Source organism: Anomaloglossus baeobatrachus, chromosome 4 (genome assembly GCF_048569485.1).
Source record: "Anomaloglossus baeobatrachus isolate aAnoBae1 chromosome 4, aAnoBae1.hap1, whole genome shotgun sequence".
Lineage (NCBI taxonomy): Eukaryota > Metazoa > Chordata > Amphibia > Anura > Aromobatidae > Anomaloglossus > Anomaloglossus baeobatrachus.
The window spans coordinates 689,251,536-689,323,624 of NC_134356.1; the positions used below are offsets into that span (position 1 = coordinate 689,251,536).

The following is a 72,089-nucleotide window of genomic DNA, read 5'->3' on the forward strand; positions in this document are numbered from 1 at the left end:
TAGCAGAGCTATAGACGGCTGATAGAGGAGAAATTGACTGACATGTCAGTATAGCAGAGCTATAGCCGGCTGATAGAGGAGAAATTATCTGACATGTCAGTATAGCAGAGCTATAGCCGGCTGATAGAGGAGGAATTGACTGACATGTATGTATAGCAGAGCTATAGCTGGCTGATAGAGGAGAAATTGTCTGACATGTATGTATAGCAGAGCTATAGCCGGCTGATAGAGGAGAAATTGACTGACATGTATGTATAGCAAAGCTATAGCCGGCTGATAGAGGAGAAATTGTCTGACATGTATGTATAGCAGAGCTATAGACGGCTGATAGAGGAGAAATTGTCTGACATGTAAGTATAGCAGAGCTATAGCCGGCTGATAGAGGAGAAATTATCTGACATGTCAGTATAGCAGAGCTATAGCCGGCTAATAGAAGAGAAATTGTCTGACATGTAAGTATAGCAGAGCTATAGCCGGCTGATAGAGGAGAAATTGACTGACATGTAAGTATAGCAGAGCTATAGCCGGCTAATAGAGGAGAAATTGACTGACATGTATGTATAGCAGAGCTATAGCCGGCTGATAGAAGACAAATTGTCTGACATGTATGTATAGCAGAGCTATAGACGGCTGATAGAGGAGAAATTGTCTGACATGTAAGTATAGCAGAGCTATAGCCGGCTGATAGAGGAGAAATTATCTGACATGTCAGTATAGCAGAGCTATAGCCGGCTAATAGAAGAGAAATTGTCTGACATGTATGTATAGCAGAGCTATAGACGGCTGATAGAGGAGAAATTGTCTGACATGTAAGTATAGCAGAGCTATAGACGGCTGATAGAGGAGAAATTGACTGACATGTATGTATAGCAGAGCTGTAGCCGGCTGATAGAGGAGAAATTGACTGACATGTATGTATAGCAGAGCTATAGCTGGCTGATAGAGGAGAAATTATCTGACATGTAAGTATAGCAGAGCTATAGACGGCTGATAGAGGAGAAATTGTCTGACATGTATGTATAGCAGAGCTATAGCCGGCTGATAGAGGAGAAATTGACTGACATGTATGTATAGCAGAGCTATAGCCGGCTGATAGAGGAGAAATTGTCTGACATGTAAGTATAGCAGAGCTATAGCCGGCTGATAGAGGAGAAATTGACTGACATGTAAGTATAGCAGAGCTATAGCCGGCTGATAGAGGAGAAATTGTCTGACATGTAAGTATAGCAGAGCTATAGCCGGCTGATAGTGGAGAAATTGACTGACATGTATGTATAGCAGAGCTATAGCCGGCTGATAGAGGAGAAATTGACTGACATGTCAGTATAGCAGAGCTATAGCCGGCTGATAGAGGAGAAATTGTCTGACATGTAAGTATAGCAGAGCTATAGCCGGCTGATAGAGGAGAAATTGACTGACATGTATGTATAGCAGAGCTATAGCCGGCTGATAGAGGAGAAATTGACTGACATGTCAGTATAGCAGAGCTATAGCCGGCTGATAGAGGAGAAATTGTCTGACATGTATGTATAGCAGAGCTATAGCCGGCTGATAGAGGAGAAATTGACTGACATGTCAGTATAGCAGAGCTATAGCCGGCTGATAGAGGAGAAATTGACTGACATGTATGTATAGCAGAGCTATAGCCGGCTGATAGAGGAGAAATTGACTGACATGTCAGTATAGCAGAGCTATAGCCGGGTGATAGAGGAGAAATTGACTGACATGTAAGTATAGCAGAGCTATAGACGGCTGATAGAGGAGAAATTGACTGACATGTATGTATAGCAGAGCTATAGCCGGCTGATAGAGGAGAAATTGACTGACATGTATGTATAGCAGAGCTATAGCCGGCTGATAGAGGAGAAATTATCTGACATGTCAGTATAGCAGAGCTATAGACGGCTGATAGAGGAGAAATTGACTGACATGTCAGTATAGCAGAGCTATAGCCGGCTGATAGAGGAGAAATTGACTGACATGTAAGTATAGCAGAGCTATAGCTGGCTGATAGAGGAGAAATTGACTGACATGTATGTATAGCAGAGCTATAGACAGCTGATAGAGGAGAAATTGACTGACATGTATGTATAGCAGAGCTATAGCCGGCTGATAGAGGAGAAATTGACTGACATGTATGTATAGCAGAGCTATAGACAGCTGATAGAGGAGAAATTGACTGACATGTATGTATAGCAGAGCTATAGACAGCTGATAGAGGAGAAATTGACTGACATGTATGTATAGCAGAGCTATAGCCGGCTGATAGAGGAGAAATTGACTGACATGTATGTATAGCAGAGCTATAGACGGCTGATAGAGGAGAAATTGACTGACATGTAAGTATAGCAGAGCTATAGCCGGCTGATAGAGGAGAAATTGACTGACATGTAAGTATAGCAGAGCTATAGCTGGCTGATAGAGGAGAAATTGACTGACATGTATGTATAGCAGAGCTATAGCCGGCTGATAGAGGAGAAATTGACTGACATGTATGTATAGCAGAGCTATAGCCGGCTGATAGAGGAGAAATTGACTGACATGTAAGTATAGCAGAGCTATAGCCGGCTGATAGAGGAGAAATTGACTGACATGTATGTATAGCAGAGCTATAGACGGCTGATAGAAGAGAAATTGTCTGACATGTATGTATAGCAGAGCTATAGACGGCTGATAGAGGAGAAATTGTCTGACATGTAAGTATAGCAGAGCTATAGCCGGCTGATAGAGGAGAAATTATCTGACATGTCAGTATAGCAGAGCTATAGCCGGCTAATAGAAGAGAAATTGTCTGACATGTAAGTATAGCAGAGCTATAGCCGGCTGATAGAGGAGAAATTGACTGACATGTAAGTATAGCAGATCTATAGCCGGCTAATAGAGGAGAAATTGACTGACATGTATGTATAGCAGAGCTATAGCCGGCTGATAGAAGACAAATTGTCTGACATGTATGTATAGCAGAGCTATAGACGGCTGATAGAGGAGAAATTGTCTGACATGTAAGTATAGCAGAGCTATAGCCGGCTGATAGAGGAGAAATTATCTGACATGTCAGTATAGCAGAGCTATAGCCGGCTAATAGAAGAGAAGTTGTCTGACATGTATGTATAGCAGAGCTATAGACGGCTGATAGAGGAGAAATTGTCTGACATGTAAGTATAGCAGAGCTATAGACGGCTGATAGAGGAGAAATTGACTGACATGTATGTATAGCAGAGCTGTAGCCGGCTGATAGAGGAGAAATTATCTGACATGTAAGTATAGCAGTGCTATAGACGGCTGATAGAGGAGAAATTGTCTGACATGTAAGTATAGCAGAGCTATAGACGGCTGATAGAGGAGAAATTGACTGACATGTAAGTATAGCAGAGCTATAGCTGGCTGATAGAGGAGAAATTATCTGACATGTAAGTATAGCAGTGCTATAGACGGCTGATAGAGGAGAAATTGTCTGACATGTAAGTATAGCAGAGCTATAGACGGCTGATAGTGGAGAAATTGACTGACATGTATGTATAGCAGAGCTATAGCCGGCTGATAGAGGAGAAATTGACTGACATGTATGTATAGCAGAGCTATAGCCGGCTGATAGAGGAGAAATTATCTGACATGTCAGTATAGCAGAGCTATAGCCGGCTGATAGAAGAGAAATTATCTGACATGTCAGTATAGCAGAGCTATAGACGGCTGATAGAAGAGAAATTATCTGACATGTCAGTATAGCAGAGCTATAGCCGGCTGATAGAGGAGAAATTATCTGACATGTAAGTATAGCAGAGCTATAGCCGGATGATAGAAGAGAAATTATCTGACATGTCAGTATAGCAGAGCTATAGCCGGCTGATAGAGGAGAAATTATCTGACATGTAAGTATAGCAGAGCTATAGCCGGCTGATAGAAGAGAAATTATCTGACATGTCAGTATAGCAGAGCTATAGACGGCTGATAGAGGAGAAATTGACTGACATGTAAGTATAGCAGAGCTATAGCCGGCTGATAGAGGGGAAATTGTCTGACATGTATGTATAGCAGAGCTATAGCCGGCTGATAGAAGAGAAATTATCTGACATGTAAGTATAGCAGAGCTATAGCCGGCTGATAGAGGAGAAATTATCTGACATGTATGTATAGCAGAGCTATAGCTGGCTGATAGAGGAGAAATTGACTGACATGTATGTATAGCAGAGCTATAGCCGGCTGATAGAGGGGAAATTGTCTGACATGTAAGTATAGCAGAGCTATAGCCGGCTGATAGAGGAGAAATTATCTGACATGTCAGTATAGCAGAGCTATAGACGGCTGATAGAGGAGAAATTGACTGACATGTCAGTATAGCAGAGCTATAGCCGGCTGATAGAGGAGAAATTATCTGACATGTCAGTATAGCAGAGCTATAGCCGGCTGATAGAGAAGGAATTGACTGACATGTAAGTATAGCAGAGCTATAGCCGGCTGATAGAGGAGAAATTGTCTGACATGTATGTATACCAGAGCTATAGCCGGCTGATAGAGGAGAAATTGACTGACATGTAAGTATAGCAGAGCTATTGCTGGCTGATAGAGGAGAAATTGTCTGACATGTATGTATAGCAGAGCTATAGCCGGCTGATAGAGGAGAAATTGACTGACATGTATGTATAGCAAAGCTATAGCCGGCTGATAGAGGAGAAATTGTCTGACATGTATGTATAGCAGAGCTATAGACGGCTGATAGAGGAGAAATTGTCTGACATGTAAGTATAGCAGAGCTATAGCCGGCTGATAGAGGAGAAATTATCTGACATGTCAGTATAGCAGAGCTATAGCCGGCTAATAGAAGAGAAATTGTCTGACATGTAAGTATAGCAGAGCTATAGCCGGCTGATAGAGGAGAAATTGTCTGACATGTAAGTATAGCAGAGCTATAGCCGGCTGATAGTGGAGAAATTGACTGACATGTATGTATAGCAGAGCTATAGCCGGCTGATAGAGGAGAAATTGACTGACATGTCAGTATAGCAGAGCTATAGCCGGCTGATAGAGGAGAAATTGTCTGACATGTAAGTATAGCAGAGCTATAGCCGGCTGATAGTGGAGAAATTGACTGACATGTATGTATAGCAGAGCTATAGCCGGCTGATAGAGGAGAAATTGACTGACATGTCAGTATAGCAGAGCTATAGCCGGCTGATAGAGGAGAAATTGTCTGACATGTAAGTATAGCAGAGCTATAGCCGGCTGATAGAGGAGAAATTGACTGACATGTATGTATAGCAGAGCTATAGCCGGCTGATAGAGGAGAAATTGACTGACATGTCAGTATAGCAGAGCTATAGCCGGCTGATAGAGGAGAAATTGTCTGACATGTAAGTATAGCAGAGCTATAGCCGGCTGATAGAGGAGAAATTGACTGACATGTATGTATAGCAGAGCTATAGCCGGCTGATAGAGGAGAAATTGACTGACATGTCAGTATAGCAGAGCTATAGCCGGCTGATAGAGGAGAAATTGTCTGACATGTAAGTATAGCAGAGCTATAGACGGCTGATAGAGGAGAAATTGACTGACATGTAAGTATAGCAGAGCTATAGCCGGCTGATAGAGGAGAAATTGTCTGACATGTATGTATAGCAGAGCTATAGACGGCTGATAGAGGAGAAATTGACTGACATGTCAGTATAGCAGAGCTATAGCCGGCTGATAGAGGAGAAATTGTCTGACATGTATGTATAGCAGAGCTATAGACGGCTGATAGAGGAGAAATTGACTGACATGTATGTATAGCAGAGCTATAGCCGGCTGATAGAGGAGAAATTGACTGACATGTATGTATAGCAGAGCTATAGCCGGCTGATAGAGGAGAAATTGACTGACAGGTATGTATAGCAGAGCTATAGCCGGCTGATAGAGGAGAAATTGACTGACATGTATGTATAGCAGAGCTATAGACAGCTGATAGAGGAGAAATTGACTGACATGTATGTATAGCAGAGCTATAGCCGGCTGATAGAGGAGAAATTGACTGACATGTAAGTATAGCAGAGCTATAGCCGGCTGATAGAGGAGAAATTGACTGACATGTATGTATAGCAGAGCTATCGCCGGCTGATAGAGGAGAAATTATCTGACATGTCAGTATAGCAGAGCTATAGACGGCTGATAGAGGAGAAATTGACTGACATGTCAGTATAGCAGAGCTATAGCCGGCTGATAGAGGAGAAATTGACTGACATGTAAGTATAGCAGAGCTATAGCTGGCTGATAGAGGAGAAATTGACTGACATGTATGTATAGCAGAGCTATAGACAGCTGATAGAGGAGAAATTGACTGACATGTATGTATAGCAGAGCTATAGCCGGCTGATAGAGGAGAAATTGACTGACATGTATGTATAGCAGAGCTATAGACAGCTGATAGAGGAGAAATTGACTGACATGTATGTATAGCAGAGCTATAGCCGGCTGATAGAGGAGAAATTGACTGACATGTAAGTATAGCAGAGCTATAGCTGGCTGATAGAGGAGAAATTGACTGACATGTATGTATAGCAGAGCTATAGCCGGCTGATAGAGGAGAAATTGACTGACATGTAAGTATAGCAGAGCTATAGCCGGCTGATAGAGGAGAAATTGACTGACATGTAAGTATAGCAGAGCTATAGCCGGCTGATAGAGGAGAAATTGACTGACATGTATGTATAGCAGAGCTATAGACAGCTGATAGAGGAGAAATTGACTGACATGTATGTATAGCAGAGCTATAGACGGCTGATAGAAGAGAAATTGTCTGACATGTATGTATAGCAGAGCTATAGACGGCTGATAGAGGAGAAATTGTCTGACATGTAAGTATAGCAGAGCTATAGCCGGCTGATAGAGGAGAAATTATCTGACATGTCAGTATAGCAGAGCTATAGACGGCTGATAGAGGAGAAATTGTCTGACATGTCAGTATAGCAGAGCTATAGCCGGCTAATAGAAGAGAAATTGTCTGACATGTAAGTATAGCAGAGCTATAGCCGGCTGATAGAGGAGAAATTGACTGACATGTAAGTATAGCAGAGCTATAGCCGGCTAATAGAGGAGAAATTGACTGACATGTATGTATAGCAGAGCTATAGCCGGCTGATAGAAGACAAATTGTCTGACATGTATGTATAGCAGAGCTATAGACGGCTGATAGAGGAGAAATTGTCTGACATGTAAGTATAGCAGAGCTATAGCCGGCTGATAGAGGAGAAATTGACTGACATGTAAGTATAGCAGAGCTATAGCCGGCTAATAGAGGAGAAATTGACTGACATGTATGTATAGCAGAGCTATAGCCGGCTGATAGAAGACAAATTGTCTGACATGTATGTATAGCAGAGCTATAGACGGCTGATAGAGGAGAAATTGTCTGACATGTAAGTATAGCAGAGCTATAGCCGGCTGATAGAGGAGAAATTGACTGACATGTCAGTATAGCAGAGCTATAGCTGGCTGATAGAGGAGAAATTGACTGACATGTCAGTATAGCAGAGCTATAGCCGGCTGATAGAGGAGAAATTGACTGACATGTAAGTATAGCAGAGCTATAGCTGGCTGATAGAGGAGAAATTGACTGACATGTCAGTATAGCAGAGCTATAGCCGGCTGATAGAGGAGAAATTGTCTGACATGTATGTATAGCAGAGCTATAGCCGGCTGATAGAGGAGAAATTATCTGACATGTCAGTATAGCAGAGCTATAGCCGGCTAATAGAAGAGAAGTTGTCTGACATGTATGTATAGCAGAGCTATAGACGGCTGATAGAGGAGAAATTATCTGACATGTAAGTATAGCAGAGCTATAGACGGCTGATAGAGGAGAAATTGACTGACATGTATGTATAGCAGAGCTGTAGCCGGCTGATAGAGGAGAAATTGACTGACATGTAAGTATAGCAGAGCTATAGCTGGCTGATAGAGGAGAAATTATCTGACATGTAAGTATAGCAGTGCTATAGACGGCTGATAGAGGAGAAATTGACTGACATGTATGTATAGCAGAGCTATAGCCGGCTGATAGAGGAGAAATTGTCTGACATGTATGTATAGCAGAGCTATAGCCGGCTGATAGAGGAGAAATTGACTGACATGTCAGTATAGCAGAGCTATAGCCGGCTGATAGTGGAGAAATTGACTGACATGTATGTATAGCAGAGCTGTAGCCGGCTGATAGAGGAGAAATTGACTGACATGTAAGTATAGCAGAGCTATAGCTGGCTGATAGAGGAGAAATTATCTGACATGTAAGTATAGCAGTGCTATAGACGGCTGATAGAGGAGAAATTGACTGACATGTATGTATAGCAGAGCTATAGCCGGCTGATAGAGGAGGAATTGTCTGACATGTATGTATAGCAGAGCTATAGCCGGCTGATAGAGGAGAAATTGTCTGACATGTATGTATAGCAGAGCTATAGCCGGCTGATAGTGGAGAAATTGACTGACATGTATGTATAGCAGAGCTATAGCCGGCTGATAGAGGAGAAATTGACTGACATGTCAGTATAGCAGAGCTATAGCCGGCTGATAGAGGAGAAATTGTCTGACATGTAAGTATAGCAGAGCTATAGCCGGCTGATAGAGGAGAAATTGTCTGACATGTAAGTATAGCAGAGCTATAGCCGGCTGATAGAGGAGAAATTGACTGACATGTATGTATAGCAGAGCTATAGCCGGCTGATAGAGGAGAAATTGACTGACATGTCAGTATAGCAGAGCTATAGCCGGCTGATAGAGGAGAAATTGACTGACATGTATGTATAGCAGAGCTATAGCCGGCTGATAGAGGAGAAATTGACTGACAGGTATGTATAGCAGAGCTATAGCCGGCTGATAGAGGAGAAATTGACTGACATGTCAGTATAGCAGAGCTATAGCCGGCTGATAGAGGAGAAATTGACTGACATGTATGTATAGCAGAGCTATAGCCGGCTGATAGAGGAGAAATTATCTGACATGTCAGTATAGCAGAGCTATAGCCGGCTAATAGAAGAGAAGTTGTCTGACATGTATGTATAGCAGAGCTATAGACGGCTGATAGAGGAGAAATTATCTGACATGTAAGTATAGCAGAGCTATAGCCGGCTGATAGAGGGGAAATTGACTGACATGTAAGTATAGCAGAGCTATAGCCGGCTGATAGAGGAGAAATTGACTGACATGTATGTATAGCAGAGCTATAGCCGGCTAATAGAGGAGAAATTGACTGACATGTAAGTATAGCAGAGCTATAGCCGGCTGATAGAGGAGAAATTGACTGACATGTAAGTATAGCAGAGCTATAGCCGGCTGATAGAAGAGAAATTGTCTGACATGTATGTATAGCAGAGCTATAGACGGCTGATAGAGGAGAAATTGTCTGACATGTAAGTATAGCAGAGCTATAGCCGGCTGATAGAGGAGAAATTATCTGACATGTCAGTATAGCAGAGCTATAGACGGCTGATAGAGGAGAAATTGACTGACATGTAAGTATAGCAGAGCTATAGCCGGCTGATAGTGGAGAAATTGACTGACATGTATGTATAGCAGAGCTATAGCCGGCTGATAGAGGAGAAATTGACTGACATGTATGTATAGCAGAGCTATAGCCGGCTGATAGAGGAGAAATTGACTGACATGTATGTATAGCAGAGCTATAGCCAGCTGATAGAGGAGAAATTGACTGACATGTCAGTATAGCAGAGCTATAGCCGGCTGATAGAGGAGAAATTGTCTGACATGTAAGTATAGCAGAGCTATAGCCGGCTGATAGAGGAGAAATTGACTGACATGTATGTATAGCAGAGCTATAGCCGGCTGATAGAGGAGAAATTGACTGACATGTCAGTATAGCAGAGCTATAGCCGGCTGATAGAGGAGAAATTGACTGACATGTAAGTATAGCAGAGCTATAGCCGGCTGATAGAGGAGAAATTGACTGACAGGTATGTATAGCAGAGCTATAGCCGGCTGATAGAGGAGAAATTGACTGACATGTCAGTATAGCAGAGCTATAGCCGGCTGATAGAGGAGAAATTGACTGACATGTATGTATAGCAGAGCTATAGCCGGCTGATAGAGGAGAAATTATCTGACATGTCAGTATAGCAGAGCTATAGCCGGCTGATAGAGGAGAAATTGTCTGACATGTAAGTATAGCAGAGCTATAGCCGGCTGATAGAGGAGAAATTGCCTGACATGTATGTATAGCAGAGCTATAGCCGGCTGATAGAGGAGAAATTGACTGACATGTCAGTATAGCAGAGCTATAGACCGGCTGATAGAGGAGAAATTGTCTGACATGTAAGTATAGCAGAGCTATAGCCGGCTGATAGAGGAGAAATTGACTGACATGTATGTATAGCAGAGCTATAGCCGGCTGATAGAGGAGAAATTGACTGACATGTCAGTATAGCAGAGCTATAGCCGGCTGATAGAGGAGAAATTGACTGACATGTAAGTATAGCAGAGCTATAGCCGGCTGATAGAGGAGAAATTGACTGACAGGTATGTATAGCAGAGCTATAGCCGGCTGATAGAGGAGAAATTGACTGACATGTCAGTATAGCAGAGCTATAGCCGGCTGATAGAGGAGAAATTGACTGACATGTATGTATAGCAGAGCTATAGCCGGCTGATAGAGGAGAAATTATCTGACATGTCAGTATAGCAGAGCTATAGACGGCTGATAGAGGAGAAATTGACTGACATGTCAGTATAGCAGAGCTATAGCCGGCTGATAGAGGAGAAATTGACTGACATGTAAGTATAGCAGAGCTATAGCTGGCTGATAGAGGAGAAATTGACTGACATGTATGTATAGCAGAGCTATAGACAGCTGATAGAGGAGAAATTGACTGACATGTATGTATAGCAGAGCTATAGCCGGCTGATAGAGGAGAAATTGACTGACATGTATGTATAGCAGAGCTATAGACAGCTGATAGAGGAGAAATTGACTGACATGTATGTATAGCAGAGCTATAGCCGGCTGATAGAGGAGAAATTGACTGACATGTAAGTATAGCAGAGCTATAGCCGGCTGATAGAGGAGAAATTGACTGACATGTATGTATAGCAGAGCTATAGCCGGCTGATAGAGGAGAAATTGACTGACATGTAAGTATAGCAGAGCTATAGCCGGCTGATAGAGGAGAAATTGACTGACATGTAAGTATAGCAGAGCTATAGCCGGCTGATAGAGGAGAAATTGACTGACATGTATGTATAGCAGAGCTATAGACAGCTGATAGAGGAGAAATTGACTGACATGTATGTATAGCAGAGCTATAGACGGCTGATAGAAGAGAAATTGTCTGACATGTATGTATAGCAGAGCTATAGACGGCTGATAGAGGAGAAATTATCTGACATGTAAGTATAGCAGAGCTATAGCCGGCTGATAGAGGAGAAATTGTCTGACATGTAAGTATAGCAGAGCTATAGCCGGCTGATAGAGGAGAAATTATCTGACATGTCAGTATAGCAGAGCTATAGCCGGCTAATAGAAGAGAAATTGTCTGACATGTAAGTATAGCAGAGCTATAGCCGGCTGATAGAGGAGAACTTGACTGACATGTAAGTATAGCAGAGCTATAGCCGGCTAATAGAAGAGAAATTGTCTGACATGTAAGTATAGCAGAGCTATAGCCGGCTGATAGAGGAGAACTTGACTGACATGTCAGTATAGCAGAGCTATAGCCGGCTAATAGAGGAGAAATTGACTGACATGTATGTATAGCAGAGCTATAGCCGGCTGATAGAAGACAAATTGTCTGACATGTATGTATAGCAGAGCTATAGACGGCTGATAGAGGAGAAATTGTCTGACATGTATGTATAGCAGAGCTGTAGCCGGCTGATAGAGGAGAAATTGACTGACATGTAAGTATAGCAGAGCTATAGCTGGCTGATAGAGGAGAAATTATCTGACATGTAAGTATAGCAGAGCTATAGACAGCTGATAGAGGAGAAATTGTCTGACATGTATGTATAGCAGAGCTATAGCCGGCTGATAGAGGAGAAATTGTCTGACATGTAAGTATAGCAGAGCTATAGGCGGCTGATAGAGGAAAAATTGACTGACATGTCAGTATAGCAGAGCTATAGCCGGCTGATAGAGGAGAAATTGACTGACATGTATGTATAGCAGAGCTATAGCTGGCTGATAGAGGAGAAATTATCTGACATGTAAGTATAGCAGAGCTATAGCCGGCTGATAGAGGAGAAATTGACTGACATGTAAGTATAGCAGAGCTATAGCCGGCTGATAGAGGAGAAATTGTCTGACATGTAAGTATAGCAGAGCTATAGCCGGCTGATAGTGGAGAAATTGACTGACATGTATGTATAGCAGAGCTATAGCCGGCTGATAGAGGAGAAATTGACTGACATGTCAGTATAGCAGAGCTATAGCCGGCTGATAGAGGAGAAATTGTCTGACATGTAAGTATAGCAGAGCTATAGCCGGCTGATAGAGGAGAAATTGACTGACAGGTATGTATAGCAGAGCTATAGCCGGCTGATAGAGGAGAAATTGACTGACATGTCAGTATAGCAGAGCTATAGCCGGCTGATAGAGGAGAAATTGACTGACATGTATGTATAGCAGAGCTATAGCCGGCTGATAGAGGAGAAATTATCTGACATGTCAGTATAGCAGAGCTATAGACGGCTGATAGAGGAGAAATTGACTGACATGTCAGTATAGCAGAGCTATAGCCGGCTGATAGAGGAGAAATTGACTGACATGTAAGTATAGCAGAGCTATAGCTGGCTGATAGAGGAGAAATTGACTGACATGTATGTATAGCAGAGCTATAGACATCTGATAGAGGAGAAATTGACTGACATGTATGTATAGCAGAGCTATAGCCGGCTGATAGAGGAGAAATTGACTGACATGTATGTATAGCAGAGCTATAGACAGCTGATAGAGGAGAAATTGACTGACATGTATGTATAGCAGAGCTATAGCCGGCTGATAGAGGAGAAATTGACTGACATGTAAGTATAGCAGAGCTATAGCTGGCTGATAGAGGAGAAATTGACTGACATGTATGTATAGCAGAGCTATAGCCGGCTGATAGAGGAGAAATTGACTGACATGTAAGTATAGCAGAGCTATAGCCGGCTGATAGAGGAGAAATTGACTGACATGTATGTATAGCAGAGCTATAGACAGCTGATAGAGGAGAAATTGACTGACATGTATGTATAGCAGAGCTATAGCCGGCTGATAGAGGAGAAATTGACTGACATGTAAGTATAGCAGAGCTATAGCTGGCTGATAGAAGAGAAATTGTCTGACATGTATGTATAGCAGAGCTATAGACAGCTGATAGAGGAGAAATTGACTGACATGTATGTATAGCAGAGCTATAGACGGCTGATAGAGGAGAAATTGACTGACATGTATGTATAGCAGAGCTATAGCCGGCTGATAGAGGAGAAATTGACTGACATGTAAGTATAGCAGAGCTATAGCTGGCTGATAGAGGAGAAATTGACTGACATGTATGTATAGCAGAGCTATAGCCGGCTGATAGAGGAGAAATTGACTGACATGTAAGTATAGCAGAGCTATAGCCGGCTGATAGAGGAGAAATTGACTGACATGTATGTATAGCAGAGCTATAGACAGCTGATAGAGGAGAAATTGACTGACATGTATGTATAGCAGAGCTATAGACGGCTGATAGAGGAGAAATTGACTGACATGTATGTATAGCAGAGCTATAGCTGGCTGATAGAGGAGAAATTGTCTGACATGTAAGTATAGCAGAGCTATAGCCGGCTGATAGAGGAGAAATTATCTGACATGTCAGTATAGCAGAGCTATAGCCGGCTAATAGAAGAGAAATTGTCTGACATGTAAGTATAGCAGAGCTATAGCCGGCTGATAGAGGGGAAATTGACTGACATGTAAGTATAGCAGAGCTATAGCCGGCTGATAGAGGAGAAATTGACTGACATGTATGTATAGCAGAGCTATAGCCGGCTAATAGAGGAGAAATTGACTGACATGTAAGTATAGCAGAGCTATAGCCGGCTGATAGAGGAGAAATTGACTGACATGTAAGTATAGCAGAGCTATAGCCGGCTGATAGAGGAGAAATTATCTGACATGTCAGTATAGCAGAGCTATAGACGGCTGATAGAGGAGAAATTGACTGACATGTAAGTATAGCAGAGCTATAGCCGGCTGATAGAAGAGAAATTGTCTGACATGTATGTATAGCAGAGCTATAGACGGCTGATAGAGGAGAAATTGTCTGACATGTAAGTATAGCAGAGCTATAGCCGGCTGATAGAGGAGAAATTGTCTGACATGTATGTATAGCAGAGCTATAGCCGGCTGATAGAGGAGAAATTGACTGACATGTATGTATAGCAGAGCTATAGCCAGCTGATAGAGGAGAAATTGACTGACATGTATGTATAGCAAAGCTATAGACGGCTAATAGAGGAGAAATTGTCTGACATGTAAGTATAGCAGAGCTATAGCCGGCTGATAGAGGAGAAATTGTCTGACATGTATGTATAGCAGAGCTATAGCTGGCTGATAGAGGAGAAATTGACTGACATGTATGTATAGCAGAGCTATAGACGGCTGATAGAGGAGAAATTGTCTGACATGTAAGTATAGCAGAGCTATAGCCGGCTGATAGAGGAGAAATTGACTGACATGTAAGTATAGCAGAGCTATAGCCGGCTGATAGAAGAGAAATTGTCTGACATGTATGTATAGCAGAGCTATAGACGGCTGATAGAGGAGAAATTGTCTGACATGTAAGTATAGCAGAGCTATAGCCGGCTGATAGAGGAGAAATTATCTGACATGTCAGTATAGCAGAGCTATAGACGGCTGATAGAGGAGAAATTGACTGACATGTAAGTATAGCAGAGCTATAGCCGGCTGATAGAAGAGAAATTGTCTGACATGTATGTATAGCAGAGCTATAGACGGCTGATAGAGGAGAAATTGTCTGACATGTAAGTATAGCAGAGCTATAGCCGGCTGATAGAGGAGAAATTGTCTGACATGTATGTATAGCAGAGCTATAGCCGGCTGATAGAGGAGAAATTGACTGACATGTATGTATAGCAGAGCTATAGCCGGCTGATAGAGGAGAAATTATCTGACATGTCAGTATAGCAGAGCTATAGACGGCTGATAGAGGAGAAATTGTCTGACATGTATGTATAGCAGAGCTATAGCCGGCTGATAGAGGAGAAATTGACTGACATGTATGTATAGCAGAGCTATAGCCGGCTGATAGAGGAGAAATTGTCTGACATGTAAGTATAGCAGAGCTATAGCCGGCTGATAGAGGAGAAATTGACTGACATGTCAGTATAGCAGAGCTATAGCCGGCTGATAGAGGAGAAATTGACTGACATGTATGTATAGCAGAGCTATAGCTGGCTGATAGAGGAGAAATTATCTGACATGTAAGTATAGCAGAGCTATAGCCGGCTGATAGAGGAGAAATTGACTGACATGTAAGTATAGCAGAGCTATAGCCGGCTGATAGAGGAGAAATTGACTGACATGTATGTATAGCAGAGCTATAGCCGGCTGATAGAGGAGAAATTGACTGACATGTAAGTATAGCAGAGCTATAGCCGGCTGATAGAGGAGAAATTGTCTGACATGTAAGTATAGCAGAGCTATAGCCGGCTGATAGAGGAGAAATTGACTGACATGTAAGTATAGCAGAGCTATAGACGGCTGATAGAGGAGAAATTGTCTGACATGTAAGTATAGCAGAGCTATAGCCGGCTGATAGAGGAGAAATTGACTGACATGTAAGTATAGCAGAGCTATAGACGGCTGATAGAGGAGAAATTGTCTGACATGTAAGTATAGCAGAGCTATAGCCGGCTGATAGAGGAGAAATTGTCTGACATGTAAGTATAGCAGAGCTATAGCCGGCTGATAGAGGAGAAATTGCCTGACATGTAAGTATAGCAGAGCTATAGCCGGCTGATAGAGGAGAAATTGACTGACATGTATGTATAGCAGAGCTATAGCCGGCTGATAGAGGAGAAATTGACTGACATGTCAGTATAGCAGAGCTATAGCCGGCTGATAGAGGAGAAATTGACTGACATGTATGTATAGCAGAGCTATAGCCGGCTGATAGAGGAGAAATTGACTGACAGGTATGTATAGCAGAGCTATAGCCGGCTGATAGAGGAGAAATTGACTGACATGTATGTATAGCAGAGCTATAGCCGGCTGATAGAGGAGAAATTGACTGACATGTCAGTATAGCAGAGCTATAGCCGGCTGATAGAGGAGAAATTGACTGACATGTATGTATAGCAGAGCTATAGCCGGCTGATAGAGGAGAAATTGACTGACATGTATGTATAGCAGAGCTATAGTCGGCTGATAGAGGAGAAATTGACTGACATGTATGTATAGCAGAGCTATAGCCGGCTAATAGAAGAGAAATTGTCTGACATGTATGTATAGCAGAGCTATAGCTGGCTGATAGAGGAGAAATTGACTGACATGTATGTATAGCAGAGCTATAGACAGCTGATAGAGGAGAAATTGACTGACATGTATGTATAGCAGAGCTATAGCCGGCTGATAGAGGAGAAATTGACTGACATGTATGTATAGCAGAGCTATAGACAGCTGATAGAGGAGAAATTGACTGACATGTATGTATAGCAGAGCTATAGACGGCTGATAGAGGAGAAATTGACTGACATGTATGTATAGCAGAGCTATAGCCGGCTGATAGAGGAGAAATTGACTGACATGTAAGTATAGCAGAGCTATAGCTGGCTGATAGAGGAGAAATTGACTGACATGTAAGTATCAGACAGGGCTGCAGCCTAAGTCCAACGCTCTTCAATATTTACATCAATGAGCTGGCTGCTGCTCTGGAATCTTCACCTGCTCCAGGTCTCACACTCCATGACGCCCAGGTGAAATTCTTGCTCTATGCAGATGACCTACTGCTGGTGTCACCAACCGAGAAAGGTCTCCAAGACAACCTACAAATTTTGGAGAAATTCAGCTCCACATGGGCACTACCGATCAATCTAAAGAAAACCAACATCATGGTGTTCCAGAAGAGAAAAAGAAGATTTGACCAGCATCCTTCATTTGTCGTAAACGGCTGCACTCTAACAGGAACAGACAAATACACCTACTTGGGCCTGGAAATTCACCAGTCAGGGAGCTTTAAACAAGCCATAGAGACCCTGAAAAACAAGGCCTGCAAAACCTTTTATGCCATCCGAAGGAAATTGTATCATCTGAAGCCACCAGTGAGGGTCTGGCTAAAAATCTTCGATTCCATCATTGCCCCAATCCTCCTGTATGGCAGCGAAGTCTGGGGCCCTCACACTTACCCAGATTGGTCAAGGTGGGATTCCAGCCCAACAGAAATATTCCACCTGGAATTCTGTAAGCACCTTCTCCAGGTCCATCGAAGCACCTCCAACAGCGCCTGTCGAGCTGAGCTGGGCAGATTCCCTCTACACCTAGCAGCTCTGAAGAGGTCACTATCATTTCAGGCTCACCTACAGAGTAGCAATCCAAGCTCCCATCACCACAAAGCTCTGATACATATACGTGGGCCAGATGAACCAGGACCCCTGGCACAGCTCTCCCAAACCCAACTGGACAAAATAACCAATCACAGCAGCCTGACAAGAACCAGAATCAGGAAGATGGTAGACGAGGGCCAGGAGAGGTATGTCAGTGACTGGAGGACCGACATCAACACCTCACAGAAACTGACCACGTACCAGAGACTACAGAGAGACTACAGACTGGCCCCATATCTGGAGAAAATCCCGGACCCCAGAGACCGCAGGACCCTGAGCCGATATAGACTCAGTGCCCACAGTCTAGCCATCGAATCCGGTCGACACAAGCAGAGCTACAAGCCAAGGGAGGACAGACTGTGCCAACACTGTGACCTGGAGGCCCTGGAGGATGAAACCCACTTCCTGCTACACTGCACCAAGTACTCAGCAGTGAGGGACACTCACTTCAGGAGACTCTCCCATCTCTTCCCGGATTTCAGCTCCATGAAGGAGGAAGAGAAAATATATATCCTGCTGGGGGAAGAAGAGAGCGCAGTGGAGATAGCAGCGCGGTATGTGAGCGAATGTCATAGACTTCGAGAAAGAGAACTATGATAAGCCATGGACTTCCATAGCCCCCCATCCCAGATGTGGCCCCCCAATCCCCACCCTGGATATGCCCCATCCACCGTTACCACAGTCCCCACCGTGGATAAGCCCCATAATAAGCCATGGACTTCCATAGCCCCCATCCTAGAAGTGCCCCCACAGTCCCCACCCTGGATGTGCCCCATCCATCCTTCCTACAATCCCCACCCACCATCCCCACAGCCCCAGGCCCTAATGTACACTTGCTTTGGCAAAACTAATTTGTATTTGGTCCTGCCAATAAAGCTTATTTGATTTGATTTGATTTGATTTGAGTATAGCAGAGCTATAGCCGGCTGATAGAGGAGAAATTGACTGACATGTAAGTATAGCAGAGCTATAGCCGGCTGATAGAGGAGAAATTGACTGACATGTAAGTATAGCAGAGCTATAGCCGGCTGATAGAGGAGAAATTGACTGACATGTAAGTATAGCAGAGCTATAGCCGGCTGATAGAGGAGAAATTGACTGACATGTATGTATAGCAGAGCTATAGACAGCTGATAGAGGAGAAATTGACTGACATGTATGTATAGCAGAGCTATAGACGGCTGATAGAAGAGAAATTGTCTGACAAGTATGTATAGCAGAGCTATAGACGGCTGATAGAGGAGAAATTGTCTGACATGTAAGTATAGCAGAGCTATAGCCGGCTGATAGAGGAGAAATTGACTGACATGTAAGTATAGCAGAGCTATAGCCGGCTGATAGAGGAGAAATTGACTGACATGTAAGTATAGCAGAGCTATAGCCGGCTGATAGAGGAGAAATTGACTGACATGTAAGTATAGCAGAGCTATAGCCGGCTGATAGAGGAGAAATTGACTGACATGTATGTATAGCAGAGCTATAGACAGCTGATAGAGGAGAAATTATCTGACATGTCAGTATAGCAGAGCTATAGCCGGCTGATAGAGGAGAAATTGACTGACATGTATGTATAGCAGAGCTATAGACGGCTGATAGAAGAGAAATTGTCTGACATGTATGTATAGCAGAGCTATAGACGGCTGATAGAGGAGAAATTGACTGACATGTAAGTATAGCAGAGCTATAGCCGGCTGATAGAGGAGAAATTGTCTGACATGTAAGTATAGCAGAGCTATAGCCGGCTGATAGAGGAGAAATTGTCTGACATGTATGTATAGCAGAGCTATAGCCGGCTGATAGAGGAGAAATTGTCTGACATGTAAGTATAGCAGAGCTATAGCCGGCTGATAGAGGAGAAATTATCTGACATGTCAGTATAGCAGAGCTATAGACGGCTGATAGAGGAGAAATTGACTGACATGTCAGTATAGCAGAGCTATAGCCGGCTGATAGAGGAGAAATTGACTGACATGTATGTATAGCAGAGCTATAGCCGGCTAATAGAAGAGAAATTGTCTGACATGTATGTATAGCAGAGCTATAGCTGGCTGATAGAGGAGAAATTGACTGACATGTATGTATAGCAGAGCTATAGACAGCTGATAGAGGAGAAATTGACTGACATGTCAGTATAGCAGAGCTATAGCCGGCTGATAGAGGAGAAATTGACTGACATGTATGTATAGCAGAGCTATAGACAGCTGATAGAGGAGAAATTGACTGACATGTATGTATAGCAGAGCTATAGACGGCTGATAGAGGAGAAATTGACTGACATGTATGTATAGCAGAGCTATAGCCGGCTGATAGAGGAGAAATTGACTGACATGTAAGTATAGCAGAGCTATAGCTGGCTGATAGAGGAGAAATTGACTGACATGTAAGTATAGCAGAGCTATAGCCGGCTGATAGAGGAGAAATTGACTGACATGTAAGTATAGCAGAGCTATAGCCGGCTGATAGAGGAGAAATTGTCTGACATGTATGTATAGCAGAGCTATAGACGGCTGATAGAGGAGAAATTGTCTGACATGTAAGTATAGCAGAGCTATAGCCGGCTGATAGAGGAGAAATTGCCTGACATGTAAGTATAGCAGAGCTATAGCCGGCTGATAGAGGAGAAATTGACTGACATGTAAGTATAGCAGAGCTATAGCCGGCTGATAGAGGAGAAATTGACTGACATGTAAGTATAGCAGAGCTATAGCCGGCTGATAGTGGAGAAATTATCTGACATGTATGTATAGCAGAGCTATAGCCGGCTGATAGAGGAGAAATTATCTGACATGTCAGTATAGCAGAGCTATAGCCGGCTAATAGAAGAGAAATTGTCTGACATGTAAGTATAGCAGAGCTATAGCCGGCTGATAGAGGAGAAATTGTCTGACATGTATGTATAGCAGAGCTATAGACGGCTGATAGAGGAGAAATTGACTGACATGTAAGTATAGCAGAGCTATAGCCGGCTGATAGAGGAGAAATTGACTGACATGTAAGTATAGCAGAGCTATAGCCGGCTGATAGAGGAGAAATTGTCTGACATGTATGTATAGCAGAGCTATAGACGGCTGATAGAGGAGAAATTGTCTGACATGTAAGTATAGCAGAGCTATAGCCGGCTGATAGAGGAGAAATTGCCTGACATGTAAGTATAGCAGAGCTATAGCCGGCTGATAGAGGAGAAATTGACTGACATGTAAGTATAGCAGAGCTATAGCCGGCTGATAGAGGAGAAATTGACTGACATGTAAGTATAGCAGAGCTATAGCCGGCTGATAGTGGAGAAATTATCTGACATGTATGTATAGCAGAGCTATAGCCGGCTGATAGAGGAGAAATTATCTGACATGTCAGTATAGCAGAGCTATAGCCGGCTAATAGAAGAGAAATTGTCTGACATGTAAGTATAGCAGAGCTATAGCCGGCTGATAGAGGAGAAATTGTCTGACATGTATGTATAGCAGAGCTATAGACGGCTGATAGAGGAGAAATTGTCTGACATGTCAGTATAGCAGAGCTATAGCCGGCTGATAGAGGAGAAATTGACTGACATGTAAGTATAGCAGAGCTATAGCCGGCTGATAGAGGAGAAATTGTCTGACATGTAAGTATAGCAGAGCTATAGCCGGCTGATAGAGGAGAAATTGACTGACATGTATGTATAGCAGAGCTATAGCCGGCTAATAGAAGAGAAATTTTCTGACATGTATGTATAGCAGAGCTATAGCTGGCTGATAGAGGAGAAATTATCTGACATGTAAGTATAGCAGAGCTATAGCTGGCTGATAGAGGAGAAATTGTCTGACATGTCAGTATAGCAGAGCTATAGACGGCTGATAGAGGAGAAATTGTCTGACATGTAAGTATAGCAGAGCTATAGCCGGCTGATAGAGGAGAAATTATCTGACATGTAAGTATAGCAGAGCTATAGACGGCTGATAGAGGGGAAATTGACTGATATGTAAGTATAGCAGAGCTATAGCCGGCTGATAGAGGAGAAATTGTCTGACATGTAAGTATAGCAGAGCTATAGCCGGCTGATAGAGGAGAAATTGACTGACATGTCAGTATAGCAGAGCTATAGCCGGCTGATAGAGGAGAAATTGACTGACATGTATGTATACCAGAGCTATAGCCGGCTGATAGAGGAGAAATTGACTGACATGTATGTATAGCAGAGCTATAGCCGGCTGATAGAGGAGAAATTGACTGACATGTCAGTATAGCAGAGCTATAGACGGCTGATAGAGGAGAAATTGACTGACATGTATGTATAGCAGAGCTATAGACGGCTGATAGAGGAGAAATTATCTGACATGTCAGTATAGCAGAGCTATAGACGGCTGATAGAGGAGAAATTGACTGACATGTCAGTATAGCAGAGCTATAGCCGGCTGATAGAGGAGAAATTGACTGACATGTATGTATAGCAGAGCTATAGACGGCTGATAGAGGAGAAATTATCTGACATGTCAGAATAGCAGAGCTATAGCCGGCTGATAGAGGAGAAATTGACTGACATGTAAGTATAGCAGAGCTATAGCCGGCTGATAGAGGAGAAATTGTCTGACATGTAAGTATAGCAGAGCTATAGCCGGCTGATAGAGGAGAAATTGACTGACATGTATGTATAGCAGAGCTATAGCCGGCTGATAGAGGAGAAATTGTCTGACATGTATGTATAGCAGAGCTATAGCCGGCTGATAGAGGAGAAATTGACTGACATGTATGTATAGCTGAGCTATAGACGGCTGATAGAGGAGAAATTGACTGACATGTATGTATAGCAGAGCTATAGCCGGCTGATAGAGGAGAAATTGTCTGACATGTATGTATAGCAGAGCTATAGCCGGCTGATAGAGGAGAAATTGACTGACATGTATGTATAGCTGAGCTATAGACGGCTGATAGAGGAGAAATTGACTGACATGTATGTATAGCAGAGCTATAGACGGCTGATAGAGGAGAAATTGACTGACATGTAAGTATAGCAGAGCTATAGCCGGCTAATAGAGGAGAAATTGACTGACATGTAAGTATAGCAGAGCTATAGCCGGCTGATAGAGGAGAAATTGTCTTACATGTAAGTATAGCAGAGCTATAGACGGCTGATAGAGGAGAAATTGACTGATATGTAAGTATAGCAGAGCTATAGCCGGCTAATAGAGGAGAAATTGACTGACATGTAAGTATAGCAGAGCTATAGCCGGCTGATAGAGAAGAAATTGTCTGACATGTAAGTATAGCAGAGCTATAGCCGGCTGATAGAGGAGAAATTGACTGATATGTAAGTATAGCAGAGCTATAGCTGGCTGATAGAGGAGAAATTGTCTGACATGTATGTATAGCAGAGCTATAGACGGCTGATAGAGGAGAAATTGACTGACATGTATGTATAGCAGAGCTATAGCCGGCTGATAGAGGAGAAATTGACTGACATGTCAGTATAGCAGAGCTATAGCCGGCTGATAGAGGAGAAATTGTCTGACATGTAAGTATAGCAGAGCTATAGCCGGCTGATAGAGGAGAAATTGCCTGATACGTCTGATACGTAAGTATAGCAGAGCTATAGCTGACTGATAGACGGGCAAATGCCTGATATGTAAGTAGTATAGCAGAGATATAGCCGGCTGATAGAGAAGAAATTGACTGACATGTAAGTATAGCAAAGCTATAGCCGGCTGATAGAGGAGAAATTGCCTGATACGTCTGATACGTAAGTATAGCAGAGCTATAGCTGACTGATAGACGGGCAAATGCCTGATATGTAAGTAGTATAGCAGAGCTATAGCCGGCTGATAGAGAAGAAATTGACTGACATGTAAGTATAGCAGAGCTATAGCCGGCCGATAGAGGAGAAATTGCCTGATAGGTAAGTATAGCAGAGCTATAGCTGACTGATAGACGGGCAAATGCCTGATATGTAAGTATAGCAGAGCTATAGCTGGCTGATAGAGGAGAAATTGCCTGATAGGTAAGTATAGCAGAGCTATAGCTGACTGATAGACGGGCAAATGCCTGATATGTAAGTATAACAGAGCTATAGCCGGCTGATAGAGAAGAAATTGACTGACATGTAAGTATAGCAAAGCTATAGCCGGCTGATAGAGGAGAAATTGCCTGACATGTAAGTAAAGCAAAGCTATAGCTGGCCGATAGAGGAGGAATTGACTGACATGTAAGTAAAGTAGAGCTATAGCCGGCTGATAGAGGAGGAATTGCCTGACATGGAAGTAAAGCAAAGCTATAGCCGGGTGATATTGGAAAAAATGACTGACATGTAAGTAAAGTAGAGCTATAGACGGCTGATAGAGGAGGAATTGATTAACATGTATGCAATGAAGAGCTATAGCCGGCTGATACAGGAGGAATTGCCTGACATGTAAATAAAGTAGAGCTATAGCCGGCTGATAGAGGAGAAATTGCCTGACATGTAAGTAAAACAAAGCTATAGCCGGCTGATAGAGGAGGAATTGACTGACATGTAAGTAAAGCAAAGCTATAGCCGGCTGATAGAGGAGAAATTGACTGACATGTAAGTATAGCAGAGCTAAAGCTGGCTGATAGAGGAGAAATTGTCTGACATGTAAGTATAGCAGAGCTATAGCCGGCTGATAGAGGAGAAATTGACTGACATGTATGTATAGCAGAGCTATAGCCAGCTGATAGAGGAGAAATTGACTGACATGTAAGTATAGCAGAGCTATAGCCGGCTGATAGAGGAGAAATTGACTGACATGTATGTATAGCAGAGCTATAGACGGCTGATAGAGGAGAAATTGACTGACATGTAAGTATAGCAGAGCTATAGCCGGCTGATAGAGGAGAAATTGACTGACATGTATGTATAGCAGAGCTATAAACGGCTGATAGAGGAGAAATTGACTGACATGTAAGTATAGCAGAGCTATAGACGGCTGATAGAGGAGAAATTGACTGACATGTAAGTATAGCAGAGCTATAGCCGGCTGATAGAGGAGAAATTGACTGACATGTATGTATAGCAGAGCTATAGACGGCTGATAGAGGAGAAATTGACTGACATGTAAGTATAGCAGAGCTATAGCCGGCTGATAGAGGAGAAATTGTCTTACATGTAAGTATAGCAGAGCTATAGCCGGCTGATAGAGGAGAAATTGTCTGACATGTAAGTATAGCAGAGCTATAGCCGGCTGATAGAGGAGAAATTGACTGATATGTAAGTATAGCAGAGCTATAGCTGGCTGATAGAGGAGAAATTGTCTGACATGTATGTATAGCAGAGCTATAGACGGCTGATAGAGGAGAAATTGACTGACATGTATGTATAGCAGAGCTATAGCCGGCTGATAGAGGAGAAATTGTCTGACATGTAAGTATAGCAGAGCTATAGCCGGCTGATAGAGGAGAAATTGACTGATATGTAAGTATAGCAGAGCTATAGCTGGCTGATAGAGGAGAAATTGTCTGACATGTATGTATAGCAGAGCTATAGACGGCTGATAGAGGAGAAATTGACTGACATGTATGTATAGCAGAGCTATAGCCGGCTGATAGAGGAGAAATTGTCTGACATGTAAGTATAGCAGAGCTATAGCCGGCTGATAGAGGAGAAATTGCCTGATACGTCTGATACGTAAGTATAGCAGAGCTATAGCTGACTGATAGACGGGCAAATGCCTGATATGTAAGTAGTATAGCAGAGATATAGCCGGCTGATAGAGAAGAAATTGACTGACATGTAAGTATAGCAAAGCTATAGCCGGCTGATAGAGGAGAAATTGCCTGATACGTCTGATACGTAAGTATAGCAGAGCTATAGCTGACTGATAGACGGGCAAATGCCTGATATGTAAGTAGTATAGCAGAGATATAGCCGGCTGATAGAGAAGAAATTGACTGACATGTAAGTATAGCAGAGCTATAGCCGGCTGATAGAGGAGAAATTGTCTGATACGTAAGTATAGCAGAGCTATAGCTGGCTGATAGAGGAGAAATTGCCTGATAGGTAAGTATAGCAGAGCTATAGCTGACTGATAGACGGGCAAATGCCTGATATGTAAGTATAGCAGAGCTATAGCCGGCTGATAGAGAAGAAATTGACTGACATGTAAGTATAGCAAAGCTATAGCCGGCTGATAGAGGAGGAATTGATTAACATGTATGTAAGGAAGAGCTATAGCCGGCTGATAGAGGAGAAATTGCCTGACATGTAAGTAAAGCAAAGCTATAGCTGGCCGATAGAGGAGGAATTGACTGACATGGAAGTAAAGTAGAGCTATAGAGGAGGAATTGCCTGACATGGAAGTAAAGTAGAGCTATAGAGGAGGAATTGCCTGACATGGAGGTAAAGCAAAGCTATAGCTGGCCGATAGAGGAGGAATTGACTGACATGTAAGTAAAGTAGAGCTATAGCCGGCTGATAGAGGAGGAATTGCCTGACATGGAAGTAAAGCAAAGCTATAGCCGGGTGATATTGGAAAAAATGACTGACATGTAAGTAAAGTAGAGCTATAGACGGCTGATAGAGGAGGAATTGATTAACATGTATGCAATGAAGAGCTATAGCCGGCTGATAGAGGAGGAATTGCCTGACATGTAAATAAAGTAGAGCTATAGCCGGCTGATAGAGGAGGAATTGCCTGACATGTAAATAAAGTAGAGCTATAGCCGGCTGATAGAGGAGAAATTGCCTGACATGTAAGTAAAACAAAGCTATAGCCGGCTGATAGAGGAGGAATTGACTGACATGTAAGTAAAGCAAAGCTATAGCCGGCTGATAGAGGAGAAATTGACTGACATGTAAGTATAGCAGAGCTATAGCTGGCTGATAGAGGAGAAATTGTCTGACATGTAAGTATAGCAGAGCTATAGCCGGCTGATAGAGGAGAAATTGACTGACATGTATGTATAGCAGAGCTATAGCCAGCTGATAGAGGAGAAATTGACTGACATGTAAGTATAGCAGAGCTATAGCCGGCTGATAGAGGAGAAATTGACTGACATGTATGTATAGCAGAGCTATAGACGGCTGATAGAGGAGAAATTGACTGACATGTAAGTATAGCAGAGCTATAGCCGGCTGATAGAGGAGAAATTTACTGACATGTATGTATAGCAGAGCTATAGCTGACTGATAGACAGGCAAATGCCTGATATGTAAGTATAGCAGAGCTATAGCCGGCTGATAGAGGAGAAATTGTCTGACATGTAAGTATAGCAGAGCTATAGCTGACTGATAGACAGGCAAATGCCTGATATGTAAGTATAGCAGAGCTATAGCCGGCTGATAGAGAAGTAATTGACTGACATGTAAGTATAGCAAAGCTATAGCCGGCTGATAGAGGAGAAATCGTCTGATACGTAAGTATAGCAAAGCTATAGCCGGCTGATAGAGGAGAAATTGCCTGATACGTAAGTATATCAGAGCTATAGCCGGCTGATAGAGAAGAAATTGTCTGACATGTAAGTATAGCAGAGCTATAGCTGACTGATAGACGGGCAAATGCCTGATATGTAAGTATAGCAGAGCTATAGCCGGCTGATAGAGAAGAAATTGACTGACATGTAAGTATAGCAAAGCTATAGCCGGCTGATAGAGGAGGAATTGATTAACATGTATGTAAGGAAGAGCTATAGCCAGCTGATAAAGAATAAATTGACTGACGTGTAAGTAAAGCAAAGCAATAGTTGCCAATAGAGGAGGAATTGACTGGCATCTAAGTATAGCAGAGCTATAGCCGGCTGATAGAGGAGGAATTGCCTGACATGGAAGTAAAGTAGAGCTATAGAGGAGGAATTGCCTAACATGGAAGTAAAGTAGAGCTATAGAGGAGGAATTGCCTGACATGGAGGTAAAGCAAAGCTATAGCTGGCCGATAGAGGAGGAATTGACTGACATGTAAGTTAAGTAGAGCTTTAGCCGGCTGATAGAGGAGGAATTGCCTGACGTAGTAAAGCAAAGTAAAGCGAAGTAAAGCAAAGCTATAGCTGGCCGATAGAGGAGGAATTAACTGACATGTAAGTAAAGTAGAGCTATAGCCGGCTGATAGAGGAGGAATTGCCTGACATGGAAGTAAAGCAAAGCTATAGCCGGGTGATATTGGAAAAATTGACTGACGTAAGTAAAGTAGAGCTATAGCCGGCTGATAGAGGAGGAATTGATTAACATGTATGCAATGAAGAGCTATAGCCGGCTGATAGAGGAGGAATTGATTAACATGTATGCAATGAAGAGCTATAGCCGGCTGATAGAGGAGGAATTGCCTGACATGTAAATAAAGTAGAGCTATAGCCGGCTGATAGAGGAGAAATTGCCTGACATGTAAGTAAAGCAAAGCTATAGCCGGCTGATAGAGGAGGAATTGACTGACATGTAAATAAAGTAGAGCTATAGCCGGCTGATAGAGGAGGAATTGCCTGACATGTAAGTATAGCAGAGCTATAGCCAGCCAATAGAGGAGGAATTGACCGACATGTAAGTAAAGGAGAGCTATAGCCGGCTGATAGAGGAGAAATTGATTAACATGTATGCAATGAAGAGCTATAGCCGGCTGATAGAGGAGAAATTGATTAACATGTATGCAATGAAGAGCTATAGCCGGCTGATAGAGGAGGAATTGCCTGACATGTAAGTATAGCAGAGCTATAGCCGGCTGATAGAGGAGAAATTTATTAACATGTATGCAATGAAGAGCTATAGTCGGCTGATAGAGGAGGAATTGCCTGACATGTAAGTATAGCAGAGCTATAGCTGGGTGATAGAGGAGAAATTGACTGACATGTATGTACAGCAGAGCTATAGACGGCTGATAGAGGAGAAATTGACTGACATGTATGTATAGCAGAGCTATAGCCGGCTGATAGAGGAGAAATTGACTGACATGTATGTACAGCAGAGCTATAGACGGCTGATAGAGGAGAAATTGACTGACATGTAAGTATAGCAGAGCTATAGCTGGCTGATAGAGGAGGAATTGCCTGACATGTAAGTATAGCAGAGCTATAGCCGGCCAATAGAGGAGATATTGACTGACATGTAAGTATAGTAGAGCTATAGCCGGCTGATAGAGGAAAAATTGCCTGACATGAACAGGGTGCCTATAACTAATTAGAATGAAGCCACCTGGAATCTGTAAGATCTGTTACAGTCTTCTGCACAGAATAGTTTTTAAAGAGTAACCGTTGTTTTTTTTTCCCCCATTAATCAGTAGTACACATGAAAATAATAATCGTTGTAATAATATCTTATCAGAAGACTCTGCTTCTCTCTCCTCCTGAACTGATTCTTCATATTTGAAAGTTTCAATTAAAGAGTTTTTCGTGAGCACAGACTTTAACATTAGTCAAAGAGAAGATGACAGTCATCGATCAAAAATTTCTATAGAACCCGCAGCCAAATGTCTGTCGGCCTCCAGCTCCTCCTCTTTCCATAAAGTTTTTAAAGCAGCGGCTGTCCTTTCTGTCTCAGGATTTTAAACTTTTGTCTTCACTCAATATAGATTTTACCAATTTTACTGATAAACTGAGAGTAAAAGATCAATAATCCTAATGGTGAATTAATCAAATTTCCCTTATAAGATATGTTACAAAGTTGGTTATTTTCATGTGTCCAAATTATTTATGAAATAAAAGTAAAAACAATGATTTGTCGTTAAGCACACTTTTTCATCGGTACAAATAGAATATTCAATTATAGGAATCTTGAACATTAGAAATTTACCACCAAAAAACTTAAATTTCAGGCAAAATTATTAATAAAAAAAGTACACATTATTATTTGATTATTTGTTGTCACTTAACACTTTTAAAAACACTGTGTCATTATTTTATTCTCATGTTAAAACTATTTATTTTTCAGTGGTAAACTGCTTTGTTATAATGTTATAATGTTTATTCAATTTGGATTTCTTGGGTGGCCTAACATTGGCATAATTTCACGGAGAAATGTAAATATTTTATGATTTTTTTTTAGGTAATGCATTTCTACAATTTTGCATTAAAGTGAATATTTTACTTTTGCGAAAAAAGTTATTTTATTGTTAATATAACATTCAGTTTTATTAGAATTTTTATTTACTTAGAAATATTGCAATAATTATGATTAGTGTAATTATATTATCTTTACATTTTATTATGCTGTTTTTATTTTATTTTTATTTCAAATTTATTTATTTTATTTTTATTTATTTTTATAAATTTGAAAATACAAAGAAGGTAGTAGTTTATTGTTAATATAACATTCAATTTTATGGGAAATGTTTTTTTCTTAAAAATATTTCAACAATTATGATAATTATTGTGTTTATTCTAATTTTAGATTTTAAAGTTCTGTTTTCATTTCAGTTTTTTTATATAAATTTAAAAATACAAAGAAACAATATTAACAGTAATTCTTAATGATTTTTTACCTTTTGTAGGTTATAATTAATATAACATTTAATTTTATTAGAAATTATTTTTTTAATAGAAATATTCCAATAAAGATAATTATTGTGTTTATATAAATTTTAGATTTCAAAGTTCTGTTTTCATTTAATTTTTATGTAAATGTAAAAATACAAAGAAATAATAATACCAGTCATTTTTTAATAATTTTTACCTTTTGTGGTTTATTGCTAATCTAACATTCAATTTTATTAGATTTTTTTTTAATTAAAAATATTGCAATAATTATGATTATTGTATTTAGAATATTTTTACATTTTAGAATGCTGTTTTTTTTCAGGGTTTATCTTTTTATAAATTTAAAAATACAAAGAAGATAGTAGGTTATTGTTAATATAACATTCAATTTTATGGGAAATTATTTTTTTTCTTAGAAATATTTCAACAATTATGATAATTGTGTTTATTCTAATTTTAGATTTTCATTTCAGCTTTTTTTATATACAAAGAAACAATATTATCAGTAAATCTTAATGATTTTTACCTTATGTAGGTTATAATTAATACAACATTCAATTTTAATAGAAAATATTTTTTTTAATAGAAATATTCCAATAAGGATGATTATTGTGTTTATATTATTTTCGATTTTAAAGTTCTGTTTTTATTAAATTTTTATATAAATGTAAAAAAACAATATCAGTCATTTTTTTTATATTTTTTACCTTTCGTGGTTTATTGCTAATACGACTTTCAATTTTAATAGAAACTAATTTTTTTATAAGAAATATTCAAATAATAATGATAATTGTGTTTATATTAATTTTAGATTTAAAAGTTTTGTTTTTATTAACATTTTTATAGAAATGTAAAAATACAAAGAAACAATAATATCAGTCATTTTTTTAAGAATTTTTATCTTCTGTGGTTTACTGCTAATAAAACATTCAATTTTATTATTAACTATTTTTTATTTTATTACAAACTATTCATTTTTATTAGAATTATTAAAATAATGATAATTGTGTTTATATTAATTTTAAATTTTAAAGTTCTATTTCTAGTTAATGTTTTATATAAATGTAAAAATACAAAGAAACAATAATATCAGTCATTTATAATAATTTTTACCTTTTGTGGTTTATTGCTAATATAACATTCAATTTTATTAGACAATATTTTAATAGAAATATTCCAATAAGCATGATTACTCTGTTTATAATAATTTTAGATTTTAAAATTCTGTTTTTATTTAAATTTTTATATAAATGTAAAAATACAAAGAAACAATAATATCAATGATTTTTAATGATTTGTACCTTTTGTGGTTTATTGCTAATATAACATTCAATTTTATTAGACACTATTTTTTTTATTTTATTACAAACTATTAATTTTTATTAGAAGTATTCCAATAATAATGATAATTGTATTTATCTTAATTTTAGATTTTATCATGCTTTATTTCATTGTTTTATTTTATAAAATTAAAAATACAAGAAAACAATTATATCAGTCATTTTTAATTATTTTTTTACCTTTCCTAGGTTAATTTTTTCACTGTCAAATTTAGAAAGAATTTTATGCTCAGAATGATTTAACAAGTTTTTAGCAAAATGAATATTAAATCTCACAATTTCAGCGAGTTGACTGAGATTATGCTTTTGGGTTTTCAAAGCTCTCCAGGAGTAAATCTTTTAATCTTTCTTCTCCTGCTGGTCATCTACTGTGTGACTATATGTGTAAACCTGCTCATCATTCTGGTGGTGTCCTCCAGCCGATCGCTCCACTCTCCCATGTACTTCTTCCTCACACAACTTTCTTTCTCAGATATTCTACTTTCCACAACAATTATGCCCACAATGCTCCATGTTGTGTTGTGTGAAGGAAGTTCTGTATCTTTTGTTGGATGTTTGACTCAATTTTACCTATTTGCAGCCTCTGAAACATTGGAATGTCTTCTTCTGACTGTGATGTCCTATGACAGATATCAGGCTATCTGTAACCCTCTACATTATGCCTTAGTTGTAGACCTTAAATTTTGTCTAAAGGTCATTATTTTATTTTGGATAATAGTTTTTCTTGTTGTTTTCATGTTTTCATTGACAATGAGTTTTTTAGATTTCTGTGGACCAAACATCATTGACCATTTCTTCTGTGATTTGGACCCAATATTAGAACTTTCCTGCTCAGATACATTTATAGTAAAGATGGAAGATGTTATCCTGGTTATACCATTGGCAATTTCTCCATTTACAATTATCATGGTTTCCTATGTGTATATTATCACTACCATACTAAGAATTCCATCGGTGACCGGGAGGCAGAAGACCTTCTCCACCTGCAGTTCTCACTTGACTGTTGTATCTTTGTTTTATTTGTCACTTTTCACCATCTATTTATTTCCAAGTGAAGGAACTAGAAAGAAAATTTTGTCTCTGTTTTATACTGTCTTTACTCCTCTTCTTAACCCTATAATATACAGCCTGAGTAACAAAGAAATTAAGCAAGCTATAGGGAAATTGCTGAGAATTAAGACTTCTATGTTCTAAATATATTCAAGTCTCTAGATATAATAATTACTGTACTTTTTATTTTATAAGACCGGATTATAAGAAGCACCACAAATTTTAGAGGAGGAAAATAGGAAAAAATAATTTTTAATGTTGAAATGAGGGTCCGTCTTTTAATCCTGGTGCGTCTTAATCTGAATGCTCACCAGGGGGAAGCGGCGGGGGTGGAGTGGCTTAAAATGGTCACAGAAGGCACGGTCAACTATGCTGTGGGCTCAGAGGAGGGTGTGTTGCAGCTCAGGAGGCTCAGTGATACTGTGGGCTTGGGGGTGTCATGGCGGTGGGTGCCATTGATCTGCCGGCGGGCTGTCGAGGTGTCAGTGCAGTGGAGCAACTAAGTATGGTCACAGGATGGGGTGTCTTGGCGGCAAATGCAATGGCTCTGTTGAATCACCAATGGTTAATGAGATGGACTTAAAAAAATGGCCTCATGGAGATATATGGAGTTGTGCCCAGTAAACACTGATGCTGCCATCAGTTCCCAAATCTCCCAACACCGGAGATATGATATGATAGAAGATGAAGATATGATATGATAGAAGATGAAGGTAAGTATAAGACTGGGGACAGTAGCCGAAGTGACCAATAGGTAAGAGTTACCACTGTCAATTAACTGTGCTTACCTTTTATTTTTCCAACACTTACTCTATCCCCATTCTTTAATTTGTCCTTTCAGTTTTTGTTTCACTAATCCTTACTCTCCCTCGCTAGCCCTAAATCCCAGCTCCCGCCAAACAAATAACTATCTTGTGTTCCCCTTTACCTCCCCACCTGGCCTCATCTACTAACCTGCTCCTAAAGCTCAGATCACTCCTATTAAAACAAACAAACAGGCCTGCCCCTCTCTTTCCTTCACCCTCTCTATCTCTCTCTCTCTAAGTTTCCCCTCACTGCTGGCAATATATTTCCCAGTCATGGATTCTCATAGCTAGTACTCCCCAATAATTCTCCCTCCAACCTACTAGAAACTATCATAATCTCTTTTACTTTAAACCCATTTCCTTGACGCTTACTCTGTTCATCCCTTTTTTCTGGAACATTCTAGAATGCCCAGTTTGTTTGCAATAAATTCCACGTTATTTAAGACTTCTTTACTTCTCACAGTCTACCCTTCCTGGGCCTTAACAACATATGGCTGATATCCTCCAACACAGATTTCTCCACTGTGCTGTGTTACAGCAACCTTCAATTTACCCAGAAACCTTACCCTGGTAATAGACATGGGGGAGAAAGGGATCTTCCACTTTCTAAGGCCTAAAACACACTTCCGCAAAAAAAAGTCCGTATGATACGGTCCGTTTTTCGGGTCCGTGTTCCGTTTTTTTGGGGCGTTTCTCCGGTACGTATGGCATCCGTGTGATGGCGTATGCGAGCCGTGTGTGCGTGTGGAATGTCCGTATTGACATACAATACGTACGAGTGCAGTCCGTGTGCCGTCCGTTTTTTCAGATACGTATTTTCACACAAATAACCTTGTTAGCCCATTATAATGTGCTCCTGGTGTGTTAAATTGGTCAATTAACTACCCAATTTGTTTAGTTTGCTAAAAAAACCTTTAAAAACATGGCTTCTGAGCTCATTCTCACATTAGACACACTCCAAAATGTCTCTCTCCAATGAAGCAACCATGTATTTGCTCTGGTTGATATCTAGGAGATTTGGGGTTAGGCGACATATGATTGAAGAAGAGCCACCACTGGAGAAAAGGATGTGGATTCACCCCCTTGTGAAGCTCAGGAAAACACATGGGCATTTTAATATTTTATATGGGGAAATGCGGAAATTTCCACCTAAATTCCAAGCCTACTGCCATCTCACCATGAATTCATTTGACAACAGCCTTGGCCTTGTGTACCATCGTTTGAAGCATCAGGACACCTCTATGCGCATCAGCATCTCCCCTGAGGAACGACTGTTGGTGACTTTACGGAAGGTGTTGTCATGTATACTCATGCTTTATCTGTTATTTTGAAATACATGTTAAGTCGCTAAGGCATCATTTTGTTGAAATTATGTAATTTAAAATTAAGGCCTTTGTAGAAAACTTATATTGATCACATAACCATAGTGGAATTTCAAAATAAGATCTGAGAAGTCACATCTACCATTCTATCTCTACAAAAATTAAAGAAACAAGAGGCATAAATCAAACAAGCTTGTTTATTAAACACAAAAATAAATATTTTTCCAATATGGAAAGTAAAGATCACATATGCTTTTCCCAACCAAAGAAATAAAAAAAAACCAGACACAGTATCTCGCCAGTCATTGGATGATACAAATATTTGGTGTGAAATACAACTTACATGAATAGTCAAAGAAATGTCATGTTTTTATTCTATTTCAGTTACCTAGCAACTGGGCAATCCATCAGCAGTCTACATTTCGAATTCTTATTGGGAAGGTCCACAATTGGCAAGATTATCCTGCATACCTGCACTGTTCTATGGGAGACCCTTAGGCATCATGTCATGCAGCTGCCTTCAACAAAGGAATGGATGCACATTTCAGATGAATTTTTGGAGAAAACAGCTTTCCCTAATTGTATTGGCGCCATTGACGGAAAACACATTAGAGTGAAAAAACCACCGAACTCTGCATCAAGATATTTTAGTTATCATAAGTTTTTTCTGTAGTTATTTTGGCCATGGTAGATACAAACTACTGCTTTTTATTTGCTGATATTGGGGCCTATGACAGTGCCTCAGATGCACGCATTTTCAGAAGCTCACGTTTAGCAAGACGATTAATATCTGATAGTTTAAGTTTGCCTGCACCAAGACCATTGCCTGGTACTAATGGCCCTATTGTCCCTTTTGTAATGGTTGCAGATCAGGGGTTTGCATTGTCTAGGCATTTGATGCGTCCATATCCCAGAAGGGGGCTGGACAGATCAAAAGCCCTATTTAATAGCAAATTGGCCACAGCACGTTGCTATGTTGAACGTGCCTTTGGCATTTTGGCCTCAAGATGGCGCATTTATCAAACCACCATCCAACTCCAACCAACCACCGTCAAGGCTGTCATTAAAGCTACAGTAGTGTTACATAATTACTGTAGATTACATGAAAGCAATGACGAAGACATTGAGGAGTTGCCTGCTTTAAATGCACCATTTGTAGAGAATGGTAGTGTTAGAACCACTGTGTCCACTTCTGGTCTACAAGTGAGGAATCAGTTTAAAGATTATTTTAGTTTAAATCGCCATAGTCATGTATAATTTTGACATTGTTATAGTTTTTTATCACTTGCTTACATAAGCACAAACACATATGTATTACAAAAGAGAAAATGACCATACATAGGTATAATTTGTGGTTTTTTTGTTGGTTGGTTGTGTTTGTGGTCCCCATAAGCTATTGTGATATAACTATATTGCTATAACATCAGGAATTTTTGTTATTCTAAAAACAGTACTACTGAATGTACTTGACTAATAAAAATATGGCAAATTGTTTTTGAAAATATAAGTCCAGAATTACTATTTTACCTATGTATGTCTGTTATCTTTTGCAATACACCCTGTATTTTTTTTTTTACAAACAATTTTGTCAGGGACTTTAGCCCATACAAAACACCATACTTTATTATGCAATAATGTCACGCAATCATAATTTGTTTGACACTATTGGAATACAAGTATGGGACCAGACCATATGCAGATACTGCATAGTGGCTGGATTTTTAATAATATAGGTGCCTGAATATTAGTGTAGTAGTTTATGTGCGTGCATTTTTTCCCTAAACCCAGTTTATTCTAATGGATGGTCCAAACAACATGTCCAGAGCAAGGCATCATTCTAGCAGCCAGGTATAGTTTTTGAAGTGATAGAGTAATTTCTATTGAATTTTTGTAAAGGAAAACAAAAATATGACCACATGCATATAGAGTAAGTAATGTGTTACATTTTGATATGTTTTCCCACCAGCAATACCCTAGAAAACATACCAAAATGTAAAATAATACATACAATATCACATTATGATTCAACTAAATCCTCTAGGCTACTGATGTTTTCCTGTATAAGCTCCATTCCATTGACACCTACAGAACATGTTTTGCTGTACAACACTAGATGTTGTAGTGAGTGACTGATCAGTGTTTCCACTAGTAACAGTTGTTGTACTTGGAACAAATAATGAGGCTGTAATACTATTGTATCAACTGAGGATTTCGATTGCGTTAGGGCAATGTCAACCAGAGACGGGGTCTTGGTGCAAAGACGTTTATAATATGCAACCAACAATATGTACACAGAACAGAACATAAACACAATAGAACATAAACACAGTAAATACCTGCCAGGTTCGGAGCAAAGGGGAATTCCCGGAGCCGCGCACCGGACTCCCCCAGTGAGACCACCAGGAGCGAACCCCTATACAGGGGCTGTCTGGCGATCACCCCAAAAGGCCTAAATGTGCAGCAGCCGAGACACGAAAGGGCAACAGGTATAGTCCAAAATTGTCCGTACGTGATGTAAGTCCTAGGGTGGATATGAAATGGAAGGAACCGGGCAGAAGTGCTGACCAGAGACGGCAGACGGAGTCCGGGCACAGCTTGATGAGACCAGGTGAAGTCCAGAGCCGGTGACGGGTGTTTCTACAGGATCCAAATAGCAATCAGGAACCAAGAGCAGCAGGGCAGGAGTAGACAGGAAGCAGTATACTCAGGCAACTAGACTAAGCTTAGGGGCGGGCTTTTAAACAGATGAACAGGAAGTAGGGCAACAGAACAGAAAACTCCATGTTAACAAAGGGCAAGATCCTTCAGAAGAAAACTGGAAATCCCGGAACTCTGACAGTACTCCCCCCCAGAAACGGCCTCAGGGCGAACCAGGGCCGGGCTTGTCCGGGTACCTCCGATGAAACTGAGCAACCTTCTGGGGCGCTCGGATGTTACCCACAGGTTCCCAGGAATCATCCTCGGGGGAGTACCCCTGCCAACAAACCAGATACTGAAGCCGATGCTGATGGAGCCGGGAGTCAATAATGTCCTCAACCACATACTGCTCCTGGCCATCAACCATCACCGGTGGAGGAGGAGGCACGATAGACCCTGAAACGAATTAGGGGAAACCGGTTTGATCAGGGAAATGTGAAACACCTGGTGTACCTTCAAATTCCGTGGTAGCTTCAGCCGACAGGCCACAGAGCTCACTATCCCGGTGATCTTGAATGGACCAATGAATTTCTGCCCCAGTTTCTGCGAAGGAACACCCAGTTTTAGATTCTTGGTGGATAACCACACCGAGTCCCCTACCGTATACATGGGTGCCTGTTTCCGGTGAGTGTCTGACGACTTCTTATAACGCTCCTGAGTCGAAGACAAAGAGTTCTTCAAAACTTCCAGATTTTGCTGTAGCTCCATCAATCTGTCCTCCACTGCGGGCACCGAAACTGCTACCGGTGACCTAGGCAAAATACTCGAATGATAACCCAAGTTAGCGAAAAAGGGCGTTACCTTAGTGGAGCTGCTCTGAGTGTTGTTATACGAGAACTCCGCCAAAGGAAGCAGCTTCAACCAATCATCCTGCAGATGGCTGACATAACATCACAGGTACTGCTCCAGGGTTTGATTAGTCCGTTCTGTTTGCCCATTTGTCTGGGGATGGTATGCAGAAGACAAACAGACATCAATATGGAGTGCCGAACAAAACCCTTTCCAGAACTTAGAAGTGAACTGCATGTCCCGGTCAGAGACGATCTCATCCGGTACCCCATGCAACCGAAATATATTCTGGATAACCAAATCCACTGTCTCTGCAGCTGAGGGAAGACCGGTACATGGAATAAAGTGAGCAGCCTTTGTCAACCGATCCACTACCACCAAAATGGTATTGTAACCGCCCGAGATGGGCAACTCCACAATAAAATCCATTGAGATGGATCCCCAAGGGCGAGATGGCATGGGTAACGGTTGAAGGAGTCCCGTAGGAGCCACACGAGGGACCTTGCACCAGACACAAACTACACATGAGTGGACATAGTCTTTCACATCCTTTAAACAGGTAGGCCACCAGAAAAAACGACTCAGAAATTCCTGCGTCTTCTGTACCCTCCCTATGACCTGCCAACACAGAGTCATGGACCAACTTAAGAACCCGAAGTCTTACAGCCTCCGGGACATAAATACATCGCTCTCTCAACCACACACCATTCCGAAGGACGAGTCACATCATTCGGGGGGGCAGCAAGAAATACGTCACCATCATAGGCCAGCTTGATGTCCTTCCACAAGTCCTGGTCCCGGATTACTCCAACAAAATTGGCATCTGATAAAACGGTCTGAGACGGGGTTTCAGGCACGGAGTCCATGGCGTGGATTCGGGATATGGCATCAGCTTTCCCATTACGTGACCCTGGACGGTACGTGACGATAAAATTGAACTGGTTAAGGAACAGGCTCCAACGGGCTTGCCGTGGAGACTGGCATCTGGCAGATTTAAGGAATTCCAGGTTACGATGGTCTGTGAGAACTACTACTTGTTGCTCTGCTCCCTGTAAGTGGTGTCTCCATTCCTTAAAAGCAGAAATAATCGCCAACAATTCCTTGTCCGCAATGTCATAGTTCTTTTCTGCAGGGGACAACCGGCGAGAAAAGAAGGCACACGGGTGTAAGAGACTCTTGTCCCCAGTCCTCTGTGAAAGGATAGCCCCTAATGCATAATCAGAAGCATCGACTTCCACAATAAAAGGGAGTGCGGGATTCGGGTGTTTTAGTATTGGCGCTGAAGTAAAACAAACCTTGAGACGATTGAAAGCTTCCTGGGCCTGGGCGGACAACACGAACTTCTGCCCCTTTTTGGTTAACAGGGTGATAGGACAAACGATCTCTGAAAAGTTGCGGATAAAGCGTCTGTAAAAATTAGCAAAACCGACAAAGCGTTGTACCTCCTTGATGTTTCCCGGTTCCGGCCAGTCTACAATTGCCCGTATCTTGCCAGACTCCATGTTGAGTCCCTGAGGAGAGATGACATATCCTAAAAATTGTATCTTTGAGCAATGGAATTCGCACTTCTCCAGTTTAATATACAGGTGGTTATCCCTCAGACGGGTAAGTACGGTCTTGACGTGCTCCTGGTGTTCCTGTAGGGAATCAGAAAAGATCAAGATATCATCCAGGTAAATCACCATGAACTGGTCCATTATATCCCTAAAAATATCGTTGACTAGGTGTTGGAAAGCCGCAGGAGCGTTACAGAGTCCGAAGGGCATCACTAGATACTCATAATGTCCATACCGACACCTGAACGCTGTTTTCCACTCGTCCCCAGGACGTATGCGGAGTAGATTATATGCCCCACGGACATACAATTTAGTAAATATTTTGGCCTGTTGTACTCTCTCAAATAGTTCGGGAATCAACGGCAATGGATACCGGTTCCGGATGGTTATCTTATTTAGTTCCCGGTAGTCGACACAAGGTCTCAGAGTCCCCTCTTTCTTCTTCACGAAAAAGATGGGTGCCCCCGCTGGTGAGGTAGAAGGTCGAATAAATCCCTTGGCTAGGTTTTCATCGATATAATCTTTTAGTGCTTGTAACTCTGGTGCCCCCAACGGGTAGACATGACCAAACGGGATCTCTGCCCCTGGGAGTAATTCTATGGGACAATCATACGGTCTATGCGGGGAAAGCCGATCTGCTTTTTTTTTGTCGCATATGTCTGCGAATTCATTATAAACCGGGGGTAGAACAGGTACCTGTACAGTGCCCTCTGCGTTCTGTGTTACCGGAACCGGTACAGTTGGACTAATGGTCGGACCACTCTGGGGTGGGAAGGATATTTCTTTAGTCTCCTAATCGATGACTGGATTTGTAGACCGCAGCCAAGGAATTCCTAAAATTATCAGAAAATGGGGAGAAGAAATCAACATGAAAACAAGGGTCTCCTGCTGACCTGGTTTCATCACACATTCAAGGGGTACTGTCTCCCGATCAACTGGTCCGGAAACTAATGGACTAATCTACCATCTCCATGGTAACCGGTGAGGATCTTTGATGAGTCTGGATACCGTGTTTCCTGGCAAAAGAAGAGTCCGTGAAATTTCCTTCTGCCCCAGAGTCTATCATAGCAGATGTAGGAATTAACTGTCCCTTTTACCGAATCTGAATGGGAAGCGAGCAATAGGTGTATTTCCCTTCCGGGTGCTTAGGTGAAGTTGACATCACTGTCAAGGGAACTACCGCATCCAGGTGTATACTGGTTTCAGAGACGTCGGACTCTGCGTCAGTGTTGTCACACTCTGCCACTGCTGCTAGTACCTTATTCGGGCGATTGGGACGTTTTGGGCAATCAATCAGAAAATGGTCTGATTGACCACAATAGAAACACAAATGCTCACGGAGCCGATGTTCACGACATTCGTTGGTCTCTCGCCTTTGCAGAGAGTCCACTTGCATAGGGACATCCTCGGCCTCCCGTGGCATCTTGTGAGCGGGTTCCCTAGAAGGGAAAGCAAAGTCGGTTACCCGGTTTACAGCTGCCCATTTTTCCTGTCTATGTTCCGTCAAGCGGGTATCGATATGCACACAGTGATGGAGAAACTGTTCAAAATCCCGTGGAGATTCGGAACGAGCTAACTCGTCCTTGATGGTACCGGACAGACCCTTTCTGAAAACTGACAATAGCGCATTGTTTCCCCAGTCGGTGTCTACCACTAACCTCTTGAACTCGGTGGCATATTCGATGACAGACCGCTTTCCCTGACGTAAGGAAAGCAGAGCCGATTCAGCGGTAGCACGGTGATTAGGATCATCAAACATTTGTGCCATGGCTGTTAAAAAATCATCCAGGTTATTTAAACGGATATCACGATTCTCAATCATAGGATTAGCCCAAGCCAGTGCTCGTGATGTTAACAACATGATTATGCATAATACCTTTGACTGGTCAGACCGGTAATAATCAGCATGTACATCAAAAAACAGTATACACTGATTAACAAACCCCCGGAACTGACTTCGATCACCACTGAAATGAAATGGGGGTAACCTAGGCATACCGGGAGCTGATACGGACGTAGTGGGGGCGGCTTCCTGAGCCTCCACTCTGACTTGCAACTCCTGAATAGCCAGACCCAGTACCTGATAATTGTGGCCCAGCTGTACCTCCACCTCTCTAAGTTTAGTTTGCACCACCTCCATCTCCTGCTGCAAGGAGTTAATCATGGAGAAAAGTTGATCTACTCATGTCTCCGTTATTGCCCCAGCGAAATCCTCTTATGGGCCTGAGTATAATGTAATACTATTGTACGTACTGAGGATTTCGATTGCATTAGGGCAATGACAACCAGAGACGGGTTCTTGGTGCAAAGACGTTTATAATATGCAACCAACAATATGTACACAGAACAGAACATAAACACAGTAAATACCTGCCAGGTTCGGAGCAAAGGGGAATTCCCAGGGCTGCGCACCGAACTACCCCAGGGAGACCACCAGGAGCGAACCCCAATACATGGGCTGTCTGGCGATCACCCCAAAAGGCCTAAATGCGCAGCAGCCAGGACACGAAAGGGCAACAGGTATAGTCCAAAAATGTCCGTACGTGATGTGAGTCCTAGGGTGGATATGAAACGGAAGGGATCGGGCAGAAGTGCCGACCAGAGATGGCAGACGGAGTCCGGGCACAGCTTGATGAGACCAGGTGAAGTCCAGAGCCGGTGTCGGGTGTTTCTACAGGATCCAAATAGCAATCAGGAACCAAGAGCAGCAGGGCAGGAGTAGACAGGAAGCAGTATACTCAGGCAACTAGACTAAGCTTAGGGGCGGGCTTTTAAACAGATGAACAGGAAGTAGGGCAACAGAACAGAAAACTCCATGTTAACAAAGGGCAAGATCCTTCAGAAGAAAACTGGAAATCACGGAACTCTGACAGAGGCAGTTGTTTGAGCAAATGGAAGACCAAGTGTAGGTGGTACATATTGATGTGTTGGAAGAGGCTGAGTATGTGTGTATGTGAAGTTAGTTGGGTAAGTCTGTTGTTGAAAGTACTGTTGTTGTGGATTATTAGGAACATGGTAGGCTGTTGGTTGTTGAAACATTTGAGGTAGTCTATGAACATTACTAACAATACTAGGATAGTTAAAAGAGGTTTGCATTGGTGTCTATTGGGGTACTTGTGGGACAAATGTTGGCTGTTGAGATGGCCTTTGTGTCATTATTGTACCTGTTTGGCATGGGACAACTGTTGGCCTAATTTGTACATCAGTTACCATAGAAGAAGATGGACACTGTATATGTGTTTGTTGCACTATAGGATGAATTTGAAAATTAGAGAAATGTTCTTTTGTTTGGGTTTCCACAGTTTGTTGAGTTGTGTTTGTGTGTGGGCCATGTGGATTGGCTCTCCATTGTTCTATCACTTCAAAACAATATATGGGTTCTGGCTCACGTTGGGTAGCAGATATTATTGTTATTAAGGACGCCCTCAATCTGTCCTGCCTATCAGGTGCAACCAATGCAAGAGAGGGAGAAAGGGAGCGGCAAAATCTCTCTCCATCACTCTCTGGTATCAGTGAATTCATCATGTGTATAATTCTGGTATCAATGATATCTGGAAGGGAACGTAAATGTTCAAAATGCCTATGTCTGCGACCACGGATAGATTGTGCTACTGTGCGCATGGTATTAGTTGATATTCTTGGCTGTGTGCCTGCATGTTGCTGTGGACTACTCTCCGCAAGAACTGGTGAAGGGCCACTTTGTTGCCCTGTAGACTGGCCTGCAATTACATTAGTGGATTGACTTGTGCCCAAATCAGAGGACATTTCTTCTGCGCCTGGCTGGCTGGTGTTGGGGATTGTTGGTGGTTGATATGAGGTTGGCTCCATCTCAGAAGCAGAGATCGCTGTTAATACTGCTGATTGGGCTTCCTCACTATCTTCCAGGTTATCCTCTGTACATTGATGAAAAACAAAAAAAAAAATTAATGTGTGCATTTAAAAAAAAAAAACACCATGTGATGTAATGGTTTAAACTTACTTTGGTACTCCCATAATGGGCATAAGGAAGTTCAGTTTTTCATAATGGACATATTTTTTCTTTTTTGCAGCGGCAGCTGTGGTGGCCACAGGGTTATACTCTCTGCGGAACTGGTCACGGGATGAGCGCCATCGCCGTTTGACAAGATCCACTGTTTAAAAAAAAAAAATACATTGTAAAATAAGGTCACAAATTCTAATAATTGTAGATTTAAAAAATTAGACATTATTCTTGTATTGCAGCAATTGTAAAAACTAGGAACACACATCCATGTGTATGAAAACAACAACACATGACAGTCATATAGTGACATAATAACACAATAAGCATGGGAGAAAAAACAAGATCTCCAGTAAAAATCTTATACCACTGAATAATCATTTTCTCCTTTTAAATGTTAAAAAAAAAAAAAAGAAACCTACAGAAAGCCATGAGAAACAAAATGACTACTAACCCATGAAGTGCCATATGTTCCACATAGATTTTCCATTACACACTGCACATTACTGTTACCATTCCAGACATGGTGACACCAAGGAACATGCATAAGAAACCAAACATAGAAATACAACTCAAAATGTATAGACATTTCACAGCACATTTGCAATAGAACATGCACAGAAATGCAAACCAAAAAAAACCCCAAACATGTGTAATAGTGGCCTGACCACCCTGAAATGCCTTTTGTACATGCATAAAATGCTTTGCAGGCCACATATTCACATGCTGACATTACTAGTAAACTGCAATGAATACTTCAAAAGTGCACAAAACTACACTCTCCTTTTTGTGAGTCTCCAGTGTATCAGGCCCATTCACACATGCCAAACAAACTATACAAATATGTTTATACTCTGCCTACAGAATGAGCACATGTAGGTAAAGACAGAAGCAATGCAAATATCTGTACTCACCATATCTATTCTTTCATGGGGTACATTGAGCCCATCCATTCTTAGGGTAGACTATCTCTGCCACAGCCATCCATGCTCGTTCCACCATTAACCTGTCATGGTATCCATCCACACGTGTGTCCCACAGCTCTGGATGCCTCTCCACTTCTCCAATCAGCCTCTCTGTATCGATTCTGGGCGCCATGCTCAGTACCTGTGGTGTTCTCTGAGCTCAGTGTTCCCCTGCAGTGAGAGGACAGGTGCCCAGCTGCTGCCTGGCGTGCAAATGAGACAGGAAATGTATGTTTGGCGCCAGAATTAATGGCCTACAATTGACCTGATAGATTGGTAACAAGTGTTTCAAATTTTGTAACGAAAAACGGACACGGACGATACGTGCTGAACACGGACATACTCCATGTGAGGTCCGTGCAGGCACGGACCCATAGACTAAAGCGGGTCCGTGCCTGCGTGTTGCCTGCAAAAAACATACATGTCGTCCATGTAGAAAAGCGCACACACGTTCCGTGTGATTTTACGTGCGTGTGCCATCTACCATTGAATAACATGGGTCTCCGTGTCTCCGGTACATGCAAATACGTACTGCACACGTACAAAAAAAACGGATGTGTGTTGCGGGTCTAACAACTACAACTTCAACCTAATCACACCACAGCCTCACTTCTCCCTTGTTTCAATCCTTTTACGACCTATTATGTACCGGCAATGTACTCCCCATTTTTTCATGTTTTCCAGTACACTCTATGGTAAAAATAATGTTTTGTTTCAAAAGTGCAACTCATACTGCAAATAAACAGTCCTCATACAGCTATTTTGAAGAGGAAGAAAAAAACGTAATGCTCTTGGACGAATGGGAGGGAAAAAAAACAAAAAAAGAGAAAAATCGCCAAGTGGAGAAGGGGTTAAGCGCATTCTGTCCGTATTTATTCTTAGGCCAACCTCCACGTGGCCATTATGTAATGACTCTTAAGCGGGCTTTACACGCTATGATGTATCTTACGATATGTCGTCGGGGTCACGTCGTAAGTGACGCACATCCGGCATCGTTTGATACATCGTAGCGTGAGACAGCTACGAGCGAGTGTGATCGAGCAATAATACTCACCTTATCGTTGCTCGTTGACACGTCGTTCATTTTCTAAAAATCGAACGTCCTGTTGTTCATTGTTCCCGAGGCAGCACACATCGCTCTGTGTGACACCTCGGGAACGATGAACTGCAGCTTACCTGCGGCCGGCGGCAATGTGGAAGGAAGAAGGTGGGCGGGATCTTTACATTCCGCTCATCTTCGCCCCTCCGCTTCGATTGACCGGCCGCTGTGTGACGTCGCGGTGACGCCGAACGTCCCTCCCCCTTCAGGAAGAGGATGTTCGCCACCCACAGTGAGGTCATTTGGAAGATAAGTACGCGTGACGGGGGTTAACAACATTGAGTGACACGGGCATCAAATTGCCCGTGCCGCACAAACGATGGGGGCGGGTGTGATCGCAAATGCGATCGCACAAGAAATTGTAACGTGTAAAGCAGCCTTTAGTCTAACTACTGCCTTTATTGACCAATTTTCCACTTTGCTTCTACACTCTCTGCTGACATTCCCACCATCATTATGGGTGACTTCAACATCCCTTCTGGCTCTTTGGACCTTTGTTTATTCACTTTATTTTGGTTCCTCTTATCCTTTTTTCTTACTCAGTGGTCCCCCACAAACAACCAAACAGATTGACAAAAATTTTATCTTATGTGTCCCCACCTTTGCTTACTATCTAACCTCACAACCTGCACTCCTCCTTATCTTACCGTAATCTACTTACTTTCTCATCCTTGTGCTCCTCAGTAGAGATGAGAGAACCTCATAAGAATCAATATGGTTTGTGATAGCTGACTTCAACAGTGTTTGATGAAAGTATCCGATCGCCATTGAATTAAGTGGGAGACAAAACCAAAGGCATATGCAGGCTTCAGGAGGGCCAAAAAGCTGCCATGACAGCTCAAGGTTTTTTACAGTGGACCAACACTGTTGTGGAACAACCTTTCCCTTCCTAGACTATTAACATGAGAAAAATTGAGGTGGACGAGTGACAAATATAGGTCTGGTGGGCTGGGGGCCCTTATACTTCATGCAACAGCTCAAACTTCTAATCTGCTGAGCCACACTCAGGTGGCTGTAACTGAAGCTTCGTAGACTGTCATTGCTAGACATATTTAAGGATAGTAAGGGAAGTAGATAAGTGAAAGGTAGCTGTATGCCTGCCAGTCTGAAAGTCCTACTGCTTCAGGTAACACACGACAAAATCACCCAACTAGGAGTCCCTATCCGCATTACAAAAAATTAGGGGCAGACATCAGAACAGTGGCATCAATTGCCCTACAGTACCCATAGTGTTTTGGCCCAACAGTGAGGCATGGGACATGCATCAGAGAGGGTCTGGCCAAGAATTTACAGATTTCAAATGAAGAGGTGGATGAGTGAAAGGAATAGACATGTTCCTCTTAGATTCCAGCCACTACAGACAAAACACAACTTAGACACCCAATTTGAAGTCTCCAAATTTCCAAAAATTAGAGGCAGATACCAGGACAGTGGCATCAATTGCCCCACAGTACCCATAACTGTTTGGCCCAGCAGTGATGCATGGGCCATGCACCAGACAGTGTCTGGCCCAGAATTTACAGCATTGAAAACAAGAGGTGGTTGAGTGAAAGGAGTAGGCCTATTCTTTTGAGATTCCAGCTACTACAACTCCACATTCCCAAAAGTAAGAGGCAGACAACAGAACAATGGAATCAGTGGCCCCACAATACCAACAGTGTTACAGCACTGCAGTGAGGCATTGGCCATGAACCATACATGATCTGGCCCAGAATTTACAGCTTTCAAATGAAGAGGTGAATGAGTGACAATAGTAGGCCTGTTTTTCTAAGACCCCAATCACTAAGACAAAACACAACTTGAATACCAAATTTGGTTTCTCCACATTTCCAAAAATAGGGACAGACACTAGGACAGTTTCATCATTTGCCCAAGAGTACCCATAGTGTTTTAGCACTGCAGTAAGGCATGGTCCATGCACTAACCGGGATATGTCCCAGAATTTTCAGCTTTCAAATTAAGATGTGATGAAAGACAATAGTAGGCCTTTTGCCAGAGACCCTTGCCACAGTAGATAAGACACAACTTTGAGACACCAAAAATTAGTTGCAGACACGAGAAAAGGTGGCATTAATTGGCCCTGAGTACAAAAATTATTTGGTGCAGCAGTGAGCCGTGGGCCATGTGCAAAACAGGGACTGGCCCAGAATTTACAGCTTTGAAGTAAAGTTAAAATTAATTGCTGAGTGGGGGACTTATCAGTTTAGACGTACTGTGCAGGGAGACCTCATGCTTCATTCAACAGCTAAAACTTATTTTCTGCTCAGCCACATTCAGGTGGCAGCAATTTTAGCTTAATATATTGCTAGACACATTTAGGGTTAGTAAGGGAGGTGGATCAGTGAAAGATAACTCCATGCCTACCAATCTGGAAGCCCTCCTGCTTTAGGCAACACACAAAAAGGAGACCTAATCAGCGTTAGTCTGGGAATCTTACAGTGCTAAAACAAAAAGGTACATCATACATGAGTAGAGATGAGCGAACCGGTCCCGGTTCGGCTCGAGGTCGGTTCACTGAACGGAGGTCCCGTTCGAGTTCGGTTCGTCGAACCGAACTCGAACCGCATAGGAAACAATGGCAGGCATTCACAAACACATAAAAACACCTAGAAAACACCCTCAAAGGTGTCCGAAAGGTGACAAACAACTCACAACACAACACAAACACATGGGAAAGTGACAAGGACATATACTCATGTGAAAACAAAAGAGCAGGACAAGGAAAAAGAGGAGGAGACACAGATATAGGCATGGCACGCCCTTCTAAAATCATGTAAAACACCGCAAGGTGACTCCAAGCGGAGTCTCCCTTTTTTCCAAAAATTGGGCCACACACACACCCACCCCTTCAGTGGCAGCACTTGTGCCCCAGTTACACACTTCACAGCTAGATTTGCATCAAGCACATTCAAAAATACGCCATACTTAACCGTCCCCAAGATGACCCCGGGTTAGGTAGCAAAGTCTTTCCTGATCCCAGCTATGTTCATCTTGGCTCCTTTTAAAAAACACAGCAAGCAAAGGTTAATCCAAGCGGAGTCTCCCTTTTATCCAAAAATTGGGCCCCACACACACCCACCCCTTCAGTGGCAGCAGTTGTGCCCCAGTTGTACACTTCACAGCTAGATTTGCATCAAGCACATTCAAAAATACGCCATACTTAACCGTCCCCAGGATGACTCCGGGGTAGGTAGCAAAGTCTTTCCTGATCTCAGCTCTGTTCATCTTGGCTGCTTTTAAAAACAATGTAAGCAAGGGTTACTCCAAGCGGAGTCTCCCTTTTTTCCAAAAATTGGGCCCCACACACACCCACCCCTTCAGTGGCAGCAGTTGTGCCCCAGTTGTACACTTCACAGCTAGATTTGCATCAAGCAAATTCAAAAATATGCCATACTTAACCGTCCCCAGGATGACTCCGGGGTAGGTAGCAAAGTCTTTCCTTATCCCAGCTCTGTTCATCTTGGCTTCTTTTAAAAACAATGTAAGCAAGGGTTACTCCAAGCGGAGTCTCCCTTTTTTCCAAAAATTGGGCCCCACACACACCCACCCCTTCAGTGGCAGCACTTTTGCCCTAGTTGTACACTTCACAGCTAGATTTGCATCAAGCACATTCAAAAATACGCCATTCTTATCCGTCCCCAGGATGACACCGGGGTAGGTAGCAAAGTCTTTCCTTATCCCAGCTCTGTTCATCTTGGCTCCATTTAAAAAACACAGCAATCAAGGGTTACTCCAAGCGGAGTCTCCCTTTTTTCCAAAAATTGGGCCCCACACACACCCACCCCTTCAGTGGCAGCAGTTGTGCCCCAGTTGTACACTTCACAGCTAGATTTGCATCAAGCAAATTCAAAAATATGCCATACTTAACCGTCCCCAGGATGACTCCGGGGTAGGTAGCAAAGTCTTTCCTGATAATAATAATTAATAATTTTATTCATTTATATAGCGCTATTAATTCCACAGCGCTTTACATACATTGGCTGATCCCAGCTCTGTTCATCTTGGCTTCTTTTAAAAACAATGTAAGCAAGGGTTACTCCAAGCGGAGTCTCCCTTTTTTCGAAAAATTGGGCCCCACACACATCCACCCCTTCAGTGGCAGCAGTTGTGCCCCATTTGTACACTTCACAGCTAGATTTGCATCAAGCACATTCAAAAATACGCCATACTTAACCGTCCCCAGGATGACTCCGGGGTAGGTAGCAAAGTCTTTCCTTATCCCAGCTCTGTTCATCTTGGCTTCTTTTACAAACAATGTAAGCAAGGGTTACTCCAAGCGGAGTCTCCCTTTTTTCCAAAAATTGGGCCCACACACACCCACCCCTTCTGTGGCAGCAGTTGTGCCCCAGTTGTACACTTCACAGCTAGATTTGCATCAAGCACATTCAAAAATACGCCATAATTAACCATCCCCAGGATGACACCGGGGTAGGTAGCAAAGTCTTTCCTGATCCCAGCTCTGTTCATCTTGGCTCCTTTTAAAAAACACAGCAAGCAAGGGTTACTCCAATCGGAGTCTCCCTTTTTTCCAAAAATTGGGCCCCACACACACCCTCCACTTCAGTGGCAGCAGTTGTGCCCCAGTTGTACACTTCACAGCTAGATTTGCATCAAACACATTCAAAAATACGCCATACTTAACCGTCCCCAGGATGACTCCGGGGTAGGTAGCAAAGTCTTTCCTGATCCCAGCTCTGTTCATCTTGGCTTCTTTTAAAAACAATGTAAGCAAGGGTTACTCCAAGCGGAGTCTCCCTTTTTTCCAAAAATTGGGCCCCACACACACCCACCCCTTCAGTGGCAGCACTTGTGCCCCAGTTGCACACTTCACAGCTAGATTTGCATCAAGCACATTCAAAAATACGCCATACTTAACCGTCCCCAGGATGACTCCGGGGTAGGTAGCAAAGTCTTTCCTGATCCCAGCTCTGTTCATCTTGGCTTCTTTTAAAAACAATGTAAGCAAGGGTTACTCCAAGCGGAGTCTCCCTTTTTTCCAAAAATTGGGCCCCACACACACCCATTCCTTCAGTGGCAGCACTTGGGCCCCAGTTGCACACTTCACAGCTAGATTTGCATCAAGCACATTCAAAAATACGCCATACTTAACCGTCCCCAGGATGACTCCGGGGTAGGTAGCAAAGTCTTTCCTGATCCCAGCTCTGTTCATCTTGGCTTCTTTTAAAAACAATGTAAGCAAGGGTTACTCCAAGCGGAGTCTCCTTTTTTTCCAAAAATTGGGCCACACACACACCCACCCATTCAGTGGCAGCAGTTGTGCCCCAGTTGTACACTTCACAGCTAGATTTGCATCAAGCACATTCAAAAATACGCCATACTTAACCGTCCCCAGGATGACTCCGGGGTAGGTAGCAAAGTCTTTCCTGATCCCAGCTCTGTTCATCTTGGCTTCTTTTAAAAACAATGTAAGCAAGGGTTACTCCAAGCGGAGTCTCCTTTTTTTCCAAAAATTGGGCCACACACACACCCACCCATTCAGTGGCAGCAGTTGTGCCCCAGTTGTACACTTCACAGCTAGATTTGCATCAAGCACATTCAAAAATATGCCATACTTAACCGTCCCCAGGATGACTCCGGGGTAGGTAGCAAAGTCTTTCCTGATCCCAGCTCTGTTCATCTTGGCTTCTTTTAAAAACAATGTAAGCAAAAGTTACTCCAAGCGGAGTCTCCCTTTTTTTCCAAAAATTGGGCCCCACACAGACACCTTATCAGTGGCAGCAGTTGTGCCCTAGTTGCAAACAGGATGTTTTGATTTGCATCAAGCACATTCCAAATACACAAGCATTTACTCTCCCCAGGATGACACAGGGGTAGTAAATTCCTTCTGGATCCATGACTTGTTCATTTTGATGAACGTTAGTCTGTCCACATTGTCACTGGACAGACGCGTGCGCTTATCTGTCAGCACACACCCAGCAGCACTGAAGACACGTTCGGAGACAACGCTGGCAGCTGGACACGACAAAAACTCCAAGGCGTAACTGGAGAGCTCTGGCCATTTTTCTAGATTTGAAGCCCAAAAGGAGCAAGGCTCCATTTGCAAAGTCATGGCATCGATGTTCATTTGGAGATACTCCTGTATCATCCTCTCCAGCCGTTGACTATGTGTCAGACTTGTTGTCTCTGGTGGCCTTGCAAAAGAGGGTCTAAAAAAATTATGAAAAGATTCCATAAAATTGCTGTTACCAGCACTAGATACGGTCCTACTGGTACGGGTAGACTGTTGAAGATGACGAGACCGTCCCATGTTTGTCAAGTTACAATTGGAAGTATCACTCCCTGCACCTGCACGGTTGTTTGGTGGAAAAGCCGAGCTAAGATCGAGTAACAGCTTCTGCTGATACTCCTGCATACGTGCGTCCCTTTCTATGGCTGGAATTATGTCACAAAATTTGGACTTGTACCGGGGATCTAATAGTGTGGCAATCCAGTAGTCATCATCACTTCTAATTTTGACAATACGAGGGTCATGTTGGAGGTAGTGCAACAAGAAGGCACTCATGTGTCTTGCACAGCCATGCGGACCAAGTCCACGCTGTGTTTGTGGCATAGAGGTGCTAACCGTTCTTTCTTCCTCTGACATCTCCCCCCAACCTCTTTCAACTGAAATTTGACCAAGGTCTCCCTCATCTGCTGAGTCTTCCATGTCCATGGACAGTTCGTCCTCCATTTCTTCATGTTCTCCTGCACCTTCCTCAACATCTCACCTGCTACCATGCGCCCTTGTTGATCCCTGTCCCCCATGGTCCCATGCCTGCCGTGTTGGTGATGATGAACGTCTGGACCTTGGTGATGTTGTTGTGTCTTGTGCATATGAATCCTCCTGTAGTTCATCCCCTTCCTGTTGTCCCACCCCCTGACTCCGAATAGTGTTTAGCGTGTGCTCCAGCATGTAAATGACTGGAATTGTCATGCTGATAATGGCATTGTCAGCGGTAAACATATTCGTCGCCATGTCGAAACTGTGCAGAAGGGTGCATAGGTCCTTGATCTGAGACCACTCCATCAGGGTGATCTGCCCCACCTCGGCATCTCGTTGGCCCAGGCTATACGTCATGACGTATTGCACCAGGGCTCGGCGGTGCTGCCAAAGTCTCTGTAACATGTGGAGAGTTGAATTCCAGCATGTCGCCACATCGCATTTCAGGCGATGAACTGGCAGGCCTTCTGGAGCGATGCAAGTCGCTCAGCTGCGGCGCTTGAATGGCGGAAGTGAGCAAACAGTTTTCGTGCCCTGTTCAGAAGGCCATCTAGGCCGGGATAGTGTGTTAAAAATTGCTGCACGACAAGGTTCAACACGTGAGCCATACAAGGTACGTGTGTCACCTTGCCCAGGCGAAGGGCCACACCCAGGTTTGCAGCATTGTCACACACGGCCTTACCAGGCTGCAGGTTGAGTGGAGACAACCATTTATTAAACTCGGACCGCAGAGCTGACCACAACTCCTCAGCTGTGTGACTCTTATTCCCAAGACATGTCAAGCTAAAGACCGCCTGATGCCGTTGCGCTCTGCTGCCAGCATAGTAATGAGGGGTGCGTGATTCCTTCTGCGCAGTGAGAACGCTGGTGGCCTGACCAGGCAGGCTTGGGGCAGAGGTGGAGGACCCAGATGAGGTGGAGGAGGCAGAAGCAGTGGCGGAACTTGGACAGACAGAGGATTGACACACAAGTCGTGGGGATGGCAAGACTTGTGCAGCAGACCCTTCACCATCTATCACCATAGTTACCCAGTGCCCAGTCAGCGACATGTAACGTCCCTGTCCATGCTTACTGGTCCAAGTATTGGTAGTGAAATGCACCCGTTCACACACAGAGTTTCTCAAGGAAGCGGTGATGTTGTGTGCGACATGCTGGTGTAGCGCGGGCACACCTTTCTTAGAGAAGTAGTGGCGACTAGGCATCTGGTACTGGGGCACAGCGACAGACATAAGGTCTCTAAAATCCTGTGTGTCCACTAGGCGGAAAGGCAGCATTTCGGTAGCCAAGAGCTTACAGAGGGATAGAGTCAACTTCTTAGCGTTGTCATGGGTTGCAGGAAGTGGCCTTTTATTTGACCACATCTGAGGGACAGAGATCTGGCTGCTGTGTGTAGACGGTGTTGAGTAGGGTGTCCCTTGAAAAATGCAGGTTTGTAAGGAAAGTGCAGGCGGAGACATGATGTTGCCTTCATCCAACGTTGGTGCTATCGATGTCTGAGAGAGCTGTACACACTCACTTGTTTCCCCTTCCAAACCAACTGACGACCTACCAAGCAAACTGCCTGTTGCGGTTACAGTGGTGGAAGTTGTGCGTGGAAAAACAGGTGTGACAGCTGTCCCCACAGTCCTAGAAGATGAAGAGCGCGCGGATGCACTGGAAGGGGCAGGCGGTGGATGGTTCGCTCCGCTAGGCCGCATTGCAGCACGGTGAGCTTCCCACCGGGACATATGATATTTATTCATGTGACGATTCATGGAAGAAGTTGTCAAACTGCTGAGGTTTTGACCTCTACTAAGAGAACCATGACAAATTTTACAGATCACATAATTTGGGCGATCTTTTTCTATGTCAAAAAAGGACCAGGCTAGGCAAGGCTTAGAGGGCATGCGACCTGTTGATCCACCCCGACTAGTGCTCAGAGGCAGAGTGGTGGCTGAGGATGCAGTTGTAGACGTGCTACCAGTACTCCGACTGTGTCCAGGAAGGCGCAAGGTAACTTCGTCATCAGTTGCATCCTCCTCCACCACCTCTGTTGACCTCCTCAAGGGCCTGACTGTGGGTTGACAGTAGGTGGGATCTAGAACTTCATCATCAATTGTTGTGTTTGCACTCCCCTCCCACTCAGACCGAACCTCTTCTTGCCCTGACCGAATATTTAAGTTGTCATCCCAATCGGGTATCTGCGTCTCATCTTCATCAGTATGTTCCTCATTGTCTATAACCACAGGTGTTACAGTTTGTGACAAAGGGTCAACATTATGCTCAGAAACTTGGTCCTCACGGCCTGAATCAGAGTCACAAAGGTTCTGGGCATCACTCCAGACCATTTCCTGTTCTGTACTCACTGTAGCTTGGGAGCAGACCTCTGATTCCCAGGCTATAGTGTGACTGAACAGCTCTGCAGACTCAGCCATCTCAGTTCCACCATACTGTGCAGGGCTGATGGAGACTTCAGAGCTGGGAGAAAGCAAGTTTGATTGGGATGACAACTCAGAGGACTGATGTTTTTTGGATGCGGTACTTGAAGTGGCTGAGAGGGCACTTGTTGGACCACTTGAGATCCATTCAAGCATTCTCCTTTTTTGGCCATCATCTACCTTTGTTCCTGTTGTTCGTGTCCGTAAAAAAGGGAGCACATCGGATTGTCCATGGTAAGTAGTAGACATCTTACTTTTGCTGGTAGATGGTCTACCTTCAGCAGATGATAATGGAGCTTTGCCACCTTCCCCACGGACAAAACCTTTTTTGCCTTTTCCACCACGCCCCTTCCCCTTTCCACCAGCATCTGTCATTTTGCCACTCATGTTGATTGCGACAAGATTGTGCACTGAAAATGTGGTAGTAAAAATTGAGAGGTGGTGTAGATTGCAGCGGTGGTCTAGCTTTATTAACAGCAGAATAATAAAGAATAAATATCCCTGACAATGCAACTACGGCCCTTAAACTGGCAGCATCAATTTCTAGTATAATGGCTTAGTTATAATGAGTTGGAGTGTGCAATGCAGGTAGAGGTGCTGCAAATGTCCTTGCACTAGTGGGACTATAGCAAAGTCCAATAGCCACGTTTAGGATGCCACTAGGTACACTGAGTGTTTGCTAGTATAATGGCTTAGTTATAATGAGTTGGAGTGTGCAATGCAGGCAGAGGTGCTGCAAATATGTTTGCTTTAGTGGGACTAGACAAAAGTCCAATAGCCACGTTTAGGATGCCACTAGGTACACTGAGTGTTTGCTAGTATAATGGCTTAGTTATAATGATTTTGAGTGTGCAATGCAGGCAGATGTGCTGCAAATATCTTTGCACTAGTGGGACTATACAAAAGTCCAATTGCCACGTTTAGGATGCCACTAGGTACACTCAGTGTTTGCTAGTATAATGGCTTAGTTATAATGAGTTTGAGTGTGCAATGCAGGCAGACGTGCTGCAAATATCTTTGCACTAGTGGGACTAGACAAAAGTCCAATAGCCACGTTTAGGATGCCACTAGGTACACTGAGTGTTTGTTAGTATAATGGCTTAGTAACAATGAGTTTGAGTGTGCAATGCAGGCAGAGGTGCTGCAAATATCTTTGCACTACTGGGACTATACAGAAGTCCAATAGCCACGTTTAGGATGACGCTAGGTACACTCAGTGTTTGCTAGTATAATGGCTTAGCTATAATGAGTTTGAGTGTGCAATGCAGGCAGACGTGCTGCAAATATCTGTGCACTACTGGGACGATACAGAAGTCCAATAGTCACGTTTAGGATGCCACTAGGTACACTGAGTGTTTGCTAGTATAATGGCTTAGTAACAATGAGTTTGAGTGTGCAATGCAGGCAGACGTGCTGCAAATATCTGTGCACTACTGGGACAATACAGAAGTCCAATAGTCACGTTTAGGATGCCACTAGGTACACTCAGTGTTTGCTAGTATAATGGCTTAGTTATAATGAGTTTGAGTGTGCAGAGGACAGGAGGGTACAGTGCCAGGATTGTGGGGCTCTGGGTAGAGGAATGGAAGCCTGCCTTTCTATTCCCTCCTAATGGGGAAATGCAGCGACGAAATCCCTGACCTTGGCTACACAGACGCTGTCTCTGTTTTCAGGACCTGTCACCTATGGCTCTGTCCCTGCCGGTACGAGCCCTTAAAAGGACTGATAGAAAGTGCTATCCCTAAGCTGTCCAGCGCTGTGTATGGAGCGCATACAGCAGTGTAGGCGATAGGACAAAGGACGGAGCTGCGCCAGTGATGTCTGACACCAAGGACGCAGAAGAGATAATGGCGTCCGGACAGGCAGATACTCGTTTTTATAATGCAGGGACATGTGACATGGACATCCTATCACACATGCCGTTGCTTCTCTGGCTAAAAGTCCACTTAGCTGTGTGTGTGTCTGGGATTGCCTGACATGCTGGCCCTCCCCACTACACGTGCGCGCTTAGGGAAGGAAGACAAGGAAAAAAAAAAAAATGGCGATCACCATTATACAAACAGGAGTGATCTGAAGGCGCTGTTCCCGCACACTATACACTGAAATTTCATAATAGTGTGAGTCACAGAGTGACTTACACTATTACAGCGGAAAGCCAGCTAGGAATTAGCTGTTTTTTTGCTGCTAGAACCGTTCTCGAACGTTTCTAGAACTATCGAGCTTTTGCAAATAGCTTGAGTTCTAGTTCGATCTAGAACAGCCCCCAAAATCATTCGAGCCGCGAACTGGAGAACCACGAACCACGAACCGCGCTCAACTCTATACATGAGGTAATAATGAAGGTGATCGAAAAATCCAAATATTGTTTGTGGTGTGACAGCCGGAAAACATGTAAAACCGTTAGGTGGATTAACAGTAACCCTCTCCACATAAGCGGAGTTTACCATTTTGGGGAAAGGGAAGTAGGGTAAACGAATGGTGACTGCTGTGGTAGATAATACAGATATTGTAACTTAAAAAACAAAATATTGTCTTTGGACATTCATAATAATGATTTGTTGGAGATCAAAACATTATAACTGTATACAGTCGTATCTTCTGTATAAAAAACAGACAAATCAGCAGTGTACCCTGAAAGACAAAAAGAAAAGGAATTTTCAAATATTTGTCTTCTAAGCTGCATCAAGTGGCCTTTCCTCCTCTTCCACCACCTCAATATCACACAACACACACACACACACACACACACACACTCAGAGGTGCTAACACAATTACCCTCGTTTCCTCCTGCATCACAGCTCTCCAACCACCCAACTGACTGTGGGAAACCACTGAGGGGTGATTCTGCAGAGCTGGTCACACATTTTATTCCATGGGCATCAGAGATCTGCTTCAAAGTTTCACAGGCTCAAGAAGTGGAATGTACCCGCATCAAATGGCAAAATCTTTCTCAGTTGGATCTGGGGGTGTTAAAACGAGGGACGAATCAGAATCCAGACCCTTGTCAATAAATATTAAGCCCCGGGGGTGGAAGTGATCATAATGAGACTCAGATACCTGAGGCGCACTCCTACTGTGCTGTGCTGTCAGGGCACGAAGAGGAGGAGGACTTCAGCGGGTTTTACACACTACGATATCGTTAATGATTTATCGTCAGGGTCACGTTGTTTGTGACGCACATCCGGCGTCATTAATGATATTGCAGTGTGTGACATTTATGTGCAACCTAAAACGATCGCAAAAGTGGCAAAAATCGTTTGCTGCGGAGAGGTCGTCCTAAAGCAAAAAATCCTTTTCTCCTAATTAGCGATGTTGTTGCTCGATCCTGTGGCAGCACACATCGCTCTGTATGACACCGCAGGAGCGATGAACATTTGCTTACCTCCCTCCACCGGCTATGCGGAAGGAAGGAGGTGGGAGGGATGTTACATTCCGCTCATCTCCGCCCCTCTGCTTCTATTGGACGGCTGCCATGTGACGTCACTGTGACACAGCATGACCCGCCTCCTTAGAAGGGAGGCGGATCGCTGGCCAGATCGACATCGCAGGACAGGTAAGTGCATGTGACGGGGTAAGCGATTTGCCCGTGTCGCACAACCGACCGGGGCGGGTACAATTGTTTGCGATCTCCCTAGCGAGATCGCAGCATGTAAAGCCCGCTTTTGACTCTCAGGGTGGACAACAGAGAGGATGACAATGAGGTTGTAAAATAAACAGCCCCCTCACAACAACCCTGTGCAAGTTTTTTTTTTTTTTTAAAAAAAGAGGTCTGCCATTATCTAGAGCACTGTCTTATGACGTTCCCTAAAAGCAAACCTTAAACACATAAAAAGAGAAAATTATGAAAGAAATAAAGAGTATACTAAAGACACAAAGATTTCTCAATCCACCATAACATCTCCACATGCACCTCACTCACAGTCCACCAGTTTGTTGTTTACACCCTATTCTACTCTCTCAGCCAAGCGGACAGCCCTTGGGGCCGCAATTATGGTCACTTACAAGGTTATTTGCGCCTACACAAGCCAAAGCTAAGAGCTTGAACATCACCATATCCAATCTGTTGGACACGTAAATGTTGCCTTTCCGCCTGGTGGATACAGATGGTTTCCGAAAGCTGATGGCTGTAGGAGTCCCCCAATACCAGTTGCCCAGTCACCAATACTTCTCTATACAGCTGTACCTCATCACACTAAGGCTACTTTCACACATCCGGTTTGAGCCCTGCGGCTCAATCCGGCTGTGAAAACTATGCAACGGATGCGGTGAAAACACCGCATCCTTTGCATCAGTTTTTACATGCGGCCGGTCCGGTTTTTTCCGGTTGCGGCATGCTACTGAGCATGCGCAGTGGAAAATACCGCATGCGGCGACCGGATGCGGTTTTTTCCGCATCGCGCCGCATCCGGCCTCCATAGGGATGCATTGAAAAATGCGCCGCAGCGGCCGGATGCGGCGCGATGCGGTGTTTTTTGCCGGAGCAAAAAACGTTGCAGGGTACGTTCGATCCGGCCGCCGCATCGGCTAAATCTGCCGCATGCGGCAAAAACCGGACCGAACGCAAGCCCCTACGGCACAATGCGGCACTAATGTAAGTCAATGCAAAAAAAACCGCAATCGGCGTTACAAAAGCCGGTTGCGGTTTTTCTGCAGAACGCCGTATTGTGCCGCAGAGCAAAAATCCGGATGTGTGAAAGTACCCTTACATATTGCAGACAAAATCACCCATTCCTGTAATAAATGTGTGTCTGACAGGGTTCATTTCACCACTGACACCTGATTGAGCAGACATAGCCAGGGGTGCTACATTTCCCTTACTGGGCACTGGATTACTCCGGTGGATGAAGTGGGAGGTGGGGAAGAGGCTGCTCCACAAATCTTGAAATCTCCAAGGCTTTTTGGGACAAACCTTTGCATCTACTACTTCTGCCTCCTCCATAACTTCTAAGGCCTCCACCTGTTAATTCAATCTCCCCTTCATTGTGACCCATATACCAACAATGTAGAGAGAATCCACCCAGCTCAGTATTATGCAGCCAGGGCTCACCACAATGAGGCGGTGTTGCAATTCAAATACATTTAAGGCTGCAGTCACACAGCTGTGCAGTTGTGGACAGCTATCAAGGTCTAGTTTGAGCAATGACTGTCTCCACTCAACCTGGAGTCACAGAAGGCTGTATGCAATTACCGTGCAAACCTGGACACTATCCTGGTCTGGATGCACTTCTGCAGAAGACAGGGTAGCTGTGTGCTTAATTCAAGCATTCAGACCCTACAAATCCTGATGAAAAAAGTTTATGCAACTGTTGGTATTAGTAGCACATGTTTGGTGCAAGTATACAACTCAGTTCCTACCTCCACAAGGTTCACCCAGTGTGCCATCAGTGAAATATAGCTTTCCTGGCGACAAGCATTTGTCCAGTTGCCGGTGGTTACGTGGACCTTCGCAATAAATGCATTGGTGAGGGTCATGCTATGAGAGACGTACTAGTGTAAGGCGGGGACGGCACATCAGGAAAAAAAATGACAGCTGGGGACTGAGTACCGAAGTACAGCTGCTGACATAAGGTTGTGGAAAGACTCAATGTCCTCAATCTTAAAAAGGCAACATTTACAGGGCAATCAGTCTGGAATGTGTTTGTGAATCTGCAAAGACAGTTACTGGGCGGGAGTTATCCGCTCCTGCATCATGGATTGAGCAGAACATAGCAAAAGCGAATAGGCAGTGGTGTCTGCAGACAATGATGGCGGACCCAGATGTTCAACCCACCTAGTCAGGTGCTTGGATGACATGTGCCTGAGCCGCTGGTGGTGGTAAGGCTGGTAGCGATCTGGCACATACTGAGCTTGGTTCAGCACAGATTGCAAAAGTAAGGCCCCCATTAATACTTCTCAGATTTTACACAGTTATAATGTTTTTTAAATCTTAAACCTTTTTTCCTTCCTTACATCTTTACACAGTCACACAATTTAAAAAAAAAAATCCTCCTAAAATAATCTCATAGATTAACGCTTTTTCTGATTAGTGTCCTCAAACACAACAAATATTTTCCTTTTCCCAAGCATAAGTGTATAATATATTGAGTGAGATATTTTCCACTTTGCGATCTGCTTGAATATCTTAGTTCCTTTCTAATTAAATTCTAATAGGCTGTCTGCCAGTGCAGCAACATATTACGGAAATAATCTAGAGATTGCATGTCTAAGAGCCATTTCAAGTTTAATAAAAAGAAATTAAAGTTTAAAGAGAACCAACCATCAGGATTTTTATATATAGAGTAAAGCCAGTGCTAAACTGGCTCTAGGATGCTGAATGTTAAGGCCGCTTTACACGCTGCGACATTGCTAGCGATCGCACCCGCCCCAGTCATTTGTGTGTCACGGGCAAATCGCTGTCCGTGGCGAACAATATCGCCGGTACCCGTCACACTAATTTACCATCCTAACGGCACATCCTCACTGTGGCCGGAGAACAACCTTTTTTTTAAGGGGGAGGTTCGTGTGGTGTCTCAGCGATGTCACACAGCGGCCCACCAATAGAAGTGGAGGGGTGGACAGTAGAGATGAGCGAACCGGTCGAGGTTCGGCTCGAGGTCGGTTTGCCGAACGGACGTCCCGTTCGAGTTCGGCTCGTCGAACGTTCGACGAACCGAACTCGAACTGCATAGGAAACAATGGCAGGCAATCACAAACATATAAAAACACCTAGAAAACACCCTCAAAGGTGTCCAAAAGGTGACAAACAACTCACAACACAACACAAACACATGAGAAAGTGACAAGGACATATACTCATGCGAAAACAAAAGAGCTGGACAAGGAAAAAGAGGAGGACACACAGATTTAGGCAAGGCACGCCCTTCTAAAATCATGTAAAACACCGCAAGGTGACTCCAAGCGGAGTCTCCCTTTTTTTCCAAAAATTGGGCCCCACACACACCCACCCCTTCAGTGGCAGCACTTGTGCCCTAGTTGTGCACTTCACAGCTAGATTTGCATCAAGCACATTCAAAAATACGCTATTCTTAACCGTCCCCAGGATGACACCGGGGTAGGTAGCAAAGTCTTTCCTGATCCCAGCTCTGTTCATCTTGGATCATTTTTAAAAAACACAGCAAGCAAGGGTTACTCCAAGCGGAGTCTCCCTTTTTTTCCAAAAATTGGGGCCCACACAGACACCCCATCAGTGGCAGCACTTGTGCCCTAGTTGCAAACAGGATGTTTTGATTTGCATCAAGCACATTCAAAAATACGCTATTCTTAACCGTCCCCAGGATGACACCGGGGTAGGTAGCAAAGTCTTTCCTGATCCCAGCTCTGTTCATCTTGGCTTCTTTTAAAAACAATGTAAGTAAGGGTTACTCCAAGCGGAGTCTCCCTTTTTTCCAAAAATTGTGCCCCACACACACCCACCCCTTCAGTGGCAGCAGTTGTGTCCCAGTTGTACACTTCACAGCTAGATTTGCATCAAGTTGAAAATTGTCCTAAGACAAAGATAAGCGCTTGACCCAAAAACTTACTTATGATTCTACAGCTGGTTTGTAGGCAAAAACACCTCAAAATTGCCTGGGTACAACCAATAAATAGGAATTGAGATTTTTCCACAAAGGGAAAAAAATCTTACAAACCAGCGCTGAAATATAAGAATGATATTTTTATTACTGACAGAAAAATGGAAATATTTTCTACAATAACCAAGTAAAAAAATCAAAAATTGTACACACACTAATGATCACAAAAGAATTAAATTCTCGTTGGGCCCCGGCCGGTGGCAGCCACGATTAATAATGGATGTTAATGAAGCTAATAGTCCAATTGAAAGGGGATAACTTCCTCAAAAGTATACAATAAATTACAAACGTTTTTCCGAGGGGGTACTATGTCCGTACCAGCCCGTATATAAGGGCAATGTTCCTTCTGGCAGATGCCTGTGCCAAGATGAGTACTTTATTGCTGGTTAAATTATCATTGACAGCCACGCTGCACTCTTTCACGGTCCCTGGCCAGATTATAGGATGCCGATTGGAGATTACTACGGCAGAGCTGCACTGTCCTGAAGTATGAACTCCTCCGTGCACCTGCTTGGGCGTTAAACTGCCAGTGAACCGGCAAGTTCCGTAGTCGGTAAGAGGCAAGCAGACAGTTACGTCTACCTCACAATACTAGTCTGGCTGAGCAAAGATCCGACTCGCGTTTCGGGGGCGTTACCGGTCCCCTTCCTCAAGGATAGCTCAGTCATTCCATTAGGACCTATTTATAGCAAAAAGAAAACTGCGGATTCCCACAGAAAGAACAAATAAAAACATATGCAAAATTCATGTATAAGTCATTTTGCATAACACATTTAGTGCAGAGATTTTTTAGGGAGAAATCCTCCAAATGAATTTTTCTAATAGTGTTTAATCGAAGAATTCAAAAAATGGGCTGTTCCCACCCATAGTTCATAAAAAACTTTTTTTGTAAGGTGTACCTAACAGCATATGGATAGTTAGAAAAAAATTTTTTTTTTTTGTTTAAAATATGTAAAAAATATATAAAAATGCAAAATCTATAAAAATGTATCCGAATATCTTATATAAAAATAGAGAATGACTTTTAAGAGCTAAAAAGCTCCCTATATTTAATAGGGATGATTCTTACTTTTGTTTTTGTTTATATCTTTATCTTTATTTTTATTTTGTGATTTTTTTAAAAAATCTTTTAATTTTTTAATTTTTAAATTCCTTTTTTATACTATTTTTACATCTCTTCATAAAAAGTAATAGTACATATAAAAAATATAAAAATTATAAAAATATATAAAAAAGGTAAAAAGTGAAATATACACATATATATATAGGGGAAAAAAAATATCAACAAACTAAATTAATTGAAAGAAAAAATTTACTCCAGGATAAACCCATTGTATGTATGTCTCATGAAAAAGACGAACTAAACATACCAATAATTTTACAATATACAGCACAAGCAAAAGTTTTAAAAAATATTGTTAGAAAATATTGGAACCTCCTTAAGGAGGACAAAATAATTGGTGATTAGTGATGAGCGAGCATGCTTGTTACTACTCGGTACTCGCACGAGTATCACTGTACTCGGTCTACTCGGCGGGGACCGAGTAATCTCGCGATACTCGTGCTGTACTCGTGGTCTTCATCCCTGCATGTTGGCGCTCTTTTGAGAGCCAGCCCTCATGCAGGGATTGGCTGGCAGACAACTGCAATGCCTCAGCCCTGTTAGTTGTGGAATTGCAGTGATTGGCCGGCCTGCACAGCGTGACCGAGCCTTTATACCGGCGGGCGCGCTGTGCTCTGCTCACAGCTATCCAGACAGTCAGTGCAGGGAGAGGGTCGCTGCTTCAGGGAAAGGTTTGCGGCCCTTTATAGCTATTTCCGTAGCAGGGCTGCAAACAGTGTGACCAAAAGTCCTTCTCAGGACTATTCTAGTTGTATACAGGCAGGCAGGGTATAGCCAGGTCGGAGTACAGTAGCAGAGTCCTTCTCAGGACTATTGTTGCTATATACAGGCAGGGTATAGCCAGGTTGGAATACAGGCTAGTGACCAAAAGAGTCCTTGTCAGGACTATTGTAGCAGTATACAGGCAGGCAGGCAGGCAGGCAGGGTATATAGCCATTCCTAGTGGTGACCGTATACCAGCCTTCATCATATCTGGGGCTGGTGTACACAGTCTAAAACAGTCCTGATAGTGTCAGACTTCTCAGCAATTGTCGCTCCTAAAAACCTGTTAGGTTCTTAGTGCGTCTGTGCTTGCATTTAAAAACCGCACGTGTGTGCCTGTCGGTGGCAGCGTACAGGTGCACTTGTGTGCGTTTTTACCAAACTATTATATAACGCACAAGTGTAGTGTATAATACACGTCAGTCAGCAGTGGCTGATAGTGTCAGAGTTCTCGTCATTAATTTTTTCTCCTAAAACCTGTGTTAGGTTCTTAGTGCGTCCGTGCTTGCATTTAAAAACCGCACGTGTGTGCCTGTCGGTGGCAGCGTACAGGTGCACGATTTGCACAAACTTTGATATAACGCCCAAGTCTAGTGAATACACGTCAGCACAGCATTGCAAAATGCGCAAGGGCGTTGGCAAGGAACAAGGAAGTGGACGTGATGGTGGTGCAGGCAGAGGCCGAGGTCGTGGGCAAGCTCTAATTTTGCCACAACAAAGGGCCACATCTAGTCGCTCTCACGTCCTGTCCCAAATTCTTGGGGACCGCAGCAGTACACCGCTCTTGAACCAAGACCAGTGTCAACAGGTTGTTAGTTGGATAGCGGATAATGCTTCCAGTCAGATTGGCACCACCACAAACACTCTGTCTTCCACACGGTCAAGTGTCAGTAGCCGTGATACTGCACCGCACATTTCAGAACCTGATCCTCCTTCCTACCACAAGGCTGAGTACATGTCCTCGGACATTAATGATCCCACACTTGGACACTCGGAAGAGCTGTTCACGTTTCCATTCGCACATTCTGGCCTCTCGCCAGCTCATGTTGAAGTGGGTCATGAGGAGATCGTATGTACAGATGGCCAAATATTTGAGCAGCCACGTTCTCACGAAGTTGGCAACGTGTCTCAACAAGGGGTGGACGATGATGAGACACAATTGTCAGGAAGTCAGGAGGAGGAGCAGGGTGCGGAAGAGGAAGACGACGTGGTGGATGATCCAGTAACTGACCCAACCTGGCAGGAGGATATGCAGAGCGAGGACAGCAGTGCACAGGGGAGGGAGGCGTGGCATCCCAACAGGCAGTAAGAAGCAGGGTGGTGGCTCCAGGCAGAAGTCAGGCAACCGTTCCCCGGAACAACAACACGACACAAGGTGCCTGTACAAATGTTAGGTCTTCCCGAGTCTGGCAGTTTTTTAAGTTGGATCCAGATGATTCTAAAAAGGCCATTTGCAACACCTGCTGTGCCAGCATCAGCAGGGGTACCAAAACTAGCAGCCTGACCACCACCAGCATGATCAGGCATATGTCAGCCAAGCACCCGACTTTGTGGGAAGTACAACAGAGTCGAGGAGCAGTGCTTGCTAAAGTCACTGCTACGTCTTCGCTGGTTGTGCATGCGAGCCAATCCCCTGTCCATGCTGCCTGCGAACAAGCCTCCTCCGGTCCTGCACCTGCAGTTGCCTACGCAGAAATAACACCATCATCAAGCACGTCCTTGTCCCAGCGCAGCGTTCAGTTATCCATTCAGCAAACCTTTGAATGCAGGCACAAATACACTGCCAACACCCCACATGCCACAGTTCTAAATGCTAACATTTCGCGACTGCTTGCGCTGGAAATGTTGCCTTTTAGGCTGGTGGAGACAGAAGCATTCCACGACCTGATGGCGGCAGCTGTCCCACGTTACTCGGTCCCCAGCCGCCACTATTTCTCCCGGTGTGCCGTCCCCGCGTTGCATAACCACGTGTCACAAAACATCACACGTGCCCTGAACAACGCTGTTTCACCCAAAGTCCACCTAACCACAGACACGTGGACAAGTGCTTGTGGGCAAGGCCGCTACATCTCGTTGACGGCACACTGGGTTAATATTGTGGAAGCTGGGACCCAGTCTGAGCGAGGGACGGAACACGTCCTTCCCACACCAAGGTTTGCAGGCCCTACCTCAGTCAGTGTTTCACCCACACTCTACAGCTCCGGAATGTCATGCTCTTCAGCCTCCTCCTCCTCCTGCGCATCCTCATCCACTGTACCCTCCACACCAGTCCCAAGCTGGAAGCACTGCAGCACTGCCTCGGCAAAGCGGCAACAGGCTGTGCTGAAGCTAATCTGCATAGGTGACAAACCCCACAATGCAGAAGAGCTGTGGACAGCTCTGAAACAGCAGGCAGATCACTGGCTCACACCTCTGAACCTAAAGCCAGGAAAGGTCGTGTGTGACAATGGCCGGAACCTGGTGGCGGCTTTGAGGCGAGGCCAGCTGACACATGTTCCATGCGTGGCCCATGTGCTCAACCTCGTGGTTCAGCAGTTTCTAAAGTCATACCCAGAGCTGTCTGATCTGCTGGTAAAAGTTCGCCGCCTGTCTGCACATTTTCGAAAGTCACCTACTGCTTCAGCCGGCCTTGCCGGCTTTCAGCGCAGTTTGCATCTTCCAGCTCACAGACTGGTGTGTGATGTCCCCACGCGTTGGAATTCAACTCTGCACATGTTGGTCAGGATATGTGAGCAGAAGAGGGCAGTTGTTGAGTACCTGCATCACCTAAGCCGTCGGGAAATGGGTCAAACTCCACACATAACACCTGAGGAGTGGAGATGGATGTCCGACCTATGTACCATCCTCCAAAACTTTGAGGACTCCACCAAGATGGTGAGTGGTGATGACGCCATTATTAGCGTCACCATACCACTACTCTGCCTTCTAAAACGGTCTCTGCTCAAAACCAAACATGATGCATTGCAGGCGGAGCGCGATGAGTTCTAGCAAGAAACAGTAGTGGGTGTGGGTGATAACACACAGCCCAGCCTCGTCTCATCACAACGTGCAGTGGAGGACTATGACGAGGAGGAGGATGAAGACATGGAGCAAATCTCCGGCCAAATTGAGGATATCACATGCACACCAGTCATATCCTCGGTTCAGCGTGGCTGGCCAGAGGACAGGGTAGATGAGGAGGAGGAGGAGGAGGAGGAGGACAGCATGTTCAGTCAACGTGTTGGTCAGGCTACTGAAGTCCTGGCTGTTAAGAGTCTGGCGCACATGGCTGACTTTATGGTAAGCTGCCTGTCTCGTGACCCTCGCGTTAAGAACATCTTGGCCGACAATCATTACTGGTTGGTAACACTGTTAGACCCACGCTACAAGGAGAACTTTATGTCTCTTATTCCCGAGGCGGAGAGGTCAACCAAAATGCAGCAGTTCCGGAAGGCCATAGTCACGGAAGTAGGCAAAGCATTCCCCTCACAAAACGCTAGCGGCATAGGTCAGGAATCAGTGGACAACCAAGGCGTACAGCCGAGAGAGGCACAAGTCCAATCCGCCAGAGGTAGGGGAACAGTCTTTAAGATGTGGGACAGTTTTCTCAGCCCCTCACGTACCACAGCCCCTGAGGTGCGGGGTAGTGCCACAAGAAATCCCAAGTTTGCCCAGATGCTCAAGGAGTACCTTGCAGATCGAACAACTGTACTCCGACATTCCTCTGTGCCTTACAATTATTGGGTATCCAAGGTGGACACGTGGCATGAATTGGCTCTCTACGCCTTGGACGTCCTGGCCTGCCCTGTCGCTAGCGTTTTGTCAGAGCGTGTTTTTAGTGCCGCAGGTGGAATCATTACAGATAAACGCACCCGCCTGTCAACTGAAAATGCTGACAGGCTGACTCTGATCAAGATGAACAAGGGTTGGATTGGGCCAGACTTCACCACACCACCAGCAAATGAGAGCGGAATTTAAAGTTTGTAACGGGAATTTGCCATGTACCTCCAGTCACCCATGGGTACACACTTCTGGACTTTGGATAATCGCTGGACTGCTCCTCCTTCTCCTCATGCGCCACCATGATGACCGTTACAAGAGTTAGGCCTTTGTTTCAGGTATACCCCCAGTGGTAAATTTTTTCGCCCATTCTTTGCAGAATGGACATTACAACGACAGGAGACCCGCTCCTTTGCAATGGGAACAATGTTTTGAGGCCCTCATGCACGTCTCTATGCAGGGACAACGTGGAGCCTCCCAATTTTTGGCTGCCCTGCCAAAGGGCTATACTATAATACACCCACTTCCTGACAATGGACACTTAATGTTTTGAGGCCCTCATGCACGTCTCTATCCAGGGACAACGTGGAGCCTCCCAATTTTTGGCTGCCCTGCCAAAGGGCTATACTACAAAAGACCCACTTCCTGACAATGGACACTTAATGTTTTGAGGCCCTCATGCACGTCTCTATCCAGGGACAACGTGGAGCCTCCCAATTTTTGGCTGCCCTGCCTAAGGGCTATACTATAATACACCCACTTCCTGACAATGGACACTTAATGTTTTGAGGCCCTCATGCACGTCTCTATCCAGGGACAACGTGGAGCCTCACAATTTTTGGCTGCCCTGCCAAAGGGCTATACTACAAAAGACCCACTTCCTGACAATGGACACTTAATGTTTTGAGGCCCTCATGCACGTCTCTATCCAGGGACAACGTGGAGCCTCCCAATTTTTGGCTGCCCTGCCAAAGGGCTATACTACAAAAGACCCACTTCCTTCCAATGGGCACTTCAGGTTTACAGGCCCTCATGCACGTCTCTATCCAGGGACAACGTGGAGCCTCCCAATTTTTGGCTGCTCTGCCTAAGGGCTATACTATAATACACCCACTTCCTGACAATGGACACTTAATGTTTTGAGGCCCTCATGCACGTCTCTATCCAGGGACAACATGGAGCCTCCCAATTTTTGGCTGCCCTGCCAAAGGGCTATACTACAAAAGACCCACTTCCTTCCAATGGGCACTTCAGGTTTACAGGCCCTCATGCACGTCTCTATCCAGGGACAACGTGGAGCCTCCCAATTTTTGGCTGCCCTGCCTAAGGGCTATACTATAATACACCCACTTCCTGACAATGGACACTTAATGTTTTGAGGCCCTCATGCACGTCTCTATCCAAGGACAACGTGGAGCCTCCCAATTTTTGGCTGCCCTGCCAAAGGGCTATACTACAATAGACCCACTTCCTTCCAATGGGCACTTCAGGTTTACAGGCCATCATGCACGTCTGTATGCAGGGGCATTGGTGAACCTCACAATTTTGGACTGCCCTGGCAAAGGAAAATACTACAAAGACTCAGTTCCTCAAAATGGGCACATTAGACTCAGAGGCCTTTATGTACGTCTCTTCTCAGGGACATCGGAGTGCCACACAATGTTTTACGTAAAATCTTTCATGTATTGATCTCAAAAAGTAACATACATTAGCTCTATCTCACTATTGGGTATGTGCCCTTAACATTTCCGCCATGAAAAATCATTTTGGTGTCATTTTGGAAGGTTTTCTGGTGAGTCCGTAAAAATGGCGTAAAACGCGGACAAAATTGTTCACAGCTGTGACTTTTGAGTGATAAATGCTTCAAGGGGTCTTCCCCATGCTGTTGCCATGTCATTTGAGCACTCTTCGGAGACTTTTGTGCCATTTTTAGGGTTTCTACATGCTGCCGGTGGTCATTTCACAAAAATACTCGGGTCTCCCATAGGATAACATTGGGCTCGGTGCTCGGGCCGAGTACACGAGTATCTTGGGAGGCTCGGCCCGAGCTTCGAGCACCCGAGCTTTTTAGTACTCGCTCATCACTATTGGTGATGTGTTGCCTCCCTTTCCAAAGTTTGTTTTTAGAAAGGCCAACAACTTGGGTAACTTGGTGGCACCAACTATACAAAAGGGAAAGAAAAAATCCTTTGGGTATGGAGGTATATGTAACCTGAAAGGTTACTTCCCATGTAAAAAGTGTATTGTGTGTAGGAACATAAAAAATACTACACGAAAAATTTTTTTGAAAGGACAGGAGGAGATTCCTATTAATGATTTGATTACCTGTCATACCAAAGGTGTCATCTATTGTATTCAATGCCCTTGTCAAAAGAGATATGTAGGTAGAACAATTAGACCCCTATGCAGAAGAGTGGGTGAGTATATTAGAAATATTAAGAATAAATGTACTAAACACACGTTATCTAAGCATTATTTGTTGAAACATGGGGGTTCATTTAAAGGTTCTCAAGTTTGGGGCATACAAAGGGTAATGAGAGATTGGAGGGGAGGTGATTTTATTAGAAAAATGTCAAGGGCCGAGAGCCAATGGATTTTTGAGTTGAACACATTGAGACCGAATGGACTCAACAATGACATTGAGCTCTTTGCCTTTGACTGAGTAATTCAGACATATTTTCATAGACATGTACTCCTCCTTTTCTATGTGGACATACCCATGCACGTGCGCTTTTGTGTGTGTGTATACATGCATGGGTATATGTCTACGGGGTTGTTAACCTATTGGGGTTTTCTCTTCCCCCCTTTTTTTCCCCTATATATATATATATATATGTGTATATTTCACTTTTTACCTTTTTTATATATTTTTATAATTTTTATATTTTTTATATGTACTATTACTTTTTATGAAGAGATGTAAAAATAGTATAAAAAAGGAATTTAAAAATTAAAAAATTAAAAGATTTTTAAAAAAAATCACAAAATAAAAATAAAGATAAAGATATAAACAAAAACAAAAGTAAGAATCATCCCTATTAAATATAGGGAGCTTTTTAGCTCTTAAAAGTCATTCTCTATTTTTATATAAGATATTCGGATACATTTTTGTAGATTTTGCATTTTTATATATTTTTTACATATTTTAAACAAAAAAAAAAAAATTTTCTAATTATCCATATGCTGTTAGGTACACCTTACAAAAAAAGTTTTTATGAACTATGGGTGGGAACAGCCCATTTTTTGAATTCTTCGATTAAACACTATTGGAAAAATTCATTTGGAGGATTTCTCCCTAAAAAATCTCTGCACTAAATGTGTTATGTAAAATGACTTATACATGAATTTTGCATATGTTTTTATTTGTTCTTTCTGTGGGAATCCGCAGTTTTCTTTTTGCTATAAATAGGTCCTAATGGAATGACTGAGCCATCCTTGAGGAAGGGGACCGGTAACGCCCCCGAAACGTGCGTCGGATCTTTGCTCAGCCAGTCTAGTATTGTGAGGTAGACGTAACTGTCTGCTTGCCTCTTATCGACTACGGAACTTGCCGGTTCACTGGCAGGTGAACGCCCAAGCAGGTGCACGGAGGAGTTCATACTTCAGGACAGTGCAGCTCTGCCGTAGTAATCTCCAATCGGCATCCTATAATCTGGATCTAAGGATTTTCGCAAACCGCGACCCAGCACTAATCCTTCCTCCCAAGGAAGGAGAGAGAATCATCCCACGCAAGGACCACATCTGACGGAGCTCTCATTGTCAGCGTTGGCGTCAGGTAACATACACTGGAGACCTGTAACGGGCCCCCTGTGCACTGATCCCTCTTTCCGCTAGACTTCACGGTGGGAGCGTGGCATATTCAACCTTAGCCAGGGACCGTGAAAGAGGGCAGCGTGGCTGTCAATGATAATTTAACCAGCAATAAAGTACTCATCTTGGCACAGGCATCTGCCAGAAGGAACATTGCCCTTATATACGGGCTGGTACGGACATAGTACCCCCTCGGAAAAACTTTTGTAATTTATTGTATACTTTTGAGGAAGTTATCCCCTTTCAATTGGACTATTAGCTTCATTAACATCCATTATTAATCGTGGCTGCCACCGGCCGGGACCCCACGAGAATTTAATTCTTTTGTGATCATTAGTGTGTGTACAATTTTTGATTTTTTACTTGGTTAT

The 72,089-nt window shown here is 43.3% G+C and overlaps 1 protein-coding gene across 1 annotated transcript; it reads left to right on the forward strand.

Annotated features, from left to right (window-relative positions):
* The first annotated feature begins 28,226 nt into the window (after nt 1–28,226).
* LOC142302916 (olfactory receptor 11L1-like) lies at nt 28,227–32,486 on the forward strand. The gene is made up of 2 exons (XM_075344020.1): nt 28,227–28,279; nt 31,547–32,486. Exons 1-2 carry the CDS (start codon nt 28,227–28,229, stop codon nt 32,484–32,486), a joined length of 993 nt encoding a protein of 330 aa, XP_075200135.1.
* The last annotated feature ends 39,603 nt before the right edge of the window (nt 32,487–72,089 follow it).

What these genes read in the sequence shown, in the direction of transcription:
- LOC142302916 (XM_075344020.1), top strand. Translation starts at nt 28,227, where the DNA reads ATGTATGCAATGAAGAGCTATAGTCGGCTGATAGAGGAGGAATTGCCT. An exon ending in GAGGAGGAATTGCCTGACAT is followed by an intron (nt 28,280 to 31,546) that starts GTAAGTATAGCA and finishes ACAAGTTTTTAG; the next exon opens with CAAAATGAATATTAAATCTC.